This window comes from Cenococcum geophilum (assembly GCF_001692895.1).
Source record: "Cenococcum geophilum 1.58 unplaced genomic scaffold K441scaffold_2, whole genome shotgun sequence".
NCBI lineage: Eukaryota > Fungi > Ascomycota > Dothideomycetes > Gloniales > Gloniaceae > Cenococcum > Cenococcum geophilum.
In genome coordinates, this window is record NW_027137560.1 from 5,018,012 (window position 1) to 5,080,637 (window position 62,626).

A 62,626-nucleotide genomic window follows, 5' to 3' on the forward strand; every position below is an offset into this window, starting at 1 on the left:
AGTTCCTTAGGCCTACTGGAATATTTAATAAATTAGGGTCGCGTTTATCTTTTATATTATCGTTAGGTAGGTCCCGGAGCTCTCTTAAGATGCTTATAGGCAGCGTTATACGCTATAGTGGTTGCTTATATATAGTTGCCACTATATATTAAACCGTTTTATACGGTAGCTAATAAAGGGTAAAGAACTCCTTAACGTAGCGTTTAAGGTGCTGTAGTATACTCTCCGTATATTGCTTAAGCTAGAGTAACCTATAGCGGTTAAAGTATCTTATAAGATCCTTAAGATTGCCGCCTCCCTATAATATCTCTGTGATCTATCTAGTAGTTCCCTATAGGGTCTCTATTATAGAGGAGTTATTACCTATATTAAGCTTTATACCTATTTTGCTATTAAATAGGGGTTAGATCTAATACTCCTTTAGGTATAGAGCGTACACTATTTTGCCTAGGGCTATATTCTCTAGGATATCCTTTAAGCTTATTAGTAATATACGCCCTTTTAAATCTTTATCATTTTACTATTTAAAGGCTCCTGTTTTAAAGCGTATCTTAAGATCTACTTCTATAAGCTAAGGGTATCTAAGGATAAGGTTATAACCTATAAAGTTAGCCGCCTAGAAGGGTTGCGGGCTAACCGCCTTAGTGTGGTTGTGTATATCGGCTACTAATACTATAAGCTTATAGGCACTATATAGCTTAATCCGATGCTTATCTAGGAAGCCTATAATAGGTTTCCGCTACCTTTATAATGGGATAAGTTTATGCTCTTTTACCAAATTATATTGTATAAGATTAATTTCGGCGCCGCTATTGTATAGTGCTTAGAACTATTATATCTTACCTATAAAGAGTGTTATTTCTAGCTTAATAGTAATATAGAGAGTTTTTTCTTCTATATCTTGCCCTAGTTATAGCTAGGAGAGGTTTATAACTAGGGCTTTTCTTTTTTTAAATTATTAGTGCGGTTATCACCCTGCTTATTTTTCCAATAAAATCTACCTCTAGAGTTTTCTCTTAACTTCTTAAAGTATTTCCGTAAAGGTGCCAAATAGGTATTAGGTTGGCCCTAGGAGTTTTTCCCGTTATTTAAGGTTCCTAACTTTAACCCTTCTAAAGTTCTCTTTAAAAATGGCTTCTTTAAAGGTTAAGTCTACCCTACGTTACTGCTAAAGTACCCGCGCTTTTAGTGACCCCCTAGCTTCCTACTAAAAGAGGTCTAGTTTTTTACTATGTCTTTAGCGTTTAGAACTGCTCGTTTAAAATCCGTATATATAGTAATCCGCGATAGGGCTCCTACGCGCTTTATTTCGTTATAAATTACTAGCTTAATTCTAGCCTAAATAAACCTAATCTTCTCCTTTTTATGGATGCTACCGTCCTTATTTTTAAAGAGCTCTAGATCTATCTGTTAAGTATAAGTTTCTATAAAGTTTATAAACTGGCGGAAGTTATAGCGGTCTAGCTGTGTCCTATTCTAGAATAGCTCTATATTATTATATTATATAATATGCGGATTTTAAGTCTATTTCTTTAGGAAGGTTTGCAGCTGTGGCTATGTAGTAATTTACTCTTTATTAAGCTAATTAAGTGCAATCTAGTTTAGCGATTGGTCTTTAATTTTGCTAATAATCCAGCGTATACGCTCTTTAGTATTATCTCGTATTATTAGCATCTTAAAGAAGTTATCTACCTTACGAACCTAATCGTCCAACTATTAGGCGTTAGGTCTATAGCAGAGTTCTAAACTACTAAAGGCCTTAGCCAGTTAGTCTATATTCTTTTTCTATTTATAGCGTAAATAACTCTTTAAGTCTTCTATACCTTTTTAGGTAGATACTAGGTAGCTCCCAGAAAGCCTTTAGCCTTAACTAGGTTATAAAAGAATTTACTTAGCTTAGATTAGACCCTACTAAATCTAAATTTACCCTTAGAGGGTTCTAATATATTTATTAGTAGCTTTCTCCTATATGGCTTCCAAGAGCCTTATAATAGCTTCCTAATATCTATCTTAAAAGAGATTAATATAGGGCTCTTAACCTTCTAAACTTAGGCTTAAGAAGGCTCCTGCTATAAAGGTAGTATTAGTACTAGTAGCTAGTATAGGCTTCCTAACGAGGCTTAGGTCCTAAGTTAGTAATTAGCTTAGATTACCTAAAGGGGTAGGCCTGCTTAGCTTATAAGCAGTTTATATACTGCTACTATACTAATTATAGGCTAGTGGTCTTCTGGGAGGGTTCCGGTTGGTTCCTTAGTTAGACGCGTTAGTGTATTTCTCTAGTATTTCTGGCTTAGGGGAAGATCTTAGAGTTGCCTTTGACGCTTAATCTTCTAATTAGCCTAGGTGGGGCTAAAGGGGTTCCAGTTACTTTCTGGTAGTGTTATAACTGTTATAAAGGGTATTTACGTTTTCCTTAGTGGTAACTATAGGTGTATAAGAGTCTTCGAGCTTCTGGAGCATCTAGGTATTAAGGCTTATTTAGCCGTCTTACCTAGAGGGTTATATTGTCGCAATTTCTTGCTATTAAAGGGACCTTCCTGCCTTTACGCGACGGCTTTCCATAAGGTATCTATGGAGTTTCCGTTTAGGTTATCGCGAGATTTTAAGGGAGAATGGTGGTTGTTAACAAAAGATGTAAATAAATAATTTAGTCCTTAAAGCCGACTACCTTTCTAAAAAAGAGTAGGAAGGATTTAAATGTAAGGGGATCTTATAGACAGGGGGCTATAAGGATACGACTGGAATAGGATAAATTAGTAAAAGAGACGAATCCTTAAGGAGGTAAGGCCTTTAGGATTGTGGAGACTATATACTACGGGTATATGCCTTTAGCACGTGACCGGCGACTATCTAAGGGGCGTCCGGGGTTTGTTCTAAGGGCAACCCAAGGTGTTCGCAATAATATCCCTTACAGTATCTCTACTAGTGCGGCCGAAGATATAGGCCATCTTAGCTTAAGCAGTAGGGAAGTGGTCCTTATTAACTTTAAGCTTGTCTTGCAATTAAAGCTTCTAATTATTAAATATAAGGTTAGTCCTATCTATAAGCAACGGGGGGTCCGTGACCTTCGCGGACCGTAACGGTGTTAATGCTGTACGTTAGGCTAGGGCCTTAAGGACTATAGCAAGTCTCTAGGTGTTTAATGACTTATTGCTAGGTATAGGGGGTTCTCTAGCTTTAAGCAGCTCTTAAAGTCGTTTAATTTTAGCATTGGCTGCTGCAAGCTCTACCTAGGAGTTTAAGTTAGTTGCTGTTTTACTATTAGAGGTAGTTAAGGGTCCTACAGCGGCTTTACCGGCTGCTGTGTTTCTTGGCATAGTAGTAGGGGTATTAGGTAATTTCCGATATTTGTTTATTTTTAGGGGTTCTAGTCTATACGTGTCCTATTCTTAGGGTTCGTGTTATATATATCCTTTTGGTTCTGTCCTGTCCTTATAGTCCTAGTAATGTCCTTAGGGTTCTATCCTATCCTTAGGGTTTGTAGATATATTTAAGTTCCTTCTTAGGAAGAAAGAGTAGTATAAGCTTTAGATAATGTTAGTAACTTAGTTAATCAAGGCACGAGTATAGCAAGAAGGATGCATGTAAGCCTATATAATTGGATTGTTTATAAACGAGGATCTAAAGCTAGAGAAAGGAAAGGAGAAGAAAAGTAGCGCCGGTTAAAGTAGGGTTCTTTTTATACGGTCCTCTAGTTATATAACCGCGAAGTTCTACTAAGTTTTGTAACTAAGTTCTACTAGTGCCGTAACACACGGAAGCTTTAAAGTTAATTAAGCTGGAGCTTATATTGTATCTAATTACGCTCTCTATAATAGTATAATTCTTAACCCTACGATAACCTTATATATTATTAATAACTAAATAAGGTTTATAGGTAATATCTAACTAGCTAGTAATTAGTTGTATATAAAATCTAGTATAGAAACTATTAAAGGCTTCGGAATAGCTAAAGTTACAGTTATTACCCTATTAGGAAAGAAGAAGATTTATTTAAATAAGGCTACGTATATATTAGGATTTTATATAAATCTAGTCTATAATTAAAGACTTAATAAAAAAGGTGTCTTTTGGCATAATAAGGGTAACTACCTCTACCGTCGTGGTGGCGAGAAGTTTGTATATTACGGATATTACTATAGTTAGATAACCCTTAAATATAACGAATTAAAGTTAAGGACGGAGGACGCGTCCTTTGCAGCTAAATTAACGGAACCTCTACTAAATTAAAAGGTAGACGGATAACTTTGGTATAGTTAACTCGGATACGTAGAAAGTACTACTATTAAATAATTGCCTAAGGAAGTAACTAGGGCGATTTTATAAGGCCCTATAATAATTAAATATAAGACCTATATAGTTAGCAAAGCTTATAAGATTATATTAAGAAGGACACCTATAGATAAGGTAACGAGGCCCTTCTACTATATACACGTGGATTTAATTTAGGAAATTAAAGCCTATAATAGATATAAATACGCAATATATTTCCTTAATAATTTAATACAAATAAATAAGGTTAAAATGTTCGCGCAGAAGTTATTAACTACTTAAGTAATTATTAAGTATTGTAATACAGTTAAGCGCCGCTATAGCTTTAAGGTTATTATAATCTATATTAATAATAAAACATCCCTTAGAGGTAAATTTAATAACTAGGTCGCCGACTAAGGTATTATAGTAAAGTACTTAGCTCTAAGTATACTAGAATAGAACGGTCCTGCGGAACGTTTTAGGGGGGTTGTTAGTGTTACAGGGTAACTCACCGATGCTACTCAAGTAGACATAGTGAATGTTGGTTATAAAGCTTGTTGTTCAGAATTAGGGGGTGGGTAAGGAACTTAAGGTTCCTCACCACGCTAGTGCCGCGGCGACACGTGACGACCGCTTGCCCTATTCCCGACACTAGTAACTCTTCTTTTGTAGTTGCCATCTATATACACTTATAGATTGCTACCATATAAAGATATAAAGCTAAGGAGAAGAAGAAGAAGAAGAAGAGCGTTAGGGGTTAACGCGAAGACGAGGGAGCCGCCAAGGCGCTAGGAGTAAGCGGGCTAATGGCGATTTTCTATACCGGGTATAGAAAATCCTAATTGGCTAGCTTAACGAATAGCGTCGGTAAAACTACACCGCCACCCGAATTAATTAGGCGCGGCGCTCTTAGCAAGAATCTAACTAATTAAATAACTTTAACCGGCAGTCGAAGTTCTATAAGATCTTAACTTCTTTAAACTTCCTTTTTAACCTAACCTTTAACTTATATATGTAGAGTATTTGTATTAATAAACGTCTCTAGTGCCTTATTTAGGTTTGCCTTTATTATTATATTTACTAAGTTATCTTGGCTATTAATCTATTAAATTTTAAAGAGTTTTTAACGCTTATAGGACTGTTAAAGTGCCATAATATTAATTATAAGGCGCTTCTTCTTTATGGTACTAAGCTTAACTAAATATTTATAGAGGGAATATAAGTTGGTGTATACGATTATAGGGATAATAGGAAGTTTAAGTCGATTTATAATTATCTTAAGGGTAGTTCTAATTATAATTGCCATATTAACTCCGCTAACTATTCTATATATTTCTAATACTAGGACGCTTTAAGTAACGCGCTTACTCTTAGTTAAGCTCTAATAGATAAGATTACTATAGATTATAAAGTTATTCTCTCTAGTAGATTTATTTGTAATAATAATTTTATATCCTAGCTAGGAGCTAAAATCTTTATTATTTACGAACGATCTATTAATAAACACGAAGAGCTTAGTAGTGGGAAGATTAATAGGTATATAGAGTAGTCCCTAATTAAGATGGCTTATTTACCAGAAAAGACGCTTATTTAGGTTAAGAATATTATCCTTAGTTAGTTCCTAGTGTTAGGCGGCAATAGAGAGATTAAAGGAAGCCTTAGGTTGATAGATAGAAGTAATATAAGCTTTACAAGCGCGTTACTCTACATATCCTTACTTTAGAGAATTAACGTTAATAACGTTAATCTTCTTGCCTTAACCCTTCTAGCGTAAAGTAATAGAATCCTTGTTTAGGGAGAGGATACATCTATTAAAGAGTAATAGTGTTATTAAATTAAGTCTTTCCTTTAGCTTTGCTATAAGGTTTACCTTTACTAGCTTATCCTCTTTAAGGGCTAAAAATTGGTCGTCTCCTAAAATAATTATATTATTAGTTTATATGCCAATAATTCCGAATAGAGTTCCCGTAGTTATAATAAGGAAGTAGGGATTAAATATAGAAGTAGTTATTAAAAGCTTCTCTTTATAGTGCTTGCTATAAGTAGCCCACTAATAGGTTTCTACCTCTGTGATTCCGTATAATAGCTTAAGGACAACTATAATTGTATCTTTAGGATATTAGTGGCAAATTTGCTCTAGAAAATATGCCAATATTAAGCGCTAAAGGTATATCTCTAATTAGGTGTAGGCCTAAGTAATATCTTATAAATAAACCGCCATTCTATTCTTTATTAAGGAGAGAGCTAGCGTAATAATAACTCGCTAACTAGCTTGTTAAATTATAAGGGATTACATAAGGGTTACTTTCTTACTATTATCGTTATAACCTTAGATAATAAGCCTTAATTTCTTAAATGGGGCGTTAGTAGCTTTACCCTTAATCTTATTAACTATTCTTAACTTAAAGATGCAAACTCTATTNAACTTAGTAGGGTTATACTTCTTAAATTTAAAGACTCCTCTTATAATAAGACTGTTAATCTCCTACTTATTAGATGCTTAAAAAGGGTCTTTTAAAGTTATAATATAACCTTCCTTTTAGAGCTATTTTACAAGTTTAAAGTTAGCCTTCTCTTTAGCTGTTATAAAGGCTATTAATAACTTAACTTTACTTTTAATGGCGGCAATAAATTGCTCTTTAAGGTTAACGAGATATTAGTAATTTTATAATCCCTTTAGGCGACCTCTACCGCGTTATGGTTACGGCATATCTACTATAATTATATTGGAATTGCAGTCGCCTTCTAGGGTATATTAATCGTGGTTCTCCTCTAGGGCATCTTCTAGGGTATTCTCCAAAGGCTTAGAACTGTTATCTTTATAGTAGGGCTTAATAGTAATTAAACGGAATTAAGTGGGCCCGTAAGGCATCTAAATAGTATAAGCTTAACTATTAGTTATAATAAGTTTATATAGGCCTAACTATTCTCCCTTTTTATGCTATACGCGTACCTTAGACTAGAGTGGCAGATTAAGCGTAGTTAAGGTGTTTAGGCCATTTCTTATTCCTAGTACGTCGTTAACCTAGCGCATGGCGTAGAGATATCATACCTCCTTTATTGCCTTATAAATAGCCTTAGCTTATTATATAACGGAGGAAGATAGTAAAGAGTTATTAGTTATTTAAGGGTAGGCGCTAAAGACTAGTAACGTAGGTATAAGCCTATTTAGGTTAGCGGAATCGTTAATAGCCTTAACAGCTATTTATAAGATAAGCTCTTTACTAGCGCCCTCTAGTTCTAAAGAAATAATCTTATATACGCGGCGTAATAGCGCGTAATATCGCTTTACTTTTTTAATACTATTATATGCCTTAATAGGGACTTCCTTAACCTTAATTGCCGTTACCTTTACCTATTGCCGAAACTCTGCAGATAAGAAGTTCTTTTCTGCGTTGTAGATAATTCGGTTAGGGGGTCCTAGGTAAACATTAATCTAGTATAATTAAAGAGTATTCTATACGTTCCTAGCTAATATATCCTTTAAAAAACGTACGGCTTAGAAAGAGGTTAAGAAGTTAATAACTTAAAGTACTGGCTTGCCGCTAAGATATATAACGTTAATAATAATATAGAAGTTAAAGTTGTAGTTATCTTTAAGGGTAAACTTAAATTGGCTAGGGGATTTCTAGTTTATNTAGTAGTAATAGNAGTACTTTATAAGNTGCTTAATTGCCTTAACCTTAACTTTATAACCTACTTGCTAAAGAACCCTAAGTAATTGGTAAACAGATAGGTGGCTAAAACGACGGTGTAGTTAACGTAGCTCTAACTTAGTTAGGTAGCTTTAAGCAACACTCTTTTCTAGTTAATAAAGGAGCAACTAGGGGTGACCCTATTTGCGCATAACGGGTACCTAATTATCTTCCTAAATAAGCACATTCTTAAGGTTATTAAGCTTAACGCCTAATTTATTTATATCTTTAATGCAAAATAGAAACGGAGTGTTTATAGGAATAACGTGGAAGGTAATATATCCTAAGGGGGTTTAGACCCTTATTGTGCTAAGAGAGACTATAATACCCTTACTAAAACAAATTGTATATTAGCCTGCCGTTAATTAGTTAATCTAAATAGAGCTATTAAGCTACTAAAGAGCTTAAACTTAATATTCTCCTACTATAGATATTTTTGCGGCTCTAGTATCTGGCATAATACTATAGAAGACATTTGCCGAGTATCTGTCGTTAAATAAGAACGTGGAACTCTCCTTTAGCTTATTAAAGATATTTAACTTCGTAATAGAATAGAGCATAGATTAGTTATTAAGAATAGCGACGGTTTATATACCATCCACCTTACTATACTTAGTGAAGTATTAGTTGGGAGAGTAGTCCTTAATTTCTATATCTATAAGGAGTTGTTTAGTCTTATTAACCTCACCCTTAAGATCTTCTACACCTTTATATTAAACTAGGAAGCTTTAGAAGTAGGCCGTAGTAACCTTATAGTTTCTAACGTTTCTTATACTCTAGCGAAACTTATTATATACCTCTTTTCGTCTATTAAGGGGGTGCTTAGTTAACTAGCAATTTGGCTTCTTATAAACGTAATACTTTTTTTAGTAATTACTTTAAAATAAACCTCTATAAGGACCTCCACAATTGCCTTATAGTTGGCGTTAATTATACCCTTTACTATATCCCCTACCACGATATATTTAATTAGTTTAGTTATAGTTGTGTTAATCGTCTAGGTTAATTAAAGTAGGTTAAAGTTAAGTGTTAAATTGCTATACTTCTTAAGAATATAGAGCGGTGCCGATAGAGGATCTTAATTAAGCATATACTCCTTTATAAGTATTTACAGGATTAAAGAGAGCAAGGTTGTATTCTTTAACACCTTAGCATACGCTAATAACTTAATTATATAGGCTAAAGTCCTTTTAATATAATTTAGATAAACCACGCTAAATTATCTAAAGTTAATTAAAGAGCTTTTAAAGATAATTAAGTCAAGAAACACCTAGGTTTATAGCGATAATCCTTAAGAAGGTAGTCTCTCTCTATTCCGATATATACTGTTACTTATTCTCTTCTATTTTAAAGTGGCATCTTAACTTATATATTATACGGTTAAAATTATACCCTTTTCCTACTAAACGATTATAGTAGAAGGTACTGGCGCGGCCTTTAAGTATAACGGAATAGGCGTTATAATATTAGTTAAGTTCTAGTCCTACCTTCTAATAATAGTCGTAAAAGATACGTAGCTTTAAATTAAGGATATTATATAGCTCCCTGCTAAACTTCTTTTCTTAGTCTAAATAGAGCTTCGTAAGATCCGTAAGCAACTTTAAGATGCCTCTAAGTGGTGCTAGGTCAGGTTGAGATTGCATTTAAGATTAAGGAGGTAGGAATTGTATTATAGGCTGTAGTGGGGACGTAGAGCTCGATGGAATAGAGTATGGTACTTAATCTTACTGTGGGAGAGTTTGAAGGTTATTAAGTCGCGAAGTAGGGGGTTCTAGAGTAATAGAACTAGAGTACGTCTTTAGTGGCGTATTGCTTGGATTCCATTATAAGTTAAGCTTCTTTATAGTGCGTAGTTAGTGCTTAATCTCTTATAGAGTCCATTTATGTTCTTCTTTTACTTTAATAATATGCTCCTAAATATATCTCTAATACCTCCCCCGTCTATAGGGATAAATACTTTATACTTCCGAAGGAAGTTACGGAAGTCCTATATAAGATCCTTATATATAGGAACCTATATTTCCTTTATCCATCTAATAAAGTCCTTCTTTATATAATACCATAGTATAGTGTTATTATATTTGCTGTCTTTATAGTATGCCATGCGGTATAATAAGAATCTATTTAGCTCCTTTTACTTAGCGGTTATAAAGTCGGTTATAGGTCTGTCCTATATCTCTGGGTTAATATCTTTCTTATACTTCTTTAGATAGGTTAACGCTATAATAACAGTTATTCGACGTGTAGAGAGTGTTAAGAATATAGGGATAGCGTGCTAGTAGAACTTTAATAGTCTGGCAGAGCTAAAATTATTATAAGGTAAGGGCGCGCTAGTAACTGCCTTAGATGCTGATAAAGTATAAGGGCCAGAGAGCGCGTTATTAACGTAATTTTGATGTAGCAGGGCCGCTAGGAACGTGGCAGAGTGTTAAAAGTGTTGTTTTTGACGCGTTTCGGACGTTAACTTAGGACCTTAGGTTTAGTGACACTTCTGACCTAAAGTACTTAACCAAATCTTCGTAAATGTGGTTGTTCTGCGTAATAGACGCAACTTAGTATCTCTTAGTACTTAGTAATACTTCTGTTACTAGTTTTCCGCAAGTCTAAAGTAGCACAGTATCGCTGGGATCCATTCTATATAAGCGCATATAGCACCCCTACACGAGACTATCTCTTCTGTTAAGAACCTTGCTATTTTGTAGTTGACTATATGTTTAACCACTAATCAGTGTTGGTGTCATAGGGTAACTCACCAATGCTACTCAAGTAGACATAGTAAATGTTGGTTATAAAGCTTGTTGTTCAGAATCAGGGGGTAGGTAAGGAACTTAAGGTTCCTCACCACGCTAGTACCGCGGCGACACGTGACGACCGCTTGCCCTATTCCCGACAGGGGTAATTATAATAAAGTCTTAATATATATAAATTAAAGTATAACTACCTAAAGAACTCTAGCCTAAGGTCTTTAAAGCAGTAATATATGTAATAAATAGAACACTAAGCCGACGGCTTAACTAGAAGACCCCCTTTAAAAAGCTTTAGTTAGTAATAAGTCTCTTACTAACTAAGCTAAATATAGCTCACTTACGTGCCTACGGCTATAGAGTATACCTACTTAAATATATATTCCTTATACCTAAAAGCTTGCTCCTAGAGCCTATATTAGGTATTTAGTAGGGTATAATTTAATAAATATCTTTTAAATATATATACTAAGTAAAGGGAAGGTAATTCGTATAAGAGACGTTATATTTAATAAATAACTTGTCTATAATAATAGCTAGCTAAATCTAGTAAATTTACTTTAGGAGAAAGCTAATTAAATACTGAAAGTAATTAACGTAATTAACCCTAATAGGACGCTCTAGGAAGACCTAGTAGATAATATAAGTAAGGACAATAAGATTCTAGATAAAATTTAAGTTAAAAATAACGAAAATTGACGTGTAGATTCTCGTGGAAATTAGGACCGTAAGGAGCTAGATACTTAAGGTAATAACGCAATTATAGTAGACACCTTTAAGACCGATTCTCTACCTAGCCTTTTTACACTAGAATTAATACTAGAGCCTTAATTAATTTCCACTAATATAGAATCCTTAATCACCTTTAGGTCCTCCGCTCTATTAACCTATTAACGCCCTAGTTTTAAATATATTAAAATTAACCTAGAGGAGTTAAGGAAAAAGGACTTAGCTAAGGTCTCTAAGGATAATATTATATAAGGAAGAAGATTAAAGAAGCTAATAAAGCGAAATAAAGCCTATTTAACTTACCTTAAAGAGGTAGACACCTTCTAACTATTTTAAGCAGCCTTTTATGCAGGGCTTAAATATTAAAGGAAAATATATTATAATAAGCTTCTACTTCTACCTAAGAATTAAAAGGAGCTGCTAACTCACTAGTATAAAGCAGAGTTCCTAGTAGCTGCTATAAAGGAGTATACAGACCTAGACAATCGTAGAACGTTTAAAGCCGTAGATAAGATACTATTAATTAAAACTATACCTATTACCTATGTATTTACCTATAAAATAGATATGGACGAATACCTAATAAAATTTAAAGCCTAACTTTATGTTAGAGGTAACCTATAAAAGTTAATCTATAAGGACACCTATGTAGCAACTCTAGCAGCTAGAGTCTTTAGAGCTTTTATAGCAATTATCGCAGTATTTAATTTAGATATTTGGCAAGGTAACGCTGTTAACGCGTTTGCGAACAGCCTAATCGACAAGATAGTCTACATTAAGTGTCTAAATGGATTTACTATTAAGGGTAAATATCTACTACTACACAGAGCTCTCTATAGGCTTTAATAATCGCTACGTCTTTAGTATAACAACTTTAGCAATTAACTCATTAAATTAGGGTTAAAGCCCGTTAGTAGAGAGCCGTATCTTTACTATAATAACTTACTAATTATATTCTTCTATATAGACAATATCTACGTCGCCTCTACTAGAGAAAATTAATTAGAGCTTTAGAGCTTTAAGGAAGCACTTATAAAGAAGTATAAGATAAAGGACCTAAGTAAACTATTCTAGTTTTTAGGAATTTAAGTCTTAAGAGACAGAAGCTAAAGAAAGCTATAGCTCTATTAAGACTTCTATATTAAGAAGATTGCTAATATATTTTACCTAACTAATATGCGCTTAGTTAGTATACCTATAAGCACTAATAAGCTCCTACCTAACCTAGAGAAAGCGTTAAAGTAGGAGATCTACGTCTACTAAAGGATAGTCGGATTACTACTTTATATAACCTATATTATAAGACCTAATATAGCTAAAGCTTTAAGTAAGCTATTAGAGTTTCTATAAAACCCCTTACCTCTACACAACGCCGCGGCCTATTAAGCAATTACCTACCTTTATTAGACGAGGACACTTACGGTTAAATACTCGGGTTAGAATATAGGGAGTTAAGCCTTTATAGGGGCAAGTAACGCGGCGTTTAGAGATAATTTAATAAGCAGACGTAGTACGGAAGGATATTTGTTCACCCTATTCGGAGGAGTAATTAATTAGCGCTCTATAAAGCAGACGCTAGTAATAAAGTTAAGCATAAAGGTAGAGCTTACGGCTCTATCCCATGCAGGAACTAAGTTAATTTAGTAGAGTCGCTTCTTTAAGGAAATTAAATTATCCTTGGATAAGGAATAAACGATTAGCTATAATAATCTATAGATAATTAGACTGCTTATAAAGAACGGATAAGAGCTCTTTATAAAGCTTTAACACGTTAATATATACCACCACTAGCTACGCTAAGAAGTACGCGATAGTTAAATTAGAATTAATTAGATACCTACCGCTGCTATAGTTGCAGACGGCTTAACAAAGGCCCTACCGCGTTAGAAACACGAGGGGTTCGTTTAATATTAAATCTCGTTAACATTAAGGATATAATTTAATTTAATTTAGATAATATTTAGACAAGGTAACTCTAGGGAGGATTTCTTTAATTCAACACCAAATTGATATCGTGACTTTTTCTATTTTCTATTTAGCTGCTCAGTCAAGACTGAGCAGCTAGGGGGGTGTATCAAACATTGAGGTCACTGTTAAGTACCACCTTATGACTTACACCCTGTTTCTTGCCATCGTATGTCTTACTATCTATTTTCTATTACCTATTCATTACCTATTACCGACTGAGTGGCAATGTCGACCTGGTGGCGATTGAGTAATAGTTCTAAATCGTCGTTAGTGTCGTTGTCAGTCCTTTGCCCCTACCNCATGTATATAGAGAGCTTCTAGAGCCAGCTTCAATCGACAGAGTTCTTATGAGTGACTTGTCCGTCCGACAGCTGCTTAAGACGGGTAAGGTCGACGTCGAGTCAAAGGACGAGTACAGTCGGACGCCGCTAGTAGGTTTAGCTGCTAAATTGGCCGTAGTATAGCTATTTAAATTTAATACGCGTTAGAGATAGTATATAAGTTACACTAAATACGCGCCTATAATCTCTTAGACGCTTTATAGAGGAATTTAGGGGGGTATAGGGGGGCTAGGGGTAGCGCGAGGTTCTATTGGCTTAGGAGTTCGCAGGAATTAGTCTGAGCCGCTAATTAGCTCAAGAGTTTGCACGAGTTTGCAGAGTGGGGCTGTGGCTTCGGAGTGGTGCCATGCAACGCCACAAATTCCTCGGAGAAGCGGCTGAGGCCGCTCGGGTGGCTGTTACATTAAGCATGCCCGCACGTGCCCACTGGGGTCTGATTTATGAAATAACCAATACCTCGGCCAGGAGGATTCTCTTCCCAAATAAATTGTCACGATGAGCCTCATAATCGGTTTACTTTCAGGTACTGAACCATTGACATTCGGTCGAGCATCAAAGGAATGTCTAGGGACTTTGATATATAACGGACTGCATCTGCGGGATCGAAAAAAGGTAATCCCACACCTTAACAACCACAATCATATAGCTACAACGACTATCAGTTCCTCTTCACTTCATCTATCACCATTAGGATAGAGAAATCTTAACTCTCGAACGCAGCTGAATTAGTCATTGGAGGCGAAGTTCTCCAACCGAACCGCAACTTGCAACAATGGCAGGCCTCCTTGCCGTCACCTTTCTCGCGGCAATCTCCCTCGCCAAACATGCAAAAGCAAACCCAGTCTCCTACAATGATGGATATCGCCATCCTCCCAATGGAGTCTGCACTGACTACTCTATAAAAGTTACCGCGACATCTACCGGTTACATCTGGGGATCCCCAAATTCGAGGACAATTACGACGTGGTTGAGTTCCTAACGGAAATTGCGCGCAAAGATTCTGCGGAAGTGTTCCACCCACTTAGCGGCGTGAAGAATGTCACGGACACTTATGAGGTTGCGGCTACATTTTGCACTCCAAGGAAGACAAAGGGCGGAAAGGAGAAGACTGTGTTGCTGGCTACCCATGGACTTGGGTATGACAGGCGGTAAGCATCACTTTGTGCGCACGAATCAGGAACGCTGCTAATTCACACAAGTTATTGGGCCTCATCCTACAAGCCAGAAGACTACAGCTTTGCTGACTACGCTCTCGACAAAGGCTATCCCGTCTTCTTCTATGACAGACTCGGCACTGGTCAATCTGAGAAGTGGGATACCGCAACCCATCTACCCACTTTTCTTGCATTAACATGTAAATTGATAGGCTCTCCGGCTATGTCAATCAAAGTGCAAACCAGGTCGCCGTAATGGGCGAACTCGCCAAGGCTATTCGAGCTGGAAAATACACCGGCAACCTGGGCAAACCCAAATCAACCGTGCTGGTTGGCCATTCGTTCGGTTCCTACACCTCCCAGGCACTCATTGCCTCTCAACCAGACATCGTTGAAGGTACGCTTCAACCACCATCTTCTCCCTTCCCTAGAATATCGGGAAATGTACTAACCAACAGCCGCAGGAGTCGTCCTGACCGGCATCGCCTACCCCAACGCCACGGACCTCGCGCCCCTGTCCTTCAAATGGTTCCTCGAAGCCTCAGCCTCACGCATCGCCAACCAGCAATCCGCCCAATGGCACGACCGCGACACCGGCTACCTCAACTTCGGCGACATATACGCGCACGTCAACACATTCTTTAAGCAGCCCGACTACGGGGTTCCGGCCTCCGAGTACGCGCAGAGCATCGCGCAACCCTTCGCCGCGATGGAGTTCCTGTTGCTGCAGACGCTCGACCGGAACTCGAGCACCCTCAAGGGCGCCGCGATGGCCACGGCGGGGCAGTATGATTTTGTTGTTTGCGGGGGCGAGTGCGAGAGCACGTTTAGTGGGGGTGGGGCGCAGGAGATGTTTAAGGGGGCGAGGAAGCTCGATCTTTATGTGCATCCAGGTGCGGGCCATAATGTTAACTTTGGCCTCAATGCTACTGGGTTTTACGGTGAGATTACGAAGTTCTTGGATGCGAATTTCTAGATTCGGTTGGAGAAGAAGTGGATGCGGTGGACGGACGAATAGTTTAGATGCAGTGGATTGTAATGGGGGGCTTTTGTGATGGGTGCATGAGCCTAGAAGATATAGTTAAGAGAACTTTCGATTTTTTACTCTCGTTAAGGTTACGGTGCCGCCTCTTTCTTTATAGACTTCTGGCTAGCCGATTTTCTCTTCTCTTTACAACAGGTTTTCAAGTTGGCTGTCATCATAGTTTTTTCTGTCCCAATGCCGGTGCCCTTACGTTGTACAGCAGTATTTCATTCAAGGAATTGATTTCTTTTGGCTTCAGTCTCATGTTGCGCCAATTCACACGTTTGAAGCAGTTTCTATCCGAGCAAGACCATCTATTCGTTTGAGTCGCTAATAATTAATATTTATCTAGGTAATGTTCGTGACGGTGCTCAGAACGGAAGATAGCGGGACGAGAGCTGTTTCTCGCAGTACGTTAAGAGAGTGGGTGCTGTGCGTTGGTCCGTTCTACATTTCTACCCAAAACCTCACAGGGTACGGCGCAGGAGGCCGGACTGCTACCTATCTGGCAGTTCGTAAGGAAAATGAATAAATTCAGAGTATTAAGACGAAATTAGGAAGCTCAGCTTCAGTAGCGGATAAATCAAAATGCCAGAAAACAGAAAATGTCAACATTCCGCCAAGTTGACCAAACCAGAGCCAGACATACCTACCAATACCAAATTACACCAATTATCGACTCATAGTACCACCTAGAACGCCAAAATTAGTATAATAATGGCCCAAAGCGCTCTAGCGGCGCTGCTTCTTGCTCCGAGGAGCCTCGGAGAACTCATCGTCATCTTCATCCTCACCAGTATCGTCGGGTTTGAAACGAGAAGCATCACTATCTTCATCATAGGCCTTGTTGCTCTTGGTGCGGTTAGTGAATGCGTTTTGGTCACCGTTCAACTCGCGAAGGAGTGCTTCACGAGGCTTTTCTTCGTCGTTATCAGAGCTCTCGTCAGCGTACTTCGGCTTCGTGCTAAGCATGCTGCGGTCTCTGAGCTGACGAGTGGATGGCGTGGTCGTCTCAGCATCTAAGGATAGGGTCTCGACGGAAGCGAGGACATGAGTGCGAGCCTTGCGCTTCTGCCTCTTAGGACCACAGGATGGAGTGGCCTTGGTAACAGGAGTGGAGAGGCCATCACCATTGGCTGCCTTCTTGCGCTTCGTGCCCCTCTTGCGCTTCTCAATAACCAGTGGGGTGGCTCCATCATCGGCACCAGTGAGCGGAGTGCCTGGAGGAGGGTTTTGAGCGCGGTTCCTGAGTGCGCGGCTACGGTTCCCGCGCTGGTTCGTCGCGACCTTGTGGTCGTACTTCAGCGGGGCATTAACGAGCCACGAAATCTTCTCGCCCGTCATCGCATAGTCGCATGTCGACTTCCAATGCATGAGATGGTCGACGACTGCATTCATGCGCTCTTCGAAGTTCAAGCCCTCATCGGCGAACTTGGAGCGCACCGACTCATCGATTTCCTCTTCGGTCTTGCCCACGATGTCTTCCGGCAGCATCTTCTTGAAGCTGTAGACGCGCAGAGTCGAGCCGAGCGTGTGGAGGCGATAAGCCTCGTGCACGATCTCGAATGCGACGGCCTCGGTGTCACGGGTTGGGTACATGTCACGCAGCCAGTGTTTGTAGGCAGAAGAGCCGTGATCCTTCGCGCCTTTGATGTTGTTCATGGCGAGCATGACGCGGCGCGCCAGCGCTGTAATGTCGCTATTCTCCGTCGGGACAGTAGCGTCGGGGTAGGCTGGTCGCCAGCGTGCTTGGTTGTAGTGAATTTTGGCGTCACTGAAGCCGCTAAATTGCATCTCGTAGGTGCTCACATATGCGATTTGACCAGTTGCTTTATCGACGCCTTCGACGGTGGCAGCGATTGCGTTTTGGGATGTTTGTTCAATGAGAGTCGCGACAGGTGGGGATGGGTTGCGTGGATGACCGCGGCGTGGGGGAGCAATTGCTACAGCGTTGGTAGGGTTTCGATTGAGACTGACTTCCTCAATTGCAGTGTCCAGTGAGAGAGGTTTAGGGGCTAAGGTAGCTGGTCCAAGTGACTGACGAGCGCGTGTGAACTGAGCAATGGGCTCTTCAACACGGCCGAGAGTCTCCAGATTTGGACTACCGCTTGGTGGGTGAGAGTAGGATTGGCTGATGTTCGATTGACTGAAAGGAGTACCTTCCGCGTGCGCATCAATATCTAGTCGAGCACTGTTCTGGTGAGCGAAACCGCCGTGAGCAGCTTGAAGCTGCCGAAAGATTGGAGAATTCTTGACGGTAACAGTATTATTCGTACGCTTTTGCTTCCTCACACGATCCTTGTTTGCGTGATGCTTTTGCTGGTTGCGATTCAGCTGAATAGGGTTGTCCAAGTGACCAAGTGCATGGGCGACTTGCTGGGGAATGCCACCACACTGCATAGACATGAAACTCGAAGGTGAGTTCGCCTGGATCTGAGCCTGAAAATTTTGCTGAGCAAATGCTGCTGATTCAAATGCTGGCAATCGTTGACCAAACAAGAGCTCTTGGCCAATTGAAGAGTCGGTTTGATATATGTTCATCAGTGGATCGAATGACTGAGCAAAGTCTGTATCCCAACTCGAGAACACCAGCCGCGAGTCCTGTTCGTAGCTCTGAGGGGAGAACTGAGGTAATTGAGCCCCCATTGTTGTAAGATGCCTTGGGGGAAGCGCAGGAGCATCTAGGGAAGTGCCAAAGAAAGCCCCCAGAATTGGGCTTTGCGCACCGAAGCCATTGAGTGGCATCGTGGGTGGAGTGTAGGAGGAATCGGTATGAGCGTAGGGAGGGTTGGTAGTTGTCAGATCTGGAGTTGCTGATGATGGAGGAGACTCTAGTGCACGAGGATCCATCGTGTTGTCCAAGAAAAAATACATACCAGGATCGAAATTTTTGTGGTGTGGATCATTCATAGGATGAATTTGAGTGTCAAACGAACTCTTGCGTGTTACCGCTCAGTAAAGAGTGAGTATTGCTATTGTAGCAGTAAAGAACAGTGTTTCTTCGAATAATATAGAAGCAGGTATCGAAACGTATGAAACGTCGTTGGCTGAGAGTAGAGAAATTGTGAGAGTAAAACTGTGAGAACACGAAGAGGGTGAGGTTGGGAGTCAAGGGGAGATTTCCTGCCTGAACAATAGGATGTTTATTGATATAGAGGTGAAGCGGTAGCGAGTATTCATTATTAGAGGTTATGGTGGCGATCATCATTATGGTGAATATTGAGGGTCGACCAAAATTCACTAGGCAGGACCACCAAGCCAGATCCCAAGATCACGGATCTTACTAGAAGAAAGCTCTTGGTACTGCCCATTCAGCGACACTTGAATTTCGAAAAAATCCATGCTTTCCGAAATTCAACAATAGAACTTGGTAAAAAGTTCAAAAACGGTGCTCAGAAATTGCTCGGGCGCTAACAGCGAGTATATTTTGTATACTTTTATTCTAGGACATTCAAAACATGGACATGGAATCTAGGAACAAAAACCTCCGGAAGGGTAGGGAGTAAGAGGTGGGGACGTAAGAGATCTCCTTAGGTGTTGTAGTATTCCTACCAGTGATCTATTTGGACCAGCACGAACACTCGCGCTAATGGGATCCAAAATAGCGGGCTAGCCTATAGTTATAGGTAGCTATTATTCCTATTTAGGTATGGTGCATTGGATCTAGACTAGAGCATTGGAGTGGATTTGACCTCAGATCCGCGCCACGCCAGTCCAAATAGATCGCTGGTGGTGGGCATGATACAGGACTTAAGATCAGCTCGTGGCCATTGACGGACACAGGGCAAAAATAAGAACTGAAAGAACAAGCTATCTGTACATTAATCTGTGGAGGGGATCCAAGTATATACTAGCCTTGTTTCAAATTTAAATTCTTCTAATTATCTTCTAAATGATCTTTTTGGTTGTGTGAAAACCGCTCCACAAATCCGCCCGGCTCTTATTTTGCACTCGCGCAACAACGCCTAGGAAATAACTACGCACCTCTTTTGTCAAAAACAACCCACTGTTGCGGCGCGCCCGAAATAAAATGATCTCTAATCTCGCCAAAATACTTCCCGGCATCCCAGTCCTTCCCCTCCACGAACCTAACGTCGAACTCCCTCCCCGGCATGAACGTGCATCCAATTTCGCTTAATCGTCACCAACCGTACATAGTAATTGTAGCGAACGGCTGTGACTGCACGGAAGGACCGTTTTGGTTGCCCTGGAGAATTATTCTGGTTGCCCTGGGGAATTATCCTGATTGGCCAGGGGAGTCGAATTAAAGCAATTTAGAACTTGCCTAATGTACGCTTTCTCTTTCTTCCCCTTTTTGCCCATGCTGTCTCTGCAGAGAGGTCAATGAAATTTGGCAATATCGTACGGGTGGAAACCTGTTAATCGGAAGTCTGTGCACCGATTGTAAGAAAAGAATGATGACTCTGTCTATTGAATGGTGGCTCTAGAGCCTCTATATATACATAGGAAAGGTGTAGGAAATGAGAACGAGAAGGGGGTAGGGGGGTGGCAATGGAAACAAGGGGTAGGTGACTAAGTTAATGATTAAGTCAATAATTAAGTCAATGACTGAGTTAATGGGAGGCAGCTGAGTCGGTAATAAGATAACCTAATTTAGGTCAACACACCCCCCCAGCTAATTAACTGGTCGGTAATTAGCTGGATATACCTAAATAGGAAATATCTATGGTATTAAACTAAATAGAAACCATCTAATAGCAAGAATTTGATAAGGAAATCGTGTAAATAAGTTAAATAGTATAGTTAAATCTAACTATAATAGAGTCTTAATATTAATCAGATTTAGTTATTAAATAAAGCTTTCGTGCTTCTGCCTTAGTAGGGCCTTCGTAAGGCCGTTAGCCGTTATGTTAGTAGTAGGGACCCACTTAATTATAATTAAGCCCTTTTAAACTTCTTGGCGAAGCTAATACTGGTAGATATCTATGTAACGAAGCTTTATATTTAACTAAGGTCCGTTCTTAGTAAGCAGTTAAATTATCTATAGGTTATTATAGCCAATTATATATTCCTTATTCGTATAGAGTTATATAGCTTAAAAAAAGCGCTACCACTAAATTAATTCGGTAGCTGCATTTAATAGAGCCTTAAGCTTAGCTTTAGTGCTTAATATTATAACTATCTTCTGCTTAGTGGAGCGCTAGTTAATTACTCCCCTAAATAGTAAAAATATAAAGCCTTTAGTACTCTTCTAACTAATAGGATTATTGCTAAATACAGTATCGCTTATATAGACGACGATCTAACTTCTAATATTCCTGTTCGAGTATTTAATCGCCAGAGTTCTTATTTAATAGAGGTATACAATCGCTTAATTAACTGCGGCTTTATATAGGGGCGACGGATTATAAAGGAATTCTGCGAGCTTGCTTAAGGCTTAAGTGACGTTAGGTCGTATAATATAGGTGGCGTATAGTAGTAAGCTAACCTTCCGTTAATATATATAGACCTGCTGCTTAGAGGCCTATTCTGGATTAGGTAAGAGATCGTCCGTACTTATTAGCGTATATATTAGACAATAATCTTTTAAATAGAAGGTGCTAGCGATCTTATTAATATAGGAATCTTAATAGAGCTAAAGCTTCTATTAAGGTTAATTATGGAGGATTTTAATTCTTAAGAACTAGGTTAGTTCTCCTAGGTTCTTAATCTTATACTTCTTCGTTAGCTCTTCCTTAAAGAGTTAAAGCTTTAGTAGGTCTTCTATGCGGTAGGCTGCTATAATATCGTTAATATAAAAGAATACGATTAGCCAGTCGTTGTAAAATAGGCATAATTCTCTATTAACTGCTGTTAGACCTAGGGTCGTTAGGGTAGTTAAGAACTTATTAAGCTAAAGTAGTAGTGATCGTCTAAGGCCGTATAAGGCTCTTTAAAGGAGTAGATATATGCCCTTCTGTTAAAAGCTATTTGGAAACTTAATATAAACTGTTTTATTAATAAGGCTATTGGTAAAGGCGTTAACTATATTGCATTGCCAAGTCTTTAGATTGCATACAGCGACGATCGCTATTATAGCCCTAAATATTTTTGCTGTAAGAGTTGCTATATATATATCCTTTTCGCTAGGTCGTTATAAGTTACCTTATATATAAAGACGGGCTTTAAATTTAACTAGATATCTATTAGTATTAAACTTATAAGTAAATACCTAGGTAATAGGTAAGACGTTAAGTAATATTGTCCGTATAACGGTCTTAAATATCCCTCGCTGCTTAAGATTACTAAATTCCTTATTAGCGGCTTCTATAAAGCCATCTTTATACAGGTAAGCTTAAAGCTTTTTCTAGCTATAAGGTGGTAATGGAAGCTTATTACGGTGTAATCGCTTCTAGTAATATTTAATTCTGGTAGCAAAAGCTTCGTAGAAGGCAGGAAGGGTATCTAATTGCTTAATATTTATAAGGTAAGCTTCTTAACGCGTTAAAGGCTTCTTAGTTCTTCTGCTTATTATAATATTAATATCGCCCATATTGCCGCGGATCTCCTATCTTAGATAGGCTTATTCTCTAGGAACGAGTTCAAATTAGGGTTTTCGCTTAATTAAAGCACTTAACGGCTTTATATTAGTAGTATCTAATTAAGGTTCTAGCGTCTTAGCTAGGGTAGGGAGGCCTAGTATAGAGTTATCCTTAGAGGCTTATAGGCTAATTACGTCATCGTCCTAATCTATTACTTAATCTTAATTTTTATTAGCATTTACCTATCGACTTCCACTAATATCTACCTTATTCTCCTTATCTAACGTCTTATCTAACGTCTTGTTAAGCTCTTCCTAAAGCATCCTATTAATATTTAATATATTAATTACCTTTAAAATTTAATCCGCACGTTTCTAGAGCAGATTCGTAAGATTTAGCTAACTGTTGTTATAGAGTAATTGCTTATTAAACGTTACGTCCCTTATTTAAATTACCTTCTTTTCGCTAGGTATATAGACCCTAAAGATGTTTATTAACTAGTACCCCACTAAGTATTTAATATAAGCCCTTAGCTTAAGCTTTCGTGTGTATAGGATTTTGTATTTAAGCGGGTAAGCTCTATAGCCGTATACTTATAGGTAAGCTATATTTGGCTTTAATGGCGAGAGCCCTAGTGCTAACTAGAGCTTCTTAAAAGGTGTTATCTAGCTAAGCTAGGCGCTCGGTGTCTAATTAATTAAATATACTATAGCCCTAACAATTTCTAGCTAGATCTTTTTTGGTAATTAAGCCTTAATCCGCATATATTAAGACTTAATAATAATTACCCCCCTAGAACGTTTGGTAGAACTATTCTAAGACTTTATATATAGGGCTAACTGCTCTAGTAATATACCTTTTTAGGTTCTCTAGGTATTAAACTCGCTACCTAGAGATGTTTTACCATCAATTCAAATTATAGTGATCTTTAGGTTATATTGACGTTCTACCCTATTTAAGTATCGTATAATTACTTACGTCGTTAACGACTTATAGGCGAAGGTCTTAACCTCGTTTAAATGTAGAAATTCGTTATAGAAATATATTATCCAGATATAACCGTTATACGCCACGATTTCTTAAAATAAGTCGATATGCACTCGGTAAAAGGGTCTGGTTGCCTTGCTAGTAGGTAGTCTTCTTAATACAATCTTGTGAGCCTTGCTAACAGCGTAGGTCTCGCAGTTGATTGTTGCTAGACCTCAAAGTTTTGCACTACCTACTTCCTAGGGTAAATGCTCAATCGCGTTAGGTCCTGCATGGCCCAGTCTCTTATACTAGAGTCTGCCAGCGACTTCCTAATTAGGAAGGGGGTCTCGCAATTAGATTGCGAATAAGGCCTTACTTAGGGTCTTTAATTACAGCTCGTTGTACTCTAGGGTTAATTAATTATAATGGCGCTCGCAATATATAAACGTCTTATAATTATTTTTATATAGTAGGTTCTTCTTATTATCCCACCATATATCCCTATTATTAAACTTTCTTAGGTAGGCTAAATTTATATAAAAACCTAGTATATAAGCTGCGTTAGCTAAAAAGATTTTTCTAGGACCTAATAGCGTTTAGATAGTAATTGCCGCCATCCCTATACCCTTAACTAGATCTATACCCGTCCTGGTATATACGAAGTTATTACTTAGTTAGAGCTCGTTAACAAACCTTAATTAATTGTTAATAACGTATATAGTGGTTCCATTATTAAGGATTACGCTATTATATAGCTTATAGTTAGTGCCTACTTTATAGGCGCCTATTTAATATACGTAAAAGGTACTATTATCTTCCTTTTTATCTGGGCTTTATGCAGCTTCCTTTTCTAAAAACTACTTTCTAACCTTCTTAAGTATTTACTTATGCCATTTTAGGGCATTAATAATCTTTTCCTTAACCTTCTTGGCCGTAGCTTTGTCTAATTTCCAGTCCTTTAATTAAACTAACTCGTTAATATAAGGATAGTCCTAGAACTAGTAAATAGCTCCACAGTAGCATATCAGGGTATCTTTCTTCCGTGCCGTCTTGGAGGTGGTAGGGGCCTTATCCTTAAGAGCCTCGTCCTTAGAAGCCTTATTAATTAGCTTACCCTAGAAGCTTACTACATTGGTACTAAGCTGAGCTCTATTCTTCTGCTAGGCAGTCTCTAATTATTAATAGTTTTAATATATATTAACTAGTCGATATATAGATATTACGTGGTTTTTGGCCTAGTCGTATTTATCGAATTTAACCCTCCACGTTAAGGCCTAATTTGGTAATACTAGCTCTACCACTAGTAGAAAGTCTCTAATTGCTTAGTCGCCGTCTATATCTAATAATTTAATCTTTTTATAGTTATTATACGTCTTCTCCTACTGCTATAACTAGGTCTCGAAGTTCTAATTCTTTAGGCCCTTTTTAACCTTGGCGTATTAAGTAGATAGGTAGAGCTAATATGCAGTATTAGTAGGGGCAACCCTCTCCTTAAGAGTTACTAGTACGTTATATACTAAGTTAATACCTAGTATATAGGTGTTTAGATGTCTAGCTACTACACCGGTAGTATAGCTTTGTAAAGAAGTTAAGGCCGCCTTCTGCTTCTTATACTCCTTCTTTACTATCTTATACCTCTTACGGAGAATTTAAAGCTCGTCCTTCTCGTCTTTAGAGAGAGCTGCATATAAGGTCGTTCCTATCTTTACATCTTAAGGTCTAGGAAAGACTGGTTTAATTAATTGGGGTAACTTATCCCATTTGGTTAAGGGGTCAACGTATTCCTATACGTCTCCTGTTTAGGCGCGAAGCCTAATAAGGTCGATCTATTCGTCCCAATCGGCTTAGCTCAATAATATTACCGTTGTGGTGATAGCTTGGGTAGGTGATTAAGAAGTTATATTAAAAAGGTGCTTATAGAAAGGTTAAAGGATTTGGTAATAAGTAGTATTTTAATAAGGGGTATATTAATTAAATAGATTAATTAAATTAAATAGTTAAATAGGGGCAATACGGCAAGCAACCCGGGCTTATAACTGTCAATCGGAAGTCCGTGCACCGATTGTAAGAAAAGAATAATGACTCTGTCTATTGAATGGTGGCTCTAAAGCCTCTATATATACATAGGAAAGGTGTAGGAAATGAGAACGAGAAGGGGGTAGGGGGGTGGCAATGGAAACAAGGGGTAGGTGACTGAGTCAATGATCGAGTCAATGATTGAGTCAATGACTGAGTCAATGGGAGGCAGCTGAGTCGGTGATAAGATAACCTGATTCAGGTCGACAAAACCTCACGATATTTGGCAAAGATCACGACCCTGCAACAGAGGTGTTCGCTACGATTGCTATATACAGCTGATGGCAATTAGGCGAAGTTGAATGTGTACCGAATTTAAAACCTGCGGAAGGAGGTGAAGCTGGTCATGCTATGTAACTCGTGTGTAGATTGATTTACGAAGAAAAAGAGACTATATGTACAAGGCCAAGATACCCCCGATCTAGTTTTAACCTGGTAGACGACGACCAGTGATTGGCGCTCGGTCAACAATATCTCAATGGAGCGGTTGCAGATTCAAATCCTTACACAACGTCTTCAAGAAGGAAAAAAGGATACTCAGACAATTAAGATTAATGATGCTATAGAAAGCACCAGACTAAAAATCAAGAAACAAACAAAATCAAGGATGAAAGTTTAAACCAATACTAATAGGCGCAATCACAAAAGAAAATCTCGTCCAAGCTGCTCAGGTTCTACTCAACTGCTCAGCGTCTACTCAACCGCTGCTAAACCGAATTACAACTCCGCCTAATTCTCATCCTCACAATTCACATCCTCACATACCATCATTTCGTCGAACGGCACCTGGCTTCCCGCTTGCTGATCTGCGGTTAACGACTGATGCTCAAACCCAATACTAGTTTTGGACAGCTTACAATGACCATTACCATCCTCGTCCTCATACTTACGCTCTTTACCATAAATATTTTCTAAGGAGTGAGGGTCAAGGCGTTTGGTGAGAACAGCCATACCATGATAATTGTCGATAGTGAGGTCCTGCTGGAGAAGGGCTCCAGGCGCTGTGGGAAACTGAGCCTGTGGGAAGGATGCTGTGGAAACGGTGTTAGCGGCAATCATCATATCAAGATCGGCTATGAATTGCGCATCGGCAAAGTCGAACTGGAATTCATCGGACGGCAAACCTTGAACCTGTATATCAGAACCCGAGGCAGATTCATACAACCCAGATAAAGAAACTCCCGTAAGAACCCCCCTGGCGCTACCTGAAGAGCGCTGGTTAGAAAACCGAAGTGGCTCGTCGAAGTTGAATGTTTGTGAACCCAGATCCATACCTTCGGGTTGAATGTTTGAGGCTGGCACATATTGATTTTGGTTTGACGCCAAATCCTGCTCAACTTGCGATCTCCAAGCCATCCCAGGCCCATTTTGAAACGTCGTGTTCATATTCACACCCTCATAACGTCCGCTATCCGATAAACTAACAGCGTTCCTCCGTCCAGATCCTCTCGAACGTTTTGATTCAGCGCTCTGCGGAGTAGAAGCCTCAAGCTGCTCTCCACCGAGGCTCTCAGTCTTGCCCTTACGGCTCTCCTTGAGACGACCATCTAAGCCAGCTGTGTGAGCCAGACGCTTCGCTTTCCGGTTATTCGCCAGATTATTGTTCATGCACCTATACCGCGTTCTCGTCGGCGCAGCAATCATGTTCTGAATCTTCAGAGTATCGTTCGACATGACGAATGTGCACTGTGTCTTTCGTGTGGCCAAGCACTGGCATATCTGCTGCATGCGCTCATTAAACATCAGGTTCTTCTGCGCGAACCCGTGCTTTTCAGTCTTCTCGAAGGCGTAGATGGGCAACGTGCTCCCATGTGTATGCAGTACCACGGTAGCTTCGACAACCATCCAGGCGGCGGCACGGATGTCGTCAGCCGGATAGACTGGCTCGATCCAACGCTTGACGTGGGTCGAGGTAGGGTTATCTTCAGCCGTATGGGCCGACAACATCGCGGATTCCACGCGGAGGACGTAGTCGAGCTTTTCGGCGTCCGTAGCAGGTAGGTTGTCATCAGGTGGTGGGTGCCAGCGGGCTGTGTTCCAGCGCCCCTTAGCTGCTTGAGAGGTGATGATCTTGGAGTTAGTTTGACGAATATCAGGGGCAGAATCCTGAGAGGTTGTTGCGCTCTGGTTTTCGGTGTCATAGCCTGCCAAGGTTTCGTTGTCCAAAGTATTGTCCTCTCTTCCAAAAGGACTTCTCAGAGCTTCAGGAAGACCCCGAAAACGTCGTCCAATTTGCAAGAACTGTCCATTCTGCAGAGCAGGCTCAATTGGGACTATCGGGACATTGGGCGTCCGTGATAATTGGGCCATCGGGATACGCGAGGTCATCAAGGAACTGCTCATTCGAAGAAGGCGGTCGTTCGCCGAACGGCCACGCGGTGTTTGTGGGATCTGTGGTGGTGGTGGACGGCAGGGAGTGCCTGGCATCGGCCGGTAGAGTCGCTGTTTGCCCCCGTTGGCAGTACCAAAGCCGCAAGGAGAGCCATAAGGGGAACTATAGGTCCGGGTTTCTGGCTCCTGATGCTGGAACTGGTCTCCATACGGGTTGGCTGGTAGAGATTGGGGGCTCTGTTGATCAATCTGAGCGAGTAGTAGAGAAGGATGGTTCCCACCAGATTCGGTACTTTCAATGGACTCTGCCACACTTCCATGTCCCTGGCTGAAGACGTACGCGTCGGGATTATTCTGTCTAGTAGTGTTGCAAACGCCTCTGCCTCCATTGTTCGGAGTCTCTTGCCTGGCATTATCCGAAGCGGCGTTACGACGCCTGGAGAACTCGAATCCGTTGTCGCAGTTGTACACTACCTGTCGTACTACTTCGGCATCCTTGTTCGCTATGGATTTAGCTGCTGCAGGATCTTTTAGTCCAGAGAAGCCGCTGAGATAGCTCCAGAGCATTTCGGGGTTGGGGGCCTGCATCTCGAGTTCGTTTTCATTTCCGTTTGCTGGAACTTTTTCTTTGATATCAGACATTACGACTCAATGACGTTTGACGGGACTTTTGAGGTGGTTAGCCTGTGTGATGGGGCTTTCTGTAAAGTTGCAATGGGGAAAATGTGGGAACTGCTTTTATGGGTCTTTGGATTTTCTGATTTAGCACTAGACTGACCATTGTGAATTCACTGCACGATTACTAGCGCGTGAAACTGGCGGGCAGGCATGCACTATGAGCTATGTTCACTCTGAGAAGAATCCGTGTGGCGATCAACGTTGCCTAGTAATAATGGCTTTGTTAAGCGCAGTATATTTTGACGCTGTGACTGCACAATGAAACCGTGTGTACCAAGCAATGGGATTCTTAGAAGAATGCATATGAGGCTTCATGCATTACCAGTTTTAAAACAAGACGCCGTGAAGTCGAGAACTGGTAGCTTTCATTTCGTCAAATAGTTTATTTGACAGTCTGGCTTGGGAGCTCTTAGCATTACCCTAAAGCAACCAAATAGGTGGCCTGCTGCAGCAAGATTTTCTCTACTGCTAGGTATAACGTTTCGACCTCCTTAAAGGGGTTGAAAGTTATTGGGTAGCGGTAGAGTGATACCCTTCCTGATCAAGTTAGAATGCCACGTGAATTTGAGTTGTTTGCATCTGTGCCTTGATTTTAGCTATCGTATAACTAGTAGAGTTTAAATCAAAGTTGGAATGCATCAAAGGAGCCCTCAGCAAAGTCCTCGTGAAAGCCTGTTGAGTATTGCCGCCGACACCTGGCAGGGCACTCGCAGTAGTCTTGACTCCCACTACCACTCCCACTACCTGTAGTACTACTCACCTGCTCCTGAGTCGGTTGATTTTAAGAGGTGACTTGTGAGGCATCGCGTAAACTAATTTGGGTGCTGCCACCTCTGCTTGACGTCTGCAACTGCCTCCGCGGGCACGGCCGCGCGCAGTATTTTGCCCAAATGCCGATGGCTCTCGGCGAATAGAGTTGTCAACGCGATTGCTATTTGTAGAGCCTACCGGGCGACCGTGACGGCGCTCAACAACTGCAGGATCCTGAAGAAGAAGTAGAGGATCAAATGCGAGGTAATGTTTTGGGCGCTTCGCGATGCAAGTAAAATGTACGTAATGCTCTAACTTAATGAGGAAGGAACTAAACTCAATGAGGAGGACGTGTCAATCTACTTATCCAAGGAGATAGCCTGATTAGGAGAAGATGCAAGGGTCTAGATTAGAAAGAGAGCATCTCTACACTACGGCATTTGATAACTCCGATCCGATGGCATTCTTTAGACAAGCTAGGGCACAAATGGCAGAAACTCTTATTCTATCATCCATTGTAGAATTTTAACAAAGGTCGCCACTAATCGCACACCCCCTAAATGATATTCGTACACCCCCCAATTGATATTCGTACACCCCCTACCTTATTTAGTTTAGACACTTCCTCACTAAGTTTAGACGCTTCCTCACTAAGTTAGATCATCACGTGCGTTTGACTTGTTTGCGCCTATATCGCGAAAATTAAAGTACGAGCCCATAGTATAGCTAGTATTTCGCTCAAATGCTAAGGACTTTCTACAAGTTAACGCAATTGGCAGTTGTAGAGCCAGCTATGGAGTTAATTAGCCGACTATTACGACGCTCTATAATTACAGGCTCTTAAATATAAAGTAGAGGTGTTAATTTGGGTCCCACCGGGCGCAGGCGCAGGCGTGGGCGCGAAGCAGAGGTGGCAGTACCTAAATTAGTTTGTGCGACGCCTTACAAAGCACTATGCAATCTAATTAATTAACTTAGGCGTGATCCAAATTTAGACTCTACTACTTATACTATAACTAAAATTAAGACTTAATCGTGATGTTGCTGTTATAAAACTTACATGGCGNGNACTTTNATTTTCGCGATNTAAGCGCAAANAAGTTAAACNCACGTGATNATCTAACTTAGTGAGGAAGCGTCTAAACTTAGTAAGGAAGTGTCTAAACTAAATAAGGTAGGGGGTGTACGAATATCAATTGGGGGGTGTACGAATATCATTTAGGGGGTGTACGATTAGTGGCGACCTTAACAAATGTCCGTTTCAGTCATTTAATGATTCCCATGTTGGTCTAACCCGCCCCACTCTGTACTCTACCAATTTCCAGCTGTCAGAGATTTTAGTCAAGCAACGCCTCGGTGGTTCCCGGTCCCAAATCAAGAACAAGGTCCGTGCTTCGATCGTGGACCCTCATAAAAGCCCTTGCTTGTGGAAATTATTCAATAAGACGCCACGGCGATAACGGCTTCTGCATTACGGCCAAAAAAGGCCCTGCCAAGGTGCTACCAAGTTGCATCCGGGGAAAAAAGCTTCTTTAAGTTACACAAAACCCCGCGAACACCCTAATTCGCACATCTTAGCGGAGGCGGTTTGATTGAAGTTAGGTCAAATTACGATGAAACCAAATCTTCTTCACAGGAACCATCGCTTAGCTAGCGCCGTCAGCAAAAACAATCATAAGGCTCCCGTGACTACCAGCCAATAACCCTTCGCTCGGCTCAAGCCAAAAATTGAACCATGCTCTCGTTTCGTGAAGAGGGTGGGTCAAGATCGTGTGGGGCGTCTTTTGAAATCCTCACAGTATGCGTTGATATTAAAACTCAACAGCAAGGCGCCCTATCATTTGGGACGCGTTGATCAGATTCTTCTCTTTTTCTCAAATTTCCTAATTACTTTTGCATGTTCAACCCCCCTCAGAGGGTTTCAACCCGAGTTGCTTTGACGACCCAACCATAACAATGCAGACTGGAGACAAACGGAATACAACGCGTAAAGCACAAATCTTCTGGGGTCTGGCTGCTCTTATACTTGCACTCTTTTTTTTGGTATGGTTCCGGCATTCCGCCGACCGCGATGCCGTGATTGTGTCCTCAGCTCGGCCATACCTTAATCTCACACGAATAGGATGGGTCCTGACAATTATCTGCGTATGTACAACCTATTCTCGGGGGTGGTCCCGCAGTATAGGCGAAACTGAAGACATCTCAATTGCCAGGCCATCGCTACTACCGCAGTCGTCCTCCTACTCTCATTCGAGAGCAGTGACATGATTTTCCTGGCACTATCTAGTTTCTGGGCTCTATCGGCTATCTTTCTGATTGTCGGCGAAGTAATGATCATCAAAAAAGACAGTGTTTGCCCAGCTGGCCAGAAATGTGTAGGCAGTCATGACAAGATTTTTATGTGCTCCTTCATTGTCACTGCTGTAAGCGTGATACAATGGTAATACCCTTTTACTAGGCACATACTAGTCCTCATGCTAACCCATTCCACAGTATTCTTGTCGGAATCGCTTTCCTTCAAATCCGTTCCCTAAAGAGGGAGGCAGTACGTTCGTCACGAAGATCAACAGAAAAAGGACATGTGGCAGGAAGCACGTGTCTGGCTTCGAAATCTACAACTAGCCTAAGAAAATTCATCAAGTCAAAGGTTGTGGACAGCTGGGATAAAGCCTTCATCCACTTTCAGGGATAGGCCGTGAAGATCGCATTTTGCTTCAATGTTCGATACCCATGTTGACGAGGAAAAAGCAGCGTCTTGGTATTTATTGGGTTTACTCAACCCACATCATGCAACACTAGGATATGCCATTATGAAGTTGTAATAGCGCTGGCCATTTATGAAAACGCTGACGTCGAATGACGAAAGGCTCTTATCCATTTGTAGGCGCTGATAGTCTCATAGTCTCATATCTCAAATCAATCGTCGACTCATTTCCCATTCACAGGTTCAACATCGGGGTCAAATGACCTGGCAGTCGGCAATACTGAACCATTGGCGTGTGAACTATCTGCTCCACGCTTGAGCTTATCTTTCCACCACTTATTCGTGGGCCGCCTTCTAACATGATGGTAGTCTGAATCCTCAAGCACTTGGTATTTCATGGTCGATGGCGGGTCAGGCCTCCGAGCGTTCTTCTCTTGCGATGAAGAATTGGAAGTCGAATCACCACTCTCTGATTTTATTGACTTACTCAGGCCGTTCCAATATTCCACCATCGGGTTCACCTTGAGTGCCGCTATAAATAAGACGATCGAGATGGCCGCAGAAACACCAACCATTTGCTTGGTTAGAGTCTTACCAAATGGTCGTGAAAGAAAAATATGCTTACATAGTGCCTTTTTGACTCTGGACCCAACCGAGCAGAAAACCGATTCCCTAGTCCTTAAGGTATCAGCTCCCGGTTTGAAAGGTGGCCTGACGAGCAACCAAGGTAATGCAACCAAAAAGAAGATTTCGAAGGCCGCACTATTCTCGGCGGTTCGTTCGGGGGACTTAAATCGAGCTAGAATAATTCTTGATGAGGGGATGGACATTGGATCGGAGGATTATCCTCGGCGCAGAGCACTCCACAAGGCTGTGTCGAACAACCAGCTCGCTATGGCAGATACGCTACTCCAGAGAGGAGTGGATGTCAATGCTCAAGGCCACCAAGGATACACCCCGCTTACTACGGCATGGTAAAGCTTCTGCTGGAGCACAAGGTGGACACAGAGCTCCAGACGAAAGTAGGCGAATTAGACAGTTTGACAGCACTGATGTGTGCTGTCAGGGGTGGGATGGAAGAAATCGCGCGCCTCCTTCTCGAAGCCGGGGCCAATCCCAATGCCCCCTCCTAACCCCGCTGCGACACCGCACTGCACGTTTGCCCGGAATTCGGGACCGGCCAAGCATTCTTGCCCTTCTACCGGACCATTCTGCAGACATAAACGTCCAGGATATCGAGGGCACCACCACATCAATGGTGGCGGTTCGGCAGGACCGCCCGGAGTCCGTCAAGCTTCTTCTCGAGCGAGGCGCGGATTCGAAATCCAGGACGAGACGTCAGACCGCCGCACCTATCTCCACCAGGCTGCTAGTGCTGGCTCCGCACAGTGCATCCGCATGCTTGCGCAGAGCGGCGCAAACGTCAATTGTGGGGACAAGAATGACTCGACGCCGTTAACACTACCATCGGAGGAGGGCCACCTCGACGTTGTCTAGCTGCTGCTCCAACTCGTTGCCAACGTGGATGCCGTGGTCAGTGATGGGAGCAGTGCATTGTTTTACGCGTCGCTAAAGGGGAAAGTTGAAATTGTTGAGCTGCTCATTGCGCATGGTGCAGAGGTAAATAGACGGAACGGGGAGGGCCAGACTGCACTTCATTGGAGCTCTCAAAACAGGCACATTGAGGTTGCCAGGGTTCTGTTAGTACATGGGGCCGATCTCGAGCCTGTCGATTCAGTAGCATCCTCAATAGAAGAGTTGGGCATATTCTGCAAAGGAATGAGTTGTACTGCTTTACTTTTATCTTGTGGATAACCCCCATGATACTGAAGCCCAAAATCCCTGCCGTCCTCCCCCGCCTGTCCCCTACCTTCCTAGCAACAACTTACAAAATTCCCAGCGCCCCAAACGCCGCCACGACGTCCTTATCCACGCGTTCCAACCACTCCTCCCGAAATGCCTTCTCGCCACCTGCTGCCTGAATCGTGTCCTGCAAGTGCTCGCGGATGAACGCAATCAAATTGATCCTATGCACTGGGTCCGAGTAAATGAGCTCGCGCCGCCGCACATCCTCAGGCGCCTCGGGCTCCGTGGGGAGCTCATCTGCAGAGGGGGCAGCGGGCCAGTGGAGGCAGCTAGTATACGTTAACTTCCGAATTACCTCGAGAAACTACCTTGATAAAGCGGAATGAAGGAAGACACATTATGTGCAGGGAACGACTTACTCAGCCGACTTATCATCCAACCCATCCGTCAACTCACTAACCACATCCGTCCACAGCGTCATCAAGCTCTGCAACCTTCCCAGAATCCACGGCTGCGCGAGCTCCAGCAGCCGCGTCAGCGCCAGCGCGCCCAGCTTGCGGCTCGGCCCGTCGCCAATGTTCTCGAAATGCCCAAACCACTCCTCCAGCAGCCAGTCCAACGTCGCCTCCACCCCGCCGCCGCCGGCGCTGCTGACGCTGGCGATGGCGTCGAGCAGCACACGCGGGCTCGCGAGTCCGACGCGCGCCAGCACCGAGAAGTAGTCCGTCTCGACGACACCGTCGACGGCGTGGTCCGGCGCGCTGCGGTTCGGCCCGTGCGACTGGTGCAGCTGCCAGCCACCGTGCAGGCCCGCGAGCAGCTTCGCAAGAAACGAGGACGACAGCATGTCGCCGACGAGGACCTGCACGGCGGACTCGCCGCCGAAGCCGGAGGCGCCGCGGACGACACATTCAACTAGGTGCGTGACGATGCCGTTGGCGTCGGGCTTGAGGTTGCCGAGGAGCTCGGCGAGCGATGCGAGGAGAGCGATGCGGAAGTCGTCGGCGAGGACGGTGGCGGGGGAGAGCAGGAGGTACGATTCGGTGATCTCGAGGGATTTTCGTAGCGTGTCGGTGCCGAGGGAGAAGAGGGGGAGAAGGTGTGGGAGGGGAGAGAGGAGATCCGGCAGTGCGGGTTCTGGAGCAGATGGGGTTTGCGCAAGGATCGAGGACCAGAGATCGAGGGCGTCTTCTAAAAGGTATACCTGTGTGTCCGACCCAGGCTCGATGGAACTGCGAATGATGGGAAGGAACTGAGAGTGGTAAACGCGAGAATTGGCTTTCATGGCATTGGTTAGGCGGGAGAGCACTGTGAGAATGGCTTGTTTCATGAGGTGTTCTTCGCCAGATTGCTCCCACAGAGGTGGGAGTAGGGAGATGATGCTGTCGGCGTAAGGGGTAATCTTTATATGATTAACTTGAGCTTATCATAAATATCGCAAGACGCTAGGATTCTTACATGGTGATCCAGTCTCTCAACGAGACTGCTAATAGTACTCAGGAGCGCCATTTTTGTTTCGGGCAACTCGACTTCTCCAATCAATGCCATGAGCCGTGTCAAGACATCAGGTGTGAACGGCTTGAAAGTGACTGCTTTGAACTCCCATTCATCGGCAATATTCTTGAACTGTCTACCAGCCGTGACGCGAACGACCTGGTCATTGAGCGGGTCACTGTTGTCAAGGAGATGCCTAAAGATTTCGTAGACGAGAGGTTTGCTCTGCTCGGAGACCTTGATGCTAATCCATTGCCCTAGCAAAATCGCAATACGACGGCGGAGGATGTTGTAGCCTGGCTTCTGTTTCTGGACTTCTACTACTAGCGTGGAGGATATGAATGCATCGAAGTCGAGATGCTCATGCAACACGTCGGCGGAGAGACCAATAGCAGTATATACAGAGTCCTTAAAGAGGATATCTTCATTTTCGGGAGCTTATGCTTTATTAGTAGTTTTTTCTTCGAACTAGGCAATATTCAGGACTTACTAGCCACAGAATAGAAGACCTGTAATAAGGGCTGAATGAGCAAATCTTTGAAGTTCTTTGCCAAATCTAAGAATAACTTCTCCGAGCATGGTCGTATTGAGAACTCGTAATCTTCCCCCCCTTCTTCCCTCTTCTCCCACTCGTCCGGCTCCTCTTCCCATGACCGCAAGTCACTGGAACGGAAAACGAAGAATCGAGAAACAATTGTGGACATCATCTCTCGTACTAGGTCCTCAGTTAGTAGATCTGATTTGACAAGCTGTGTTGCTCGAGTCTTCTCCTCTTTCTCTTCCGCATGTCGGTACTTGAAGGTTTGAGCTGGGTAGAAGACCATCTTCAAGCAAGCGCGGATTAGCAGCAGTCCTTTTAGACAGATCTTTTCTATTATCGGGGTGTCATCCCCATCAGCATCCCCGTCCGTGCCAACCTTAGAAGATGTTACAGCTGTCTTCGAGCCAAATACCTCTCCTAATTTGGCAATTAAACCCCAGTAAGCACGGACTAGGTCCAAAGAATATGGTAGAAGGACAAAGGCCGCAGGATGAACCTGTGCCATTTCCACGTGTAATTTGGCTAGCTGCAAGATGTGTTTTCCTATGAGCTGCTGAACGTCTGGTGATAGTGGGGAATCTTCAAGTAGAGCAATTGGTAGGAAATCTCCGAACTGATTGCGAACTATGCCCCAGAACTCCTGTACATCTTTATCTCTGTTCGGAAACTCATATCCAGCGATCAGCAGGCGACGAAGAACCTTGATTGCTAGTAAGCTTTGCTCGATGTCTTCTAGAGCCCCGCCCTCATCGTCGCCTCCGTCGCGAAGGAAAGCCTGCCATCTTTGTACTTTTTCGATATATATTCGACCTAGGACATGGAAGATTTCCGGAGTGACAGACTGGAGGTTCGCCCTCGTCCGCATCAGTCTTCCAGTCGATAGCTCCTTGATAATATGTAGGAGAATTAGCAGAGAGCGTGGAAGATGAAGTCGATTTGCATTAGGTGCAATCGAGGAGCGGATGATCTGTATAAGCTGAGTGATAGCATCCGGCCTATAGTAAAATCAGCTCGTAATGCTTTCCATTGTGTATGGGCTTTATATACCAGTCGTTCGGAAATTCAAACCTGACTATCTTGGCTATGACCAAGGAATTTTGAAGAGCCAAGCGCTGATTTGCTTCGTTGATGCCGCTTTCGAGTAGTCTTGACCTGATTACAGCTTTCTCCTCCTTGCTAACAGCACTAGCAACTTATCAGCTTTCGCAAAGCTTCCGAGGGATTTCGTGCCTCACTTGGTAGCAGTCTTCCGCCAGTACTTGTCGATGCCATTCTTTAGCTGGATGATAGCTAAATAACGGACTTCAAGTGGCAGCGATTTGTCCACAAATACAGCCTAGGACGTATTTAGCATCGGTTTATTTCTCAGTATTGCGGCCTAGGATTGTGTACCTGTAGCAAGCTGTAGTAACCTTTATAGGTTTCCCACTTCTGGAGTTGTTTGGTACCTGTCTGAATTTGCTGCGGATCATTAGAAGCAGCTGAGCGCAGGACATGATACAGTATGCCCTCGGTCAGTGGGTTAGCCTCTCCAGGCACCTCGATGAGGTATTCCGCATCCATGGTTTTCTACGCTTGCACGTCACGCAAACTGACACCCCTCCCGGTTAGCGCCGTTTCCCCCTTTATGTAAGCAAGATTACCCCGCTTCAACTTCGGCTCTACTTCGATCACCGCTGCACCGCCCTGCTTAGGATGCTCACCTTTAACCTCACCTTTGCTTAATGCTCAGTTTGCTAGTCTATAGTTCTTACCTCCACTACCCAATATTGATAGCCCCGCTAGCCATTCTTCTAAGATTTCTGTTAACTCTACGCAGACTATGCCTCCAGAGGTGGTCCGGCTCTTGGGAACATAAGTTGGCTCGGAAGTGGAACTTCCGAGAGAGGGCCCAAAACCGGGGCAACGAAGCAAAAATAGTGCTCTCAGGAGGCGTCTCCTCTCTAACCAATATACGCTTTGCGCTTATTTAAGATCCTTATCGTGTTATCTTCAGTTTTGGCCCTTTTTTCTCTGTTTATACAGGTCGTTGATGAGCTTGACGAGAGGTCGCAAGAACTTCGTCAAGCGAAGGAGAAGGGTAGTGGCAAGCCGACTACTATTGTGAATAGGATCAAGTCCAACCGAAGCTCGAGCCAACGACAGAGAGAAAGCATCAGGAGAAACTAGAGGAATGGGAACGGTGAGTTTGCACTTGTATGGTAAGATGATCTCGTAAATCGAATATGAAAATAGTTTGTGTATGCAATATCTGCGAAGAATCGATTATAATAAAGAGCTTTGGAGAAGTTATCAACAACAACAATATCATTGGCTTCAATATCGACGACTGTCTTCTAGCAGATACTTTATTTGATCTTCTTAACCACCTAGATACCTACACTGCTCCTGCTGCCACACCTCAAGTCATCAACACCCGTAAAGCCATCCACCCCTTGTTCCTATCCGTCCCTACCTATACAGTCCCCATCACGTCGGTCGTCGTTGCGTCTGTCTATACCACATCCGTCGTCATTGCGTCCGTCGTCACTGCATTCGTCTTCACCACGCCAGTGCTCACCACGTCCGCCCTCACCACGCCTACCTCCATCCTCTCTTGCTCAGGCTCCGATTCCACCTCGCCCATCGCATGCGACTGCAGCTTCTCTTCCGCTGAGTTCTGATCCTAGTCTGTCAGCATCGTCAACATCACCAGCATCTTCACGCCACTCATCGACTCCTCAACTATCAGCACCTTTGCTAGCCCCGTCGCGCCGTCCGTCACCGCAGGCCTCACCCTCACTTTTCCTTTCAAATACACGACACCTCGCGCCGCTTGCGTAATAAGCCAAACCGTTCTCCCCTTCACAGCGATTATATACACAACCCCCACTTGCGCGACTTCTACATGCCATCGCAGACCCCTTTGAAATCCCATAAGCCTCCCGGCATCCTATAGTGCACGTTTAATTTTAGGTGTCACTCAGCTAGCGCGTTCGGACGAATAGTGTAGGGGGTTTCTGGAGGACAAAGATTTGAATTTGAATTGAATTGATTGGTTGATTGATTTATTATTACAGCCTCGGCTAGACAGCGAAAGTTTACCAGTATAACTCTATGTCCAGGGACACTGACGTCCATTTTCAGATGGTTTGCTCGCTGTTTTAAGCAGCGCTTGTCCCAAGCGCTAAGGCCTAAGCGAAGTGTCTCTCCCCCATCAAAACTTCTAACTGCGTACTTCCATATTTAATTACCCATTACCAGGACGGCCCTATATTCTAAGAAGTGGGTTATCTATTATCCTACTAACTTATAGTCGGTTATAATGGACCTCCCTGGCTTTTAACGTCCCCTAGATATCTATAAAGCTTAATACGCCCACTGCAGCCTTCTACTCAGCATTACTTCTATTAACCAACCATATTAGTTTACTCTTTTTTCTCTTCCTATACTTTAGTTCTTTTCCTATACCTGCTTAATATTCTCCACCATTTTGCTAATTATATTAATAATTCTATACTATTACCCAACTTACTCTATTACTCTGCCTTACCTTAATTTATAAGTTGGACTCCGCGCCCGCCCTATTACTATAGCAATACCCTTTTTTTTAGGAACTAAATTAATATATACCCTTCCTATATAATAAGCCGAAGGAAAGCCTAAGGTATAAACCTGGGCGTAAGTATAGGCATAAACTTAGGTAGAAACCTAGATAGATACCTAAACGTCCGCCTATTTAACGACGTAAGCCACTAGCGCAGCTAAAATATTCAGCTAAGCATTATAAAAAACTTTGCGAAGAATTTAAGAAGATAGGTCTTATAAAGAAAAATTATTTACTAGTAATAAAGAATAATATAAACAAAATTTTAACATAATGGTTAAGGTAAGAGTGCTCTTATCTAAAATGCAATTCTATAGCTTATTATTTAGGTTCTGCGAGAATATAAAAAAACACCCTACTTAACTTCTTAAGAATGCCTTAAACCATAACGTTAAAATTTTTTTTTAGTGGATTGTAGATAATTATCTATTACGGAAAAGGACTAGTATTTGTTAGAAATATAAACACTAGCAATAGCTCTATTAAAAATATGCTAAGAAAGATTAGCCTAAAGACGTTAATAAAGAAATTAATAACATATAGAAATTACTTTAAATATTTATAAAATCCCGCTAACTATTATAGTATATTAACGGACCATTAACTAAGAATAATGGGCTTAATATATCTACTAAGGAGAAGCCAGTAATAAATGTTAATGATATTTTTTGGGTTTTATATTATTACTGGGCTTATAATATCTCCATATTTCTAGATGGGCGATAGAGTCTATAACTTACATTTTTAATACTTATTTATATATATATAGTATCTTAGCTAGGCGTATTAGTCTATATAAAGAGAAATGCGAAAGTAGTAACTTAATGCGCTTTTAAGACCTATAATAAGGATAGAGGAGTAGGAGATAGTATAAGTAATAACAAAATTAATGATGGAGATGGGGATGATGATAGTGAAGACGAAGATAATAGTAAAATAGATAACTAATATAATGGAATTAGCGAAGGATCTAAGGAAAAGGACGAACTTATTAATACTTTATGTTATAAATATGTTATACTTATCCTTATTTAAGAGCTAGGGGCTAAACAGGACCTTATTGCTATGGAGATTAATTTATAATTTACTAAAGGGTATAGACGGAATTCTAAACGGTAAGGTATATATAACAAGTTTCTTTTTAATAAATGCTAAATTAGATATAGTAAGATATTTTATCTTTATAAGGTTAATAACCTAATCTTTAATGTAATAATTTATATAATTGTCCTAGGAATTCTTAATAATGCCTTTAAACTTAAATTCTAGACTATTAAGTAGGTTTTTATAGTTTAAGTTAACCTATATTAAACGACCTCGCGTTTAAAATAGAAGAAAAGCTAGGAAAATAAACTAATATTTTAGTAAGTAATTATAATAGTAGACGGGATCGGAACTTTAGATAAGCCTATACCCTACTATACTTTCCTCTACTATATTTAGCGGCTAGGCTTTATAGCCGGAATAATATAAATCTTTAATCCCTATAATATTTAGCGAGGAATAGGTAAAGTGGTTAACGCTATAGCAACCTAAGCTTAATTATAATAGGTTATGGGTTATAAAGATACTAGTGTTTATTAGGCTTATATAAATAAGCGGATTTTATATAATATTTAGGCTACTTTCCTCAGCCGCCCTTCTACTAACGTACTTATAAAGTCCCTAACGTATATTAGTTAAAATATTAACCTACAGGTTTCTAAAGCGGTTGCAGATATAATAAATAATTCTCTTAAAACTTATCCACTTATTATAGAGCTCCGTTAGTAGCGCAATGCCTTATCTAAAGAAACTAGGGAACTATATAATACTCTTAAAAATGCATAGGCACTTAGGAGTGAAGAGTATAAATTGTATATATAAGCTGCATTAGAATTAAAAAAATAAAAAAAGGCCTTAAAAAGGGGGAAACGGAAGGAAATATGGCTTAAATTTTTTAATAAAATTAAGACTGAAGATTTAAGGCGATAGCTTGCGCTATCGGCTGTTAGTTTATATAAGAAAAAATAGAAATTAAAACTAGTAGAGTATAGTCCTAAACAAAAACGCGTTATTTAGCTCTTATGTAAATGTCTAGCTAATCTTATAATATAAGAAAATTTCTAATATTAAATTAACGCAATTAAAGCCTTGTTTAATCTATGCTAGGTACTAAAACCTATAGTTAAGCGTAAGGTTATCTGTAATTGTAATTGGGGCATCCTTCCTACTTTAGAGCTAAGTTTAAAGCTAATAGTTAAACCTAAACCGGGCCCTGTAAAGATTATAAATTAATAGTATCTCTTCTGCGCCTATAAGCCGGGAGTATATACCCTTTTCTATTACCTGCGTAAAGTAAGGGAACATATTAAGAGGTAATATCTTTGTTTTTTTAAATAGAATAAACTAATCCTATGTCCAGACCTATATTGCCACTTATTAGGAATAATGCTCTTTAGATATAAGCATTTTAAAAACCATATATTTATAGAGTATAGCGCTTCTCTACTAACTTATACCCTATAGTCCGTTACTCTTAGTTTTTTTCTTTTTCTTATAGTATTATAGGAGGTTATGTTCGTCCTATTTAGGAATTAGTAAAGTATATCTAGGATAGATATAGTTCGCCAATAGTTAGTGGTTATTGGCTATAAATAACCTACTAAAGTACCTCTTTATAAGCAATTTTACTAAAGGAGGCGGGTTAAGCGGCCGTTTAACTAACTATATTATTAAAATAAAATACCTTATACAAATTGTTTAGGACTGGAATTTCTTTATAGCATAGTATACTACCCTAAAATTTCTTTTAAAGTTAACCTATATAGCGCTAAGGATGGCTTTAACCGTTAAAGTAAGTGTAGTCTTTAGCTCCTCGCCTTTTTATAAGGGATTTTCCTTTAAATATGTTCTTAGATTTTAATCCTTTGCTATTTTATACAATTTTTTATTTATACTAATGTCCCTTACTAGTTTATTTCTACTTTCTATATTTTGTTAGAAATATATTACCTATCTTATTATATCTATACCTATATCTATTCCACTTAGGTACTATTTATTAAGCATATAAAGGCGTAAAACGGTATTACTAAGTAGTATAAGACATTTGTTTCCTTCCGTTGGCCCTTTAATATTAAATTATAATTTAGAAGTATCTGCTATAAGGAAAACCTAGCCTAGCAAAGCCAAGTTTTTAAAGTAATAGTTAATTCTATCTTATAACGAGTTATAGTTTAATATTATTACTTTCTGCTAAAGGATATAGGGTAAGTAGGTTATAAAAATCTGTAACTTGTATATATATAATGGGAAACGTAATATGCTATTAATTGGAAGACTAAAAGATAAAAAAGAATAATGACTTTACCTTATTGTAAGAGGCTTTAGAGCCTTACTATATATACTAAATAGGTGATAAAGACTAACGTTAATACTAACGTCGATTTGAAACTGTTACCTTATTGCTACTTAATTAACATTGCTAATAGGTAATAAAAAGGTAATAGAAATAGTATAAAGTTATAAGGTAATAAGCAACTAGAATAGGAATAGGATAATTATTAAAATCTAACTAAGTCCTAGCTACGTATAGTAGATTCAGCTTAAGTACCCTATAATACTCTGCTTTAAAAGCGGATTAACTCCCGGCTTTAGAGCTAAGAAATAGTGTTATATGCTGATATTCTTTTAGAGGGGTCTGTGATATAGATATAGGGGTCTGTGATATAGATATAGGGGTCTGTGATATAGATATAGGGGTCTGTGATATAGATATAGGGGTCTGTGATATAGATATAGGGGTATGTTATACTATAAGTTAGGCTGTATTGCGAAGTTTAATAGTTATAAGAACTGGTTGGGGTTAGGGAATTTTGGTGCTTTTAAGTTGACTTAGTAACTTCGCCATACTAAACAACCTTTGCTTATTATTATAGCCGAGTTTAGTACGTAAGACTAATAGAAGGGCCTATAGTTAGTGATATTAGTAAATACGGCGGTGCTTATTTGCTATAATGCTAAGTTTATTACTGTTATTAGTCCTAACGCTAACTACAGCCTACTTTCTCTACTTATACTTTCTCTATTTACTAACCTTAAAAAGTTAACCCCTATTTATTAAGATGTGTCCGCTAAGGCGACTGCTAAGAGATCTGCTTATAGGTGGGGTAAAATCCTAGCCATATAAGAACCCGACTTTATAATATACTGTAAAAGATTAAGAATTGGCATTCCTTAACTACCGAAGATTAAAAAATATGTACTCTTATACTATCTACCTACCCCTTCTGCTAAATAAGAGTTTAAAATCTTAATTATTAAATTAAGCCTACCCTAGCCTAGTGCTACTAAGCTTTATAAAGTCTACTATTAAGGTTCTAACTTTGTAAATACCCATACGGATTCCTTAGTTGTGGTTCGCTATCCTTATCTTTATAGCAGCCGATAGTGGAGCCGGTAGTGGCCTTATACATAATTTTAGGATTGGTTTTCTGTAGATATTCTATTAGGATACTTAGTCTCTTGCATAAAGCAACTTATAAATTTTAATAAAAGATAAAACCAGCCTAATAGAGTTCGGCTTTCGTTTTCGCCTCTTTAATACCTAGATAGAGCACTAAATAACTAATAATAGCTTTTTTAATGCTCTTTAACTCGTTAGCTTTATACCACTTCTTATATTAGTCTACTACCTTATACCTTTTACTTAATACACTAGAAATAGCTTTAAAAAGGAAACTTAGAAGAGAAGATAAATATATAACCTAAAAGTGTTAACATTAGAAAGGATAGAAAGTAGAGGATTTTATATATCTTTAACTTGTTAGGCTTTTAAAGGCCTAGTTATATAACTATCTTGCTTCCTAAGGATTAAGTATTATAAATAGAAATACAACCTATAAGTAGCTAGGAGGAAAAAGGATGTTTAGAATACAAAGAGATATCTTCTATACTAGTTTTACGCCTCGCTATACTATATAATAGAGCATAGAATTTAGTTAGTGTAATATTCTACTAGTTTGAATTAAGTGAAGATAAGAGTGTTAGCGATGTTAGGTGTTAGTGATAATAATAATATAGGATTAAGTGGCCGAGTTATATACTAGCGCTATATAGTTATAGGAAATTGGAGTTATCTATAGGCGCTAGTATATAAGGAGCCGTGCCTATTATTCCTATAATAAATAATATACGCGTTTTGTAATATCTCTTTATAATACCTTTATAATACATAGAAGTCTATTCTCTTAAACCGTCTATTTATATCAAGTATAATATATAGCTACTACATAAATATAACAAAGTAGTAATGTTAGCAGAATTCCATTATAAGGCTAATAAACGGAGCAGATCCTTTAAAGGTTGTTATATAGTAGAGAACATAGGTATCTAAGCTGTTTACAGGCGGTAGACTCTAGGGGGTAGGCGGAATAATTACTAGAGTAATATTTATTCCCAGCGTTAGTGATTTTATAGTTTATAAAACTGTAATAGAATATAGTATATATGATATAATTAGCAAGCATAAGCGCGGACGGTACTCTTCTATCTAACATTATTAGGGTTTTAAGTTAGGCGGAATTATAAATACTATTACCCCGCTATATAGTAAGTACGTAACCCCATTATTTAATTCCTAACGCTAGTAAGAGAGAAATAAGATTATAATCTAGGAGCAGAGCGAATTATATTATGCTATAAGATAGTAAGGTTTAGCTATATATAGCTAAAGACAAAAAGTTACAAGTTTAATCCTATTCTTAGACGTATTTAAAGCTTTTAAAAAGGACATGTTGCTAATAGTAAGGCCGGTTTAGGCGCTTATAGCTAGGCATGCGATACTTAACTAAATTTAGTTTAGCGGACTTTGGTTAAAAGTAAAGGAAAACTTCTAATAGCGCCCTAAGGTAGAGGCCAGTTTCGCTAATAATTATAGCTATCCCTAAGAGGTATCTAATAAAATAGAAAACTTTACCTAAATTTTGAAATTTCTAGGATTATGTTGCCTGAGAAATTTGAGGGACATTAAAATAAGGTATAATAGTAATATTATAGTTTTCTTATCTACTGCAACTCGCTTCCACATAAAAGCCTCCTATATTAAAATATTGTCTTTATATACAAATTCGAATATAAATCGAATATAATTGTATGCGTATACTTTATTAACTCTATTTCTTTACTATAAGCCTAAGGCTTCCTTCTACTATATTTGGCAGATTTGCGTCGCCTTATACTACGGCTAGGCAGGGTATAGCTAGTAAGGGGGGAGGCTTATTAAATAATTGAGTACGGCATTTGCCTATTACGCCCTTATTACACCGTCCTTTTAGCTTAATAGGATTGCAATTTAAGTAGGCGATACCTGTTAAGACTTAGTAATAAAGAGGCTAGTAAGAAATAGAGTTTTATATATTTTAAGTAAAAAAAGTACTACATATACGATTATATACGATTTATATTCGAATTTATATATAAAGACGATATTTTAATATAGGAGGCTTTTATCTAGAAGTAAGTTGCGGTAGATAAGAAAACTATAATATCTAATAGGGCACCCAAAACTGTAGTAACCCTATACTGCTAACTTTTCTCCTTAACTAACTCCTTTATATAGATAGGTTCTTTTTTATAGGCCTATTTTTCCTAAGGGCGGACCTTTTTATCCCTAAAAGTTATCCGTTTGTTCCCCCCTAGTTATTAAGAGATTAAGTTTAAAGTTAATAAGCTCCCGTACTCTTAGTGAATATATTCTTTTAGTAATCTATTTAAACTAGCGTTAAATCTACTTTAATTTTTTAGTCTAAATATAAGTTACCTATATAGGCTAATCCGCCATTTTATATCTAATTGGCGCGAGTATAAATCGCTCTATTCTTCTATACTATTAACCCTAAATATCTTATTAGCCCTTTATACCTATCCAGTAAGCTCCTTAAGATAGATAAAAGTAATTTCTATTGTTTTACCTTTATATTTATTCCGGTCCCTATCGCGTATAAAAATCCCTTAGTTACTAGATCGCCTCCTAAACTTAAATCTACAAGATTTAGTTTAGTTATTGCTCTAAAATTTATACTAAGCTAAATTTTAGTATCTTTAACGGTTAAAATGAGTTTTAGCCTTTTTAATCTTATAAATAAAGTTTCTAAATATGTTAAGGCCGTAGAGGTAATAGAGAAATTACCTAAGTAGAACCTCCGGGTAATTTACTATAGTTTAGATAGAAAAGTTATTAAAAAGTTTATAATAATCGGTAAGGATAATTTAATTGTAAATATCCTTAAGAATATTAATACTTAAGATATAGTAAATTATATTATGGGAATAGAGCGGTAAAGAGTAGGATATATAATAATATTAATTGGAGAAAAAGTATAAAAGTAGGTGCTAAAGCGTTTAGTACTAGAGGAAAAGGTAGAGATATTAAAAAGGATTAAAGACTATTAGGAAGAGTTAGAATGTTAATAACTAGATAGGATTTTTAAGGAATATATTAAGGTTAAGAGATTTCTAGAGTATTACCTAAAAATAATAAAGAAATGTATAGTATATAAGGGAGGGTATTTATTAGGGGAGTTAGTACTAATAGCAAACTGCTAGAAGTATAGCTTTTATAATAGATGCTGTTAGGAGGATAAAGTATACCTAAAGTGTAAGGAGGAGGAAAGTAACCGTAGCTCGGAATAGTAGCTTTTATCCGCTAATACCTTAGCCCTCTATCTTCTACTAGGTGCTAGTTTTAATCTTTATCTCTTATATATATAAGAGAGTATATTATATAAATAAATAATATTATTAAAGTAAGCGTGTATACAATTATCGCTTAAAGGGAAATTATCTATAAACTATTATAAGCGTTCGGATATTGTCGGCTAAAATAGTATATAACGCTGCTAATAACTAAATATTCTAACTTTAGCTTAACACTCTAAGGACTTAAAAGGAGGGGAAAACTAGCCTACTTCTGCCATTCCTTAAAAAGTATTCTTAACTATTAAAAATGTTTATACTTTATCTAACTATTAAATTAATTCTTATAATAGCGGAGTATCTTAAACGTGTATGCGATGTTAATGCTCTTATTATTATAGGTTATTACTTCTACTATATATTAAATAATGAGCTTTATAAACGCGATAGCAGCTCCGCAATATATTAGGCAGCGAAGTTTAGGTAGGCTAGCACTGCTTAGAAGGCTGTTCCGTTTATTAACATTAACGACCTTATTAAGCCCTTACTATTAGCCGTAGAGGAAGGCTATATAGATATAGTTTGCCTACTACTAAAATGGGGCGCGCCTATTAACGTGCTAAGAGAAGGTAAAAGTGTGCTTTTAAAACTTTCGTGGAGAAGCAACGTAGAAATTGTTAAACTATTGCTTAAGTATAGGGCCGAAGTCAAGCCTGCTAATGGACGTATCCCGTTAAATATAGCCATTTCCTATAGCTAAAAAGAGATTATATATATACTATAGGATGCTAGAGCACGACTAAACCCCTTTATATGAGAGGCAGCTATATATAACCTGGTTAAGATTGCTTTTATTTAACTATTACTTAAAGAAGGCGTTATTCTTTATAAAGAGGACTTTAAGCCACTTTATTTCGGCTCGTGATTTCGCCTAAAATAAAAAAAGGCTATTATAAACTTGCTACGCCGCGAATAAATAAAAAGAGTTAGTAAGTACTAGGTCGAGCTAGATTTCTAGGCTTTGCTTATAGTATATATATAGTTTTAAGATTCGTATTACTGGTATTTTAGAGATTACGACTATAAAGCTAGCGAGAAGTTAAGGATAGAAGTATAGTTATATTGCCATAGCCTCCTTACTAGAGAGCGAGACGAGGGTACCTATGATTTGTTAAGAAGGATTAATATAACTCCTAAAGTTTAATAGATTAACTCTTAGCTAATAATATTAACTTAAGTTAGCTTGCTATTAACGGAGACTACTTATACTATATATGTATTATTATATAACCGGTAAATTTGGTTTAGTAGTTGTTTAGGTGGATATAAAAAACCTAAAAGCTACCTAAATGCCACGTTATAATAGCTATTGCTACCTTTTTGGCGAGGATATAGGGATAGGGTATAAACTTCGATCTATTCTATATCTCTCTTAAATAAAGTACACTTTTATACTTAGCTAGGTAACGTAATAGCTCTTTATACTTATAAGCGGGCCTCCTAATTGTTTTATTGCTTTTAGTTAACCTTTATAGCATACCCTTTTAGAGCTTTATAAGTTGATATTTATAAAGCTTAAAATCCCTAAAAGAGTATATAGTTTTTAATCCTTCTTTTAAAGTCTTTTTAAACTTTTATAAGCTTTTTAGTAAAGCTTAGCATCCTTATTTATAGAAAATTTCTTCTATCTAAATCTAGCCCTTTTATACTTTCTCCTATTCTGATTATATTTTAGGTTTTAAAGCTTTTAAGTTAAGCTAATTACTATATTGTAACCGCCCAGCTCTGTCTAGAGTAGTAGTTTTCTTTACCTCCCTAGGAGACTTCCGGCGTATAAAAGACTTTTGGCGTATAGGAGATTCCGCGAAAGGGATAGGAGCGTTAAAGTCCTCTTTAATAAGGATTAGATAATCTACGTAATTGTTAATATATATATAGTATTCTTTTTTTACCTCTTCTTATATTTTGGTATACCTTTAGAAGATCTAAATAAACCTTAATGGTTATTTTTAAGGTTTTGCTCTAAATTTAGGTATTACTGCTAGATAAGTTTACCTAGCTGCTTATAATCTTCTATATCCATCTACTCCTCTTTTATAGACTTTAATTAGTATTTGTTAGGGCTAATATAAAAGAGCGTGTGTTATATTACCTTCGTTAGAGTAAACTTCTATAGTATTAGTGTAAGTATATAGCTTAGTCGTGTTTTCAGAGCTAAAACCTTCCGTAGGCACGTACTATTTAAACTCCTTTATTATTTGGCCAGCCATTATTATGGAAGTATTTGCTATTTTAGAGAAGTAGCTGGAGTAGCAGAAAATCTGTTTAAATTGGGTATTATATACTTAAACGTCCTTTGGCATAATTTTGTTGATAGAAGGTTTAGGGTTAAGAGAATCGGTTATGGCTAAGCCTTACCCGCTACTAATTAAGAAATGCTTTAGGTAGGATATAGGGGATTTGCTTATAAGCTCTGTAGCCACTAGGCTGTTAGTAGTAAATATTATAGGAATTACGTAAGTCTCTCTATTTAGAGTTTTATTGGCTTTAAATCCCGTAAAGGTATCTTTAAATATAAGAGGAATAGGACCGGTAGAATTAAGTATAGAATCTACCTATGCTAATCTTAAATAAGTGGCTTTGGAGATGGAGAAATGCTTAGAAGGATATTTAAAGTTAGAATAATCCATTGCTAATATATGCGGTGGGTTTGTTTAAAAGGAGATAGGGTTATTTAAGAAGGGAGATAGGTTTATTTAAAAAGTGCAAATACTGGGGTTTAAATACTACTCCTTACTATTCTATATAATATGGGTTTCCGCTTAAAGATAGGGTAGTATTAGGGGATGTTCTTAACTAAGGATTTCTGCTTTATGTTATTAAGCCCCTAATCTAACTATATAAGATAAACTTAGCCTAGGTGGTTCCTAAGCCCAGATAAGACGCTTCGTGCCGTTTACCTATATAGTAGAGCCTTTAGAGCCCTTAGTATAAGCTAATTAACTACTCCTACTGCTGTCTATTATGCTGTATAAGGTATATCCTAAATTGCTAAGGCTTTAAGGCCTCGCGCCGGCTTCCGTTCCCCCTATAATAGTGGCACTTTTATATATAGTTCCGCTTAGCTAATTTATAAGCCTTAGCCGTAAAAGTTGCTTTAGGTTATTTAAACTAAAGGCCGTATAACCTTCTCTCTTAAGGTAGTAGATATTTTAGGTTAAGGGATATAGATATACGCCGCCTAATATAATACTTATACGTAACGGTCTATTTTAGGTGCTACGCCTCTAGGGTATAGTAAGGGCACGCATTATATAAACCCTTCTCCGGTTTAGTAGGGTAGGGGCTACTATAGTGTAGCCGCGAGGTATATTATTAATATAGCAATATTGGGGCCTTAAAGATGGGATTATATATAAAGGTATAGTCTGCCTATATACCGTAAGTAATAGGAGGTAGTAAAAAGGTTTTATAACTTAACCTAACTTATATATTATCTCTTAGGTAAACTCTATCCTTTACTTAGTTATTAGAGTTCGGGTATTAACTATATACTTATAGCTACGCTAAACAACTAAGGATATAGGCGTGGAGTAAATTTTAGCGTTGAAATGGGCTAAAATAGGGGCGTGGAGATATTGGCGTAAGGGAAGTATTAGCGTAATTGCAGTGCTAGTAATGGTAAGGGGTCTCCTTCGCTCTTTTTAGTTAAGCGATCCTAAGAAGTCTCTTACCCATAGCTTCTGCTATTAGATTTTAAAATAATTACACCGCGATTATAGAAGTAATGTTATTATAGCCTTTATAACTATACAAACTAAAAGAGGCTTAAACTATTACCGTAATGATGTTTTTTTTAGTATGCGTTAGATACTAGCAAAACTACTTTCTTACGAAACCTTTAGTGAAGTGTAGGTTTGCGCGCTACGCTAGGTTATAGAAGAAGTCTTAGAAATAGAGGCCGGTTAAAAAGGGGATTAATATAGGAGACGCTTATATTTATATTATAGGCTATATTAACTGCGGTTATAATAGAGGAAGACTTATACGCGAGGGAGGCTTAGTGGAGCGTTAATTACCCTTTCTATACTTTGGGGGTCTGTAGCGTATTATGCCTTTTTACCGGGAATTACGCCGGAGAACTAGATATATATATTTGAATAAAGCGGTTTTGGTTACATAAGTAGCTGGTCTAGTATAGGGATATTCTATTATGGCTTAGCTAGTAGCGCTAGTATTATAAGTTTGGAAGTTACCACTGGTGCCTATAAGAGGGTTAGGATATATAAGCTAGTGGATAAATAATGCGGTAACCGCTAGTAGGGGGTAGTTTCTATAAGAGGATAAGCCCTTAAGATGTCATTATACTTATTAGGCCTATACGCAATAAGGAAGTATATATAATTAAGATCCACGGTTTAATTTAGGGCTCTATATATGCCGTATCCTAATTGCAGATTATATTGGTTCTTATTCGCTAGATAGCTAAATTTAAAGCCTAAACTAGGTAATATCGGCCCTAGGCTAGATTTTTTAGCTATTGATTTGTTAAAGGGGGTAGAGGCTGTAAATAACCGCCTTACTGGCCGCACCTATGTCGCTATATTAAAATACTTAGAAGATATAGGGTAATATAAACCATTATCTTTAATGTAACTATTGTGTGGAGGTATAGTAAGGTTAAATATGGATAGAGAGGGGATTAAGCCCCGTCTGTAGTTGTATCTTAACGCATTTATAATACGACAGTTATATTATTAAGTTAGTATATCGGCTTAGCCTTTAAGCCTTAGCTTTCTAGGTAGAGCTAAGTAGAGCCTATATTTAGCTCTTTTATAAGTTATATAAGAAGAGTAGGACATATAATCAACAGTAAGTGATTTAAAGGTAAAGGTAGGGGATAGCACGTTATATTTAATTAAGGTGTGCCTTATTTTTAACTCTTTAATAAGGTACTGCTAATATTGCTAAGCTATACCGTTTATCCTAAAGCCTAAAGGCTTAGATAATGCCTTTAACGCAGTAAAGTAGGTACATTAATAGTGGTTTTTAAGTGGCTTTATTATTTACTGGCTTACTAATATAAATAGAGTATTTTATCAGCTATAGAATGTAAGAATAATTTAGGGTGTAATAATCCTAGTATAGAAGAAAATAATGGCGTAGTAAAGCCGCCTAAATGTACTTTATCTTAATACTACTATTTATTAGAGTCCTTAGACTCTGGTTAGGGTATAAATTATACCTAAATAAAAAATTAAGAGCCTTAAAAGAAGCCGGAATGAGACTTTAGAGTGTATAGGTAAATAATATTAGAGAGGCTGAAAATGAAATTATAGAATATAAGCGGAAAAGGATACAGATGAGCTGCCTTTTAGTGTTTAGCCTTGGAGTTATTATAATGTATTATTTGTTTATAAAAGACGCTTTATATATAGGATTAGAGTTAAATAGTTTGCACCTTTATGGTGTTTATATCCCTGCTAATAATTTAGTTAGTAGGTGCTTTAGTTTCTATAGCGAACTAAAATTATATTACTAAGTTCGGACCACCTCTTGCACATTATTACCTCTTATATACTTTTTCTTACTAAAAAATACTAAAATAAAGGTGCGCTAAGCCGCTTTCTACCTATAACACTTTAGATATATAGTTAGTGCTTCTTATATACCCTAAGACCTAGTATAGGAAGTAGGTGTGCTATATATTAGGATACTTATAATGCTTTACGTTTAATAAGCTAATTAGCGGATTTTAAGCTTCTTTATTGTTAAGCAGTATAGAATAGACGTCGACCCCTTATAGCTGTATTTCCCACTAAGCTATAATAGATGTATAGGGACGTCTTATATTATAGAGCTTATTTTAGCGTTTTATATTTTCTAAGTATAATATTTTTATCTATGGATACGTATAAGCAAAGCTATAGATATGCTTTGGATTTTAGGTAGAAATAGCCTATCTAGTAAGCAACTAGTATAGCTATGCCGCAATACTAGCAACCCGGAAGCCAACAGCGCCCGCTATCCAAATTTGCATTTATAGTGTAGCTATTTTCCTTAGGCGTACTTATAATATCGACTTAGATATTAGCTTTCTGTAATTATTTATTATAAGCCTATAATTTCGCATTTATGTGTCTTAAAGCTTAGGTAGGCATAGTAACTAATAATAAGCTAGAATATTACTTTAGTCCTTAGAGCCACCTTTGTTCCTATAGGTATAAGGTCTAAGATATAATACGCTTAAAAATAACTAGCTTTGCTATACCGTCCTTCTAATAGAAGGTTAGGCCTGGTGTAATCGCCATTTTAAAGAGATAAAGTCTCTAAATATAAACTGGAAGCAAGCTTAGCAGGAAGCCGATAATATTAAAGGGCCCCTTAATTTTGACTCCGCTAACTAGAAAGTGGATAAGTTGTGTTTAGTTATTAATCTAAGAAGGTAAATTAGTGTACGCTTTTATAGGACTAGTAGTAATACTACTGACCGTATTTAGTGGATTATAAAACTAAAATAAGATATATAGGCCTTTACTAACTGGAGTTTAGGTAGGTTTTATGCTATAAGTATAATAAAGCCTAATTAGGTACTTTCTTTCTAATATTATACCTAGGGCTGAGCCTTGCCGAAACCGACCTTTTAAAGATAAAGATAGTAACGCTAACCACTCTCTAAAGCATCCCCGATAATAGCACTATTATAGTTTTAAAGGATTTCTACGCGGGCTTCTACGCAAGCACCGTCTGTTAGCTTTATAAAATTGTACTAGACCTTAACGACTCTCTACTAAAGTGTAGCGCTGTAAGTTTAGATTTAAGACCTCTGACGCCTAAGGATGGTGGTACTAATATACTGCGTAGCTGGTTTTAAATTATAGTATTTAATAAAAGCGACCCTAAGGTGCTCGAGTAGGTAACTAGAGTAGTAAGTATTAATAAATTCCTAAAAGGTCTCTACGCCAACTAGGTAGAGACTTACGTTGACTTTTTTAAGAAGGTATAGCGTCCGTATGCTCTTTAATATCTTAGGGTTACCATCTGGGTATAAACGCTTGCCGCTCTTAAATTTAAGAATGTGAGAATTCTAGGCGGCGTTATTCTATCTAATATAAAAGGCCTAAAAATGATTAAGCCGTGCTAGGATATACTCTATTAATGGCTCCTAAAGCTCCTTACTCCTTAGACTCTTTTAACTATCTATAAAAGCTTTAAAGATTATAGCTCTATTTATAAGCTATTAATAATAGGATTATATAATAAATATTGGTGTGACCTAAAAAGCCTTCTACTTAAATATACTGCTATAGTGTATCTTGGTTTTATACCTTCTAATAAGGTTAACTATAAGAGCTTCCTACTTTCCATAAACCTAAAGGATAGTTTAGTTTCGCAAGTCTAGTATTAAAACTATATAATAGAACAGATAGCTATAGGTGATTTATTAACCCGTTAGCTTTTAAATAAATTATAAAAGCGACCTGACTGCCTATTACTTATTATCTATAAAGGAACTAATGTTAATAATACGGTCTATCCGTCTAAAGACGATGCCCCTATTAGGCGGCGCCGTTTAGCGAAGACGGAGGAGGAACTTAAGAACGTTAAGTAAATAACTAAGGTTACTTTAGAAGATATAAAAAATACTTTAAGGAAAGACTCGATGTATAATCCGCTAGTGGTAGACTTTTAGTAATTTATTATTATTAATAAGCAACCTAGCTTACTATTCTTACTTTTTAATATTATCTAGGACGCTTTACTAATGCTTATTAATAACCCCTCCCTAAGGCAACTAGCTAGAAAAGTTATTTAAGACGTAATACTACCTGTGGTTTAGGAGATATTTTAGGAGGAAATAACCCTATAGAATACCTTTAATTTAGAATACCTACCCCCTTAGGATATTAAATATAAGGGAAATAGATTTAGGTCTTAGGACTTAGATAAAGGATTGCTTATAAGTTGCTAGTTTAAATTTAAGAAGTCTTATACTAGAGATAAAGATCGGTTTATTATATACGTCGTTTAGGATATGGAAAAAAGAGGTATAATTAGTTTTAATCCGGAATGCGGACCTACCTAGACTCGGCTATTAGTTATTTAAGGTATAGATAGAGGCCTTAACCTATACTTCCTATACGACTTTAGAGAAAAATTACTAGAGTTATTAGAGTCTATAATATTCTATAGAGCACTCCCTTTACCTAATTATCTCGTTAAATTTGCGGAGACCTTTAAAGAGAAGCATCTAAATACGTTTATGGCTAAGGGTTCTATCTAGACCTACTACTATACTTGGCCTATACCGGCTATTGAACAACTAGGGAAGGCTAGGCTTAATTTCGGTACCTAGTAAGGACACGTCTATTATTAGGGATTTATGCCGTTTAATAGACCTTAGTTGGAGCGAATATGGTAGTACTATGTCCACTACTATATAAACGTAAAATACCCCTTTATAATGTTCTACCTTATAAGCTTTATTATTTATGCCACTAATAAGACTAATATTTAAGATATAATGGCTGCTATTTTAGATAAAGCGGATACACATAGCTAGAAGCTTATAATTCCACCCCCCTATAATTAGACTTTGGATATCTAGAGTTTAAATTTAGATAGAACTTTTTATGGAATTAGACCTATATAGTGGTGTATTTACAGCGGCTTCGTTTTAAGCGTTTAATAATAAGATAATATAAAATTGTTAAAAAAAAATTTATAGATAGGATATATACGGCATATAGGTTGCGTACCACGTATATTGCATATTAATGTACTATGAGGGTTATGGGGAGTTTAGGATGTACTTAAGTATATATAATCCTTACCTAGATATCTTCTTTCCTTTATAGTTAATTTGGCATTTATTAGACGATAAAATACATATTATTTATCGTGAATTATTACTATATAACCTCTTGCCCACTAACCCGGAACGCCCTCGCTATAAGTTAGTTAGGCTTAACCGTATAATACTAGCCGGTTTAGTAATAGTTTATAATGCTACTAAAGTGTAACTAATAATAAAACTATGCCTAGGGATGCTAATAATAGGATGGACCCGCGACTAAATAAGGGAATTGGCGGACAAGGTGAGCATTATTAGGGAAAATCTAAAACAACCTAAATAGTTAACTGTAAAGTTTCTATGTGGGGATGCACCTTTATTAAATATTAAGTTAATGGCATTACGGAGACCTCTTCGGCCTCCTATGGCTATAGTTATTTAAACTATAGGTCTCTGCGAACTACTTATATATCGACTTACTTTAGAATAAAGTCGCAGATAAGATAATTCTTAAATTTAAAACTGGTGGGGGAATTAGGAACGTTACTAAAATAACATTATTATGGACTTAATATATTAAGGAATATGGTAAATATAAATTACCTTTCTACCTTTGGTTTAATAATAAAGTAAGGCTTATAAATGTTATTATATAAAGTGCAGAATAGAGTACTCCTAAGCAGAATTAAGTAGTATCCCTTATTTCCATTCTAATATCCAAGCCTAGTAAGTAAGCGTTAGAGTATATAGAGTGTAATATATAATAAGGGAAAGCGCAAACAATATAGAATATAGTTGCGTTTACTATATAAAGGATAATAAGGAATAAGTTCTTTCTGCTAACCTAAACCTGCCTATATAGTATTTGTAAATTAGAGAGAATAAACGCTAAAATACACTAATAGTAAAATGTAAGCACTATGCTAATAATTAAGCAACCCGTAATTGTCTTATAAAGGAGTCTAGCTAAGGCGTAATCTAGGTAATTAAGGTGATTAGAAGAATAGGAAATTAGTAAGCTAGCTAATAATTTAGAAACTTAAAGAGGAAGTAGTTTATAACTTATATAGTTTGTATAATTTATATAAAAGTATTTTATTCTAACCATTATATTCTAAGGAACTTGGTAATTATACTCTGGAGGTAAAAACTAAATATAAGTATTAGTAATTAAAGGCACCTAGTTAGACTTATTTATATTAACCTATAAAGTAAAAGCTCCGGCCTTTTCTCTTTTCTTATCCGTAACTATTACTAAGATAATTCCTATTAATCCTATTCCGGCGTATGCTATAGTAATATATACTGCTTTTAAGCATATTATATCTAGCTGCATCTTTTAGAAGTAGTTGGTTTTGGTAAGTAGCTAAGAATATAATAGACGCTGGTAGATTTAGGAAGTGTAAGTACTATAAGGTTAATATAATATATAGCGTAACTTTTAATATAAAAGAAAGGTAATAAGTAGAATAAAAAAAGCGAGTAGGGGCACGCAAGGAAGGCTAAATTTAGGTAAGCCGGCACTTAGTTTATTAATATAGTTCTTAGTTTTACTAAGCTAACTTTATAAGCTAGTTTTATATTATTTTTAAAGGAAGACCGCTAGAGGTGCTAATAATTGCTTAACTAATGGCTGGTGTAGCCAAGGTAGATAATATAGGTGAGGTGGATAGTATAGATAAGGTGGATAATATAGGTAAGGTGGATAATATAGGTAAAGCTAATAAGGCTAAGTAAGTTATTGACGTTAACTAAACGCTAAGGAGTAGCATTAGCTAGTAGGATGAGGATAAGAATAAGGAAGAAGAACGTATAATATAACATAGGACGGTAATAAGTAGGATGGAGATAAGGATATCTAATACCACCCTATTATTACCTTTAAAGGCTACACCGTACTTAAAACGGTTAATAATAGTAAAATCTGTCCTAACGCTTTCTAGTCTAATGCGACTATTAGGGAATTTTACTTAAGTAATCTATCTTTTGTCCTTTCCTATACTACTTAGGGTTTTTTCCTTTTTACGTTCTTGTTCTTCTTCTAGCTCTTTAGATATTAGTGGTTTAAAATAATAGAATTCCTATAATCTCTTAACCCCTTCCACTATAAGAAAGGATATGCTCCCCTTAACCCCATTTCGCTATTCCTTTACTCCCGGTTATAAATATTTGTTAAAATCGGCGTCCCTGTCCTTATTCTCCTCTCTCTAGCCTCCTTCCTATACCCTTCTACTAAGGATGCCGTAATATAGTATCTCGCTATATATAGGCATATTTCTAGCATCGTCCACTATATATATATATTAAGAGGGATTCGGATTCTATAATTAATATACACTTTACGTACTTCCTATCCCTATACGCCTTAGTTATGTATATTAAGCCGTCTAAGATCTACCTCTATACTGACTATAACTAAACTAAGATTAAGTCCGCTATTAAAACGGGGAATATATAGACTTATAAGGTCTTTACTACCTTCCTAAACCTCCTTTAAATTAACTATGTCCGGGTTCTGTAGTTCGCAGGCCCTAATGTAATAAAGCCTGTTAAAGCCATTTAGTATAAGTTAGACGTGCTACGCTAGGAAGAGGTCTCTAAGATTGGCGGTATTTATATAAACTAGGACGTTGTGCCGCTTAAGTCCCTAACTCCGCTGTAGAACGCGGGGTTTGCCTTTATTACTAGACGATAGTATAGCGGCGTAGAGGAGGACGGCACTATTAACGGCACGATTAATAATGGAGTTTTCTTAATAAAGCCGAATAGCGCCTTAATAAGACTTATGGTGCGCGAGTAGATAGCTACGTTTAATGGCGCCTAGGAATTTAATTTATAACTACTAACGTAAATCACCGGGCGCCTTATTAGTATTCTAAATGAAGTCCTTATCCTAGACTAGAACGCATTTACGCCAACGTACTAGTTCTAGGATAGTAAGGACGCCCTCTTTAGGATATACAGTACCATATCTCCTAAGCCTATTATTACTAATTTAACGGATCCTATTATCTGCTATAATATTATTATTAAAAACTGAAGAACGCGGAAGGACTGGGAGATGGATTTTAGTGCTATATATCTGCTATATGCTTTTAGACAGGGGCAGTATAATAAATAGATTACGCCTAAGAAGATTCTAAGTCGGATAAGCAATTATAGAGTTATAACTTGGCCGATTGTTAAGAAGATGGTAGTAGATAGGTTGGTAGCGGGAATAGAGGATAGCGACTAATTGATTTCCTTTATGTACTTATATAGTCTACCGGTTTATAGGATTTTTTTCTTTTATAATTAAGAGCATTATGTTAATTCTCTTGCGACCCCCGCGTATATAAACGCGTCCCCTCCTTGGCTTAGTATCTTCGATAGTTGCAATCTATAAGCTTTACCTTAGAGGCATTTATGCGTGCCGTTACAGCACCTCGCCGAAAATTAAACAATATTATATTATTATTGGCTTGCTTATAGCTACTTAATAGAGAAGCTAATAGGGAGGGGGGTAGCCCGTTTATAATAACCCCTAGGCTACTAGTAAACCCTAGCTTACTAAACTCTATTTAGGTTTATAAAGGCACTAGATAAGCAGAATATATTATTGTTAGGAGGATATGGTTAGTACTAACGTTAAGTTCCCTTGTTAAAGGCGGCCATATAGAACTTATAATAAAGTTTTTTAAATAGGTTTATATATATAGCGTATTAAATGCTAATAATTTTTCGTCAAATCCTAGATAAGGCCAAATTGGCTAGTTCTGTAACTGGAAATCGAACTATTAATAAGTGTATAAAAGACCAGGCCTTTTATTAGTATTTAATATTAATATAAGGCCGTATTGGAATTAATATTAAAGCCGAATTTAGTATTAAAAGTTTACTATTAAAGAAGGACGATATAAAAGCTGCGGTATACTAGGATAGATATAGGAAGCGCTAGATAGAATGGAACTAGTAGAGCCTAAGAACTTTAAACTTTAAGGCTATATATAGCATATAACTAATATATAAGATAAATAAAGTATACGAAATTTTGTTGCTAATAAATGCGCACTTTATATAATCTAGGAAGGAAGAAGTATTAGAAGTAGTAGCAGAATATAAAACCAGAAGCTTAAGTGAACTTATAATTATACCTACGTTCTTATACACCGCTTAGAGTCTAGCGTTTTAGAAGGCCTGGGTTTATCCACAGCCAGTAATATATAAACTTTGGTATATTGGTGCAATTAGTGCTTCCGTTAAGATAATAGTAACTATATATAAAATAACGGCACGATAAGTCGTTTGTAGACAACTGATCCTTATCTGTAGACTAAGTATTAAAGTTAAGGGTAACGGAAATATCTAGCTGCTCCTAGCCTTAAAGACCGTAATAGGTAAGTATAAAACTCTGGGATATATAAAAATTTAAAACGTTATAAGAGAAAAAGTTGTTATTAAATTCTGTCTAAGCCATATCCCCTTAATAGTTAGGCTCCGTCTAGGCATAAAGTTTAATTGGGCTATAAACATCCTATATAGAGTTAGGAAAAGAGTTTTTAAATCCTAAGGAATTTTATACCCGTCGTTTAGTGGTTATTATTTTGCGTTTAGTATAGTGTAGACTTATAGCTTTTAGAGCTCTAAGTATAAATGGACTAATTAAGTATAATAGTCTTATATTAAAATATAAGTGTCGACTGGAAATCCTAGGTTAGGAACGAACTTGTATATAGATTAATTTACGCAGAAAATAAGGCTATATATATATGGTGGATAAGTTATAGGCACCCCTAATCTAACCTTAATATAGTAGTAATTAGTACTAAGTTAATAGGAAGTTTCTTTAGTTTAATAAAGCTGGTAATTAGAAAAGCTTTTTTTATATTATAAGAATTAATAACTCTAAAAGAAAAAAAATACTACATAATTAATTTTGCAGATCTGCGAGTAATGCTGTATTTTTGGGCTTATTTGACTATAATCTTCCTTATATAACATTATATAATAGAACCTTATCTACCTCTACCTTATCTACCTTATCCACCCTATCTATCTTTAAGCTATTGTCTACTATACTATTTGCATCTGCCCCGCGTACTAGCGGCACGCTTCGGCGCCCTATTACTAATCCCCTTCTCCTTAGCTTAGTATCTTTGTATTATAAGGGCCTAATAAATCTAAGGGTTAGTATGCTAAAAAGCGGAGCCACCTTAAATAAGTCCTTTTTTTCTAAAGCTAGGCTTCCTAGCTTTTATAGTAGGGATATTCTCCTTAAGACTTAGACGTGTTATAATAATGGCACCAGCTAGTTTTAGAGTTGTAGTATTATACTAGCTTCGCTAAGTAATAATTATAAATATAGTATCTACTCCTAAAAATTATTAAAGCCATAATTTATATCTTAGTAAAGGACTAAAGCTAAGCCTTTTTAGAACTTATATCTCAGCTCTATACTCTGCTAGCGACTTAGTTAATCGAGGCACGAGTATAGCAGGAAGGACGTACGCAAGCCTATATGATTAGATTGTCTATTAACGAGGATCTAAAGCTAAAGAAAGGAAAGGAGAAGAATAGTAGCGCCGCTTGAAGTTTTATACAATCCTCTAGTTATGTAACCGCAATCTACCGCAATCTGCCGTTTTCTGCTAGTACCGTAACATGCTTAATAAGATATAGTAATATAAATTATAATAATATAAAGGCCACCAAACTAATAAAAAGAAGTGTATAATTGGATAAAAGGTATTTTAAATAAATTTTAAGATCGTTTAGTTTAGGTATAGTCTTAATCTCTAGAGACTCTAGATTTGGCACAATATTATTGTTTAGTTTAGGTATAGTTTAAATCTTTAGAGGCTTACTAGACTTAGTACGGATCTTTATATCTGCATAGAAAAATTCTACGCTTATATCCTCGCTTTGGGAATAGACTATAATATATTATTTGTATATAGAGCCCTTTAACCAGACTGCTGACGGTTTATAAGCCCTCGTAATTAACGAAGAGTAGAGTTCGCTTGGAATTTAGACTGCTGAGAGTTGATCGAAATCTTGGTCATTATTCTATTACTTTAAGAGGTTATAGAGTATCTTTGGATTTCTTTTGCTATATATTAGAGAGAATATTATAAAAATATTTGTAGGGTATTAACGTACTTAACTATATTCCCTTAAAAGGCAAGTTTAATAAGAAGTGCTAGTATATTGCCTGGAATGTAGAGTAAGGGGGCTCTATAAATGGTTTCTGTATTCTTTTAGGTTTTAATAAGGGATTTTAAATTGGACTTGACGACAGGCACTGCGATAAATTGTATAGGGGCTTTAGGACTACTAGGTATGAGGTAAATATGCCCTACTATGTTGTCTTCTACTGCGCTAGGCTAAGAGGCCGTAGTTTGAACTGAGCTAGTATTATCCGTAATAGCAACCATTTTGAGTATTGGAGGCTTTGGAGTTTAGAGGCTGTGTTTAGAAAGAAAGCGTAAACTAAAAGTTACGAAGTTGCTAGAAGTGCGTAGGCTAAAAGCTTAAAAGGCTTCGTAGCTAGAGAGACTCTAGTTATATAGTTTAGGGGTTAGGGCTATATAGGGAGCAGTTAGAGGGTAAGTGTAATATCTAGAAGCGGATATCCGTAGTAGGATATATACATTTTGGGTTAAGTAGTATAGGGCTGAAGATTATAGGTCTTAGAGGCGTTTAAATTACGTAAGTGTGTCCTAAAATAGCCCGAAGACGTAGGATATGCACTTACTGCGGCCCTAACTACAGCTAGATATTATATTCTACCCATATCTTTTTGGTAAAAGCGAAGGCAATATAGACCTAAAATCTCCTAGAGCCAAGGTAG

At 38.3% G+C, this 62,626-nt stretch overlaps 8 protein-coding genes across 8 annotated transcripts; 5 read left to right on the forward strand and 3 right to left on the reverse strand.

Moving 5' to 3' along the window:
• Positions 1–14,667: 14,667 nt before the first annotated feature.
• Positions 14,668–16,063, forward strand: K441DRAFT_719775 (alpha/beta-hydrolase; the record flags this gene model as incomplete). The annotated part of the gene is made up of 4 exons (XM_067654030.1): positions 14,668–14,879; positions 14,931–15,041; positions 15,098–15,282; positions 15,350–16,063. Coding segments are annotated over 4 exons (1,020 nt in total), but the record flags the coding sequence as incomplete, so codon positions are not given.
• A 578-nt stretch (positions 16,064–16,641) lies between these two features.
• Positions 16,642–18,759, reverse strand: K441DRAFT_673114 (uncharacterized protein; the record flags this gene model as incomplete). The annotated part of the gene is made up of 1 exon (XM_067650620.1): positions 16,642–18,759. The coding sequence occupies one exon, from the start codon at positions 18,757–18,759 to the stop codon at positions 16,642–16,644; it is 2,118 nt and encodes a 705-aa protein (XP_067510105.1).
• Positions 18,760–26,161: 7,402 nt separating this feature from the next.
• Positions 26,162–28,409, reverse strand: K441DRAFT_692399 (uncharacterized protein; the record flags this gene model as incomplete). The annotated part of the gene is made up of 2 exons (XM_067652570.1): positions 26,162–26,237; positions 26,294–28,409. The coding sequence occupies 2 exons, from the start codon at positions 28,407–28,409 to the stop codon at positions 26,194–26,196; spliced, it is 2,160 nt and encodes a 719-aa protein (XP_067510106.1). The 3' UTR covers positions 26,162–26,193.
• A 2,538-nt stretch (positions 28,410–30,947) lies between these two features.
• Positions 30,948–31,934, forward strand: K441DRAFT_106141 (uncharacterized protein). Its single transcript, XM_067639929.1, has 3 exons — positions 30,948–31,340; positions 31,409–31,635; positions 31,689–31,934. Exons 1-3 carry the CDS (start codon positions 31,152–31,154, stop codon positions 31,885–31,887), a joined length of 615 nt encoding a protein of 204 aa, XP_067510107.1. The 5' UTR covers positions 30,948–31,151; the 3' UTR covers positions 31,888–31,934.
• Positions 31,935–32,713: 779 nt separating this feature from the next.
• K441DRAFT_692400 (uncharacterized protein) lies at positions 32,714–33,472 on the forward strand (the record flags this gene model as incomplete). Its single annotated transcript, XM_067652571.1, has 2 exons — positions 32,714–32,921; positions 32,966–33,472. 2 exons carry the CDS (start codon positions 32,714–32,716, stop codon positions 33,394–33,396), a joined length of 639 nt encoding a protein of 212 aa, XP_067510108.1. The 3' UTR covers positions 33,397–33,472.
• K441DRAFT_533954 (ankyrin) lies at positions 33,448–33,714 on the forward strand (the record flags this gene model as incomplete). The annotated part of the gene is made up of 1 exon (XM_067642310.1): positions 33,448–33,714. A coding segment is annotated over one exon (267 nt), but the record flags the coding sequence as incomplete, so codon positions are not given.
• K441DRAFT_601312 (ARM repeat-containing protein) lies at positions 33,593–37,303 on the reverse strand (the record flags this gene model as incomplete). The annotated part of the gene is made up of 7 exons (XM_067645224.1): positions 33,593–34,034; positions 34,125–35,107; positions 35,164–35,636; positions 35,690–36,735; positions 36,788–36,925; positions 36,976–37,076; positions 37,133–37,303. The coding sequence occupies 7 exons, from the start codon at positions 37,301–37,303 to the stop codon at positions 33,785–33,787; spliced, it is 3,162 nt and encodes a 1,053-aa protein (XP_067510110.1). The 3' UTR covers positions 33,593–33,784.
• Positions 37,304–54,189: 16,886 nt separating this feature from the next.
• On the forward strand, positions 54,190–54,351 carry K441DRAFT_421922 (uncharacterized protein; the record flags this gene model as incomplete). Its single annotated transcript, XM_067641549.1, has 1 exon — positions 54,190–54,351. A coding segment is annotated over one exon (162 nt), but the record flags the coding sequence as incomplete, so codon positions are not given.
• Between the last annotated feature and the right edge of the window lie 8,275 nt (positions 54,352–62,626).

Coding starts and splice junctions, on each gene's coding strand:
- K441DRAFT_106141 (XM_067639929.1), top strand. CDS start 31,152: ATGCAGACTGGAGACAAACGGAATACAACGCGTAAAGCACAAATCTTC. Junction 31,341..31,408: donor GGGTCCTGACAATTATCTGC/GTATGTACAACC, acceptor CTCAATTGCCAG/GCCATCGCTACTACCGCAGT. Junction 31,636..31,688: donor GCTGTAAGCGTGATACAATG/GTAATACCCTTT, acceptor CCCATTCCACAG/TATTCTTGTCGGAATCGCTT.